This window comes from Arachis stenosperma, chromosome 5 (genome assembly GCF_014773155.1).
Source record: "Arachis stenosperma cultivar V10309 chromosome 5, arast.V10309.gnm1.PFL2, whole genome shotgun sequence".
Taxonomy (NCBI): domain Eukaryota; kingdom Viridiplantae; phylum Streptophyta; class Magnoliopsida; order Fabales; family Fabaceae; genus Arachis; species Arachis stenosperma.
The window spans coordinates 136166440-136238528 of NC_080381.1; the positions used below are offsets into that span (position 1 = coordinate 136166440).

General features: G+C 29.6%; 5 protein-coding genes and 1 long non-coding RNA gene across 8 annotated transcripts; 3 read left to right on the top strand and 3 right to left on the bottom strand.

The window, feature by feature from the left end:
- Positions 1-1901: 1901 nt before the first annotated feature.
- LOC130982975 (uncharacterized) lies at positions 1902-4159 on the bottom strand. Its single transcript, XR_009087216.1, has 4 exons — positions 3984-4159; positions 3838-3892; positions 3621-3749; positions 1902-2180 (listed from the first exon to the last, which is right to left on the bottom strand). It is a non-coding gene; the product is annotated as an uncharacterized LOC130982975 (long non-coding RNA).
- A 13539-nt stretch (positions 4160-17698) lies between these two features.
- Positions 17699-18918, top strand: LOC130982534 (probable carboxylesterase 120). The gene has a single exon (XM_057906571.1). It carries the CDS (start codon positions 17699-17701, stop codon positions 18698-18700), a length of 1002 nt encoding a protein of 333 aa, XP_057762554.1. The 3' UTR covers positions 18701-18918.
- Positions 18919-21592: 2674 nt separating this feature from the next.
- Positions 21593-30325, top strand: LOC130979699 (carboxylesterase 1-like). 3 transcript variants are annotated; one of them, XM_057903220.1, is made up of 2 exons: positions 21593-22860; positions 25495-25673. In XM_057903220.1, exons 1-2 carry the CDS (start codon positions 21802-21804, stop codon positions 25579-25581), a joined length of 1146 nt encoding a protein of 381 aa, XP_057759203.1. In that variant the 5' UTR covers positions 21593-21801; the 3' UTR covers positions 25582-25673. The 3 variants fall into 3 exon arrangements, with proteins under 3 accessions (XP_057759203.1, XP_057759204.1, XP_057759205.1); XM_057903221.1 differs by lacking the exon at positions 25495-25673 and adding an exon at positions 29888-30325 and having other exon boundaries at positions 21594-22860; XM_057903222.1 differs by lacking the exon at positions 25495-25673 and adding an exon at positions 27240-28166 and having other exon boundaries at positions 21595-22860.
- Positions 30326-30823: 498 nt separating this feature from the next.
- LOC130982777 (carboxylesterase 1-like) lies at positions 30824-31968 on the top strand. Its single transcript, XM_057906860.1, has one exon. It carries the CDS (start codon positions 30915-30917, stop codon positions 31863-31865), a length of 951 nt encoding a protein of 316 aa, XP_057762843.1. The 5' UTR covers positions 30824-30914; the 3' UTR covers positions 31866-31968.
- A 12895-nt stretch (positions 31969-44863) lies between these two features.
- LOC130981470 (uncharacterized) lies at positions 44864-47606 on the bottom strand. The gene has a single exon (XM_057905064.1). It carries the CDS (start codon positions 47486-47488, stop codon positions 44864-44866), a length of 2625 nt encoding a protein of 874 aa, XP_057761047.1. The 5' UTR covers positions 47489-47606.
- A 2625-nt stretch (positions 47607-50231) lies between these two features.
- LOC130982619 (gibberellin 20 oxidase 1-like) lies at positions 50232-52311 on the bottom strand. Its single transcript, XM_057906660.1, has 3 exons — positions 51609-52311; positions 51196-51517; positions 50232-50891 (listed from the first exon to the last, which is right to left on the bottom strand). Exons 1-3 carry the CDS (start codon positions 52163-52165, stop codon positions 50622-50624), a joined length of 1149 nt encoding a protein of 382 aa, XP_057762643.1. The 5' UTR covers positions 52166-52311; the 3' UTR covers positions 50232-50621.
- Between the last annotated feature and the right edge of the window lie 19778 nt (positions 52312-72089).

Consider the following 72089-nt stretch of genomic DNA (forward strand, 5'->3'; position numbering starts at 1 on the left):
GATAATACCCCGCCAAACCTAAGAAACTCCTGATCTCTGTCACTGAAGTTGGTCGCTCCCAATTCATCACTGCTTCAACCTTAGCAAGATCCACAGCTATTCCCTGCTTACTCACCACGTGGCCGAGAAACTTCACCTCACTCTTCCAGAACTCACATTTAGATAACTTAGCATACAACTTTCTGTCTCTCAGAATTTGCAGCACCGTTTGTAAGTGTTCAGCATGTTCCTCTTCAGACTTAGAATAAACAAGAATGTCATCAATGAAGATAATGACAAACTTGTCCAGATACGGTCGGAAAATCCTGTTCATATAATCCATAAATACTGCCGGAGCATTAGTTAACCCAAAAGACATTACTGTATATTCATAATGACCATAACGCGTCCTGAAAGCAGTCTTCGGAATATCCTCGTCTCTAACTTATATCTGATGATAACCGGATTGCAGGTCAATCTTAGAAAACACACCGGCTCCCTGTAACTGATCCATTAGATCATCGATTCTAGGCAACGGATATTTGTTCTTCATAGTGATCTTATTCAATTGCCGATAGTCGACACACAAACGCATACTCCCATCCTTCTTCTTTACTAGTAACACTGGTGCTCCCCACGGAGAAACACTTGGTCGGATGAAATGCTTACCCAACAAATCTTCCAGCTGAGCTTTCAATTCCGCCATTTCTAAAGGTGACATCCTATAAGGAGTAATCGAAATTGGACCGGATCCAGGTACCAACTCGATTGCAAATTCAACCTCTCGGTTAGGTGGGAATTCATTAATATCATCCGGAAACACATCTGGAAATTCACATACAACCGGAATCTGCTCTAAACTCTGATCATCACCTGATACTCCCGCAGTTAATAACATAATACCCTGACATTCAGTTCCAGAACAGGTTACTATCATAGAATTTAAATAGTAACTATTCACCACAACTGGTCCTTCTGACCCTTCCAGCATAAACTGTACTGACTTCTCAGAACAATCAAGCAAAATATGATTCTTAAATAACCAATCTCCCGACCACAGCGCCACCTGCTTGCAGGATACATCGTGTCCCCTGTCACCAATACTGTGCCTTACCTTGCAGTTGATAAGTTCCAAATTCAACTCATTGCTCCTTAGGAACCTATTGGGCCTCCAACGTCCGTTCCATAGCTTGAATCCAATTATCTGCGTCAGTGGGATTTGAGGTTCTCCTAAAAGTCGGAGGGTAAACTTTCAGAAATATAGCAAGTGTCATAGAATTGTCTTCATCATTATTGTTCCCATGATTACTCTGATTTATCTGGTTACCCAGCACCTCAGCTGTTGCCTGCATAGCTGCAGCCATATTTTCCAAGGCAGCCATAAAGTCTACTAGATCATTCCCTGCCAAACCAGGAGTAACGGTGCCTATCCTACCTCTACCTCACCGGCGACTGTGTCCGCGAGTCGACATCTGGTCCTTATACACACTAAACAAGTGATATTAAGTTGATCAGTCTCAATATCGCAAGTCTAATGCTTTAAGTTCCAAATGCATGCTCACAAACGTTTATGCCATATATATCAGTCAGATATCCTAATAGCACATAAACACATATACAGAGAATGCACAGAAGTACAATCAGTCCGTCTTTTAGGCTCTATAGGAACGAACTGCTCTGATACCATAATGTAACACCCTACCACACTAAGCTTTACGCTTAAGTCGTAAAATGAAGGTGGTGTGGTATTACGACCTCTAAAATAAAATAAGTACATATAATAGCAGAAGAATTATAATATGCTAGGAGCCTTGAAGAAAAGGGGGAAATAAAAATCGCACAATAAAGGCGCAACGCTCAAGGAACGAGTTAACTTACGTACTAAGAAAACCATAACTATCAAACATAAGATAACAGAAGTAGGAGTAGAATACCAAGGATACAAAATAACAAGCTCCTAACTCAGCCTGCGAAGTCAAGACTGGCCGGAGAATATTTACACATATATACATACATATCCAAACCCAAAAGTACATATACACAATCCTGCCTCTCCATAAACCTCTAAGAGGATCAAAAAGAATAAGTCATGCGGAGAGAAATCTAAGTACATATATATACATCATAGCATAACAAAATATCCCAGTAACCACTTCGCTTCAAGAGTCCAGACGCCTAACGAGATGCCTCTCGACCTGCATCTGAAAAAACAACAACATAGTATGGAATGAGAACCGGAGGTTCTCAGTATGGTAAAGGTGCCACACACATAATATATAAGGTCCTGGGAATGCCAGAGGCAATCCTAGAACACCGACACTCAGATTATAGAGCTTAAAGTATTAAACAGAAGCCATAAAAGGTGGTTTTCTAAGAATATGTAAACCTGATTTAACTTAACCTTAAACCTAAATTTCATATTGCCATTCCTCCATACCTCCATCTCCATCAGGATTTCACAGACAAACAAACAGATAAAGCAAGCACAGGAAGGTTACAAGTACTGCAAGTAACAAATATACATTTAGCATAGCAGATACATTTAGGCACACCCAGTTAATGCACAAGCAAGTAGTTCAAATAGTATGCATATGATGCATGCCTGTCCTATGGCTGATGAGGCTCATCTGTCGGTTATCCAGCCAACCCGACAAGTCTGAATTGTCCTTAGACTGTCCCCCGACGTGCATCCCCAAGAGTCTATGCATAGCTTTATCTCAAATAATCAATATTGCTCAATGGGGGTAACATTCCCGGGAATTTATATAGTGCCCGGTCACACTTACGTCGTAGGGTCAACAGAGTATCGAGTTTTCAACCTGGTACACATGGTGGCAAGCCACGGCATTTGATCCAGGGAATCTCGTATCTCAGATTATTCAAATTCATAAGCCATATAAATAATTCAATTATAATTCATCAACATTCACATTATTCTCAATTACATCTCATTCATCATCATACATCAAACATATTCAATCCTTATCCTTCATTGTCACATCTCCCATTCCATCCATCAATAGTTCCAATTCAAAACATAATTTATCCTTTTCTAAATGAATTAAACTTCAAACTTAAAACATACTCATTTTCTTAATAACTTAAAATCAAATCATATACCCTTTAAGTCTAATTCTCTTTTAAATAATCATATAAACAAAATTTCTAACTTTTATAAAATTCCAGCAGCATCTCCTCTAAAACTCGGACTTTGCCACCCTTTTCGGGTCCAAACCTGCTTTCTTTTCAATTCAACACACCCTTCCTCATCATCATAACAGTCACCACAATAAATCTACCTCAGATCAACAATTATACTCATACAATATTCAAATCCAACAACCAAAAATTCAACTAAGGATCATAGTTCACTAATCCTAGGCTTCTAACACAAGATACCTCAAATCAATAATTCACCAAATTATTAATTAATCAACAAGCACCAAACTAACCATGTTCATCAGTAATAACATTCACCATCCAAAATTAATAACTAATTATCCAATAAACTTCAACCAAATATATTCATCGAAAAATTACTAAACATTAAACATACACCCGCATTCCAACTTATCCTATGGTCATCTAGCCTAAGTTTTCACAGAACATTATATATTAAATGCAAGAAACCTAAACCATACCTTAGCCGATTTCCACGTAACGACCAAAGCTATTTATTCAAAACCAAGACAACCCCTCAAAACTCAACTAATCCGCTTCCTCCAAGTTCCAGTATTCACAATTTCAAGCTCCAATTATTTATTCTCAACCTAATACACATTCATAATACATATATACCCAATTTAATACTCAAAGCTCAAATTTAATGAAAATAAAATAGAATTATCGTATCCTCACCTTACCCAAGCTTCACATAAGCAAGAGTGAACGTTTCTCTCAAGCTAATTGGATCCTAAAACATCAGAAATCAAAGAAATTTAACATCTCTTCCAATTATTTGAAAATTGGGGGAAAAGAGTGGCTGGAAGTGATTAATGGCTTACCAAAGAAATTGTTCCGGTAGAAATGTAGAGCTCGACGCAGTGAACGCGTGGCCGCAAACGGTGCGGCGATCGGAGCTCGGACGGAGAAGTTACGGGAGCGGGAACTCACCGTAACCCTTACGGGATGTTTTCCCTTCTTTTCCTTCCCTGGAGCGCTGCTGCCTCTGCTGCGTTTTATGAAGGAAATGGGCTTCAAGCTCATTTAATATGTTGGTCCGGTTGGACCGATGGCCTGGTTTGGGTCCGGTTCAACTGGTTCGACCCGTTCGGTCTAATCTTGGACCGATTTCTTCGAAATTGGTGTCAAAATTCTCGTTTCGATGAGCTCTATCCTAATTTAATATAATATTCACATTTCTAATCTTCCTTATTAAAAATTAATTTATTGACTAATTATCTACTAATTTAACCGGGGTTTACACTAGTGATTTAGGTAAATACATGATAAAAATATATTTTTTTAATTTCTAAATTATTATAGACTATGTAGAGTATTTCTTTAATGTCCTAAGTCATTACAAATGTTTATAATACACCTAACATCTTTTAAGCCATTTTTAAATTATTTTGCATAGAATAAAATATTTTTTGTGGTATAATTAAAATAAATTTATTAAAAAATATTCATGAGCTATCAAGAATGAGCAGAAGAATATTGTATATAATTCGAATTGCTCACCATATAATTCGAATCAGAGTGATTAAACTTCTCCATGCGTAATTCGAATTATGTAATATCTCACCATATAATTTAAAAAAATTTATTAAAAAATATTCATGAACAGTTAAAAATGGACAAAAGAGTATTGTATGGAATTCGAATTGATAGCTCATTAATATTTTAAAAAAATCTCGTAATTAAATATTTTGTTAGCTTTTTTTTAATGTATGAAATAAAATATATTTTTTTAATTTTAAATTATTATTTTTTAATAAATTTTTTAATAAATTATTAATTTTTTTAATAAATCAGAGTGTAATTTGAATCAACCTGATTCGAATTATTGTATGTGTGTAATTCGAATCAGGTTGATTCGAATTAGTGGGTGTGTGCGTTTGTGTATAATTCGAATCAAGTTGATTCGAATTACATGTAAATTAAGTTCGAAACAACTTAATTCGAACTATATAAAAATGTGTATCGGTTGATTCATGAAATAATGTTTGGTTTGGCGGATTTGTGTAATTTTTTGCTCTCCTTAGCTTAATATAGTGATTTGCCCTCTTATATACGTTTATTTTAAGGTAAAATAATTTTTTTGTTTTAAATTTTTTAAAAAGTTTTAAAGTAATTCTAATATTTATATACGAATAAGTTTGTGTTTAGATTTTTTTTTTTTTTAAGTATCGTCATGTGTAAAGCACATAAATTTTGTTAACCTATCTCTACAATTTTGTGTTGGCAAGTTACTAAGATGCTTGTGTGGATGGCAATACTTTAGCTTTTTCTTATTTTGTTTACAGAATTAAGACATTGAGTGTGTTTGTCCTGCGATTATAGTACGTGTATATCAAAATTTATCGTTAAAATTAACTATTAATATAAAATATATATTAAAATATAAATATATATTAAAAATAAATTAAATCACATAGCCAAAAATTGGTCAATGCTCCATCATCATGAGGTTGGCATCAAGGTTTGTTTGTTTAATGTGTATTCTTTTGATATTAGGGACTTTAAATTACGTTGTAATTGTTTGATAAGTATTTTGTTCTTTTTTTAATTTGGACTATTTTTTATGTTTATTTAATGATGTTAGAGATATAATTATTTATATAAATTTTTTATTAATTTAAATTTTTTTAAAAAAATAGTATTATAATATTAAAAACTTTATGACTGAAAAATCTAAAATTCAATATTTGTTAGACCACAAAAAAAAATTAGTATAAGCCAAGTTAAAAAAAAATATTATACAAAAAATTTAAATAAATTAAAAAAAATTTATTTAAAAAAATATATTAAAAATATAATCATTTATATATTTTTTTATTAATTTAAATTTTTAGAAGAGATCATTTGACTATAAACATTAACATAGTTTAAGAAGTGCTTTTGTCTTTTGTTGCAAGAGCAATATAACTTCTTCGATTTATTCTTCTTAGAAGTCAATTATTACTAGAATTATATTTTTAAAAAATAAAATATAATGCTATATGTTCACAAATTAACTCTATCTTTAGATATAATTATTTATGTTATATTTTTTATTTGTTTAAATTTTTAAGAATAGTAATTTAATGATATGATATTAGAGTTTTATTAGTATTTTTACTCGTAATAACATTACGAGAATATAAATTTTTTAAAATTATTGTCTATTTTGTTCTGACAATATAAATTATGCATGACACAAAAAATTTATAAAATCAAATTACTCTTACAGAAAAAAAGTCATTTGTTAAGAAAAGTTTCTGACTAAGAAGACCAATGTATATGTAGATAAAAAATCAAATAATAAGATTTTTAGTTATTATTTTTATATGAAAAAATTTAATTTTTTATTAATCATTAATTTTAATATTCATTATCTAAAATTTAAAACAATTTAACGTGTATACTTTTATATTTAATTAGGTGTTAACTGTTAAGTCTGTTGCATAAATAGAAATAATTAATTTTTATAATTGCTATTTAAAAATAATATTTTTTCTCTCTGTGTATATAAAAATATAATTAGATATTAGCATAAACAAATTATACTGATAGTTATAAAATTAATTCAAAATTAATTTTTTTTAAAACAATTGAATCTTGATTCTAACTTTTAATTATAACATTAGTATTATCTCCAAATTATATGTAATAAATATTTGAAAGAAGAGAAATAAAAATATAAATTAGAAACATAAGCGGTAAAAATTTAAAACTAAATAAAAAACTAAAAAACTATGTATAATAACAATAATAATAATATTTTTTATTTAGATTATATTATTTTGTTAATTTTGTATTCAGTAGAAGAGAAAGATAGAAAAGATAGAGAATGAGAGAAAAGAGAGAGAAAGATAAAGATGAAGAATGAGAGTGAGAGTTTGTTAATTTTGAAAGAAAAAATTTTACTTTAATTGTAAAAAATTATTGGATGACATATTTTGATTTGTCAAATTACTAATATAAAATATAAATTATATATAGAATAAAAATAGTAGAAAGAAATAGAAAAATGGAGAGAGGTAGATGAGAGAATTTAGGAAGGGAGTTTAGTAATTTTGAAAAAAAAATATTTTCTCTCAATTTTAATAAAAAAGTGTTATGTGACACATTTGATTATTAAATTAGATAGTAATATATGATACATAATATAAGTATATTTTAATTTCAATTTTAATATTTTAATTTTAATTTTAATGTAATTAAAGAATGTCATGTTGCATATTTTGATTGTCAAATTAGTAATTAGTCATTGATATTGATAATGATATATAAAATAGTTAAAGTGATTGAAGGAATGAGAGAAATAGAGAAAAGAAGAGAGAGGAGGGGAGAACTCTTTAATTTTAGAGGGAAATATTTAATTTAAATTGCAATGAGAGAGTGACATTTGACACATTTTGGTTGTAAAATTAGTAAAGAGAAGGGAAGAATTCTTTAATTTTAGAGGAAAAGATTTAATTTCAATTACAATGAGAGAGTGACATGTGATATATTTTGATTGTAAAATTAGCAAGGATGAGAGGAGAATTCTTTAATTTTAGAGGAAAATATTTGATTTTAATTACAATGAAAAAGTGACATGTGACATATTTTGGCTGTAAAATTAGAAATATATAATAGATATCTAAAAAATTTATAGTTTGATCATTGATAAATTTTGAAAGTGAAAAAAATAGTATAAAACTAATAAAAAAAGAATACCAATATAAAAATTAAACAAACACAAAAAAAAATATATTTAAGTGAAAATGTTAAAAATATAATTATTTATATTAACTCTTTTAATTCACTTAAATTTTTGAAAAAAGTGGTTTGTATGACAATTTGAAAAGCAAATGTTGGAAAAGTTTCCTCTCAAATGCTAGCCATTGATTGAAGAATATTGTGCCGTCGGTTGAAGGCTAAGTATACATCTATCTATATATAGGCAAGTACATATGTAATGAGAATGGTTTGTTCACTCACCAATTAAAAAGGGTATATCGTATTTCACTATTTAATTAATGGGTAGATTAATACCGTGTTATGCTTCGAATACTATGAATTAAAAAGAAGCTTGTAAGAAATTATACTTTACAGACTTTACTTCTTCTTGTTGCATTATTATTGCTTTGAATACTATCAATTATGGTAGATATGATAGAGGTTCGCAACAGTATTACTGTCAAAGAAGATTGCAGCATGAGTTTCACTAAGGAATGATCTTTTAGTCGCTGTAAATTAACTTTTTAAAATCATTTTTTATCTTAATTAAATTTTCAATTTTCAATCTCAATAATTGGCTTATGAAATGAGAGATGTCTCATTTTTATAAATTACCTAGAGATTTCATCTTCAATAAATGTAGAATTTATAATACATTTTTGTTACATCTAAAAAATAGTTATTTAAAATATAAATATTTGCAGGTGAGTAACTTAAAACATTAGATCGGATAGACTCTAATATCATATTGAAATTGATAAAACTGAGTGAATCGAACTCAACTCCAAAAAATTAACTTATAAATAAAATATGTTTAACACTTATAAATTATTTAAAGACGTTATTCTTAATAGATATAAAATTTATAATAAATCTTAATCTTATTGTAAATTCTAAATTTAAAAAAACAATAAATTTTTTTTATAATAATTGAAATTAATTAATATTCATTGATTAAAAATTAATTCTCTATTCTGTTTATTCTTATAGAATTTCTAAATTGTTGATATATAGTTCTTATTGCCTTGTCTCTGATACTAATATAATATAGATGGTGTGCTTTAACAACTTTTTCTTCTTTTAAGAAATCATACATTACTAATTATTAAGCAATTAAAGGGACAAAAATAAACCGGTACTCATATAACAAGTCATTACTACGTACTCATAATGGATGTAGATTATTTAAATTAAAGTTAAGATAAATAGTTATAAGATAAAGAAGGTCACCTTCGCATAAATATAAGTTAAAACATAAATTAAAAATATACAAATTATAATTGTAGGTGACATATATAACTGCAATTGAGAATTTTTCTTTTTCTATGTTTTATGTAATATTAAACTAAAAGTAACTTTAATTGTAGCACTAATAGTAGAAAAATTTGTAATGTTCTAATGATTTAGGTAAATACATATGTATATACACAAATTTTAAATAAAATATTTTACATATTTAATAATAATTTAAAATTAAAGAAAATATTTTATTCCATCTAAAACAATTAAAAAATATATTTTATTTTATACAAAATAATTTTAAAAAAATAGCTTAAAAGATGTTATGAGTACTATAAAAATTTGTAATATTCTAGTGATTTAGGTAAATATATGATAAAAATATATTTTTTTTAATTTCTAAATTATTATTGACTATGTAGAGTATTTCTTTAACGTGCTAAGTCATTACAAATTTTTATAGTACTCCTAACATCTTTTAAACCATTTTTTAAATTATTTTGCATAGAATAAAATATTTTTTTGTGGTATAATTAAAATAAATTTATTAAAAAATATTCATGAACTATCAAGAATGGGCAGAAGAGTATTGTATAGAATTCGAATTGCTAACCATATAATTCAAAAAAAAGTGATTTGAACTTCCCCATGCGTAATTTGAATCATGTAGTATCTCATCATATAATTTAAAAAAATTTATTAAAAAATATTCATGAGCTATTAAAAATGGACAAAAGAATATTGTATGGAATTCGAATTGATAGCTCATTAATATTTTAAAGAAGTCTCGTAATTAAATATTTTGTTAGTTTTTTTTAATGCATGAAATAAAATATATATTTTTTAATTTTAAATTATTAATTTTTTAAATAAATTTCTTAATAAATTATTAATTTTTTAAATAAATCAGGGTGTAATTCGAATCAACCTGATTTGAATTATTGTATGTGTGTAATTCAAATCAGGTTAATTCGAATTAGTGGGTGTGTGCGTGTGTGTAATTCGAATCAAGCTGATTCGAATTACATGTAAATTAAATTCGAAACAATCTAATTAGAACTATATAGAAATGTGCATTGGTTGATTCATGAAATAATTTTTGGTTTGGCGAATTTGTGTAATTTTTTGTTCCCCTTAACTTATTTAAGTGATTTGCCCAAAAAATAATTGGTTGTCTAGTAGAACTCTTAATTAGTTTTCTATAATTTTAATTTATTTTCTGTTTTGTTTTTACATATTTATTTTTGTTTAAAAAAATATAATATTAAAAAATATACATTTAAGTAAAAATAAGTAATATATGCATATATCATTCACTATATATTTTTGTATTTTTATATATTAATTTACATGTTTTTTATATTAAATATTTAGCACTTAAAATAATCAAACTTTTAATAGACAAAAAATTAAATTTATTTACAGTAGTATAATAAAATTTTATTATAAAATTCTAAATACGTATTTCTATATACAGTGTTGATTGGTAGATGATAAATTTTAGATACATGAAACAAAACCTCTTAATTAAGTTACACACAACTTCTTATCGATTTAATTTTACTTTTATTATTTTCATACATATTTAATAAATAAAAAGGCAAAATATATTTTTTGTTTTTAAAATTTGACAAAAATTTTAAAAATATTCCTAACTTTTATTGTGTTTTAATTTTGTTTCAAAAGTTTTCAATTTGCATCAAATATACTTCTAACGACTAAATTTTTAAAAAATTTAAGATCGATTCAACAACAATTTCATATGAACAACCCTCAACACAAGTAAATCAGTATTATTGTTAGATTGATCTTAAATTTTTTAAAAATTTAGCCGTTAAAAGTATATTTGATATTAAATCGAAAATTTTTTGGACAAAATTAAAACAAAATAAAATTTAAGAATATTTTTAAAATTTTTACCAAACTTAAAAGACAAAAAATATAATTTATCCTAAATAAAAAATAAATCAATAAACAGCATTAATACACTAGTATATATAATAAATAATAATGTAGATGCATGCATTAATGCATATAATAATATTAGTTATTATAATGAGGCCAATATATAGTACAGATGAGATATAAGTATAGATGATGAGATATTATAACGGTTTGATGATTCTGGAGAAGTTGAAAGCAATATAAGCGTGAGAATCTTATGCAGAGTAGCACAGGTGGGTCTGCATTGATTAAGCTCAAAAATCGATTCATCACTACTCTATCTATATACATATACAATTCAATCTGATCTTCAGATTATGTTTCTTTGCAATTTCCACTACCCAGGCCAGGCCCCCGTTTAAAGTTTCTTTCGTTTTCTGCTTAATCATCTTCATTTCTTAGACCGCATGCAACCTTCAATTTTCACCTCATCACATCGATAATTTCAATTTATTTAATTTGCAATATGGCTGAATACATATATATCTATAAACTTGTGAATTCAATAAAGCTATTATGTAATATGCTACGTTGGCTTCATCTTTTTTATTTAGTATAGTCAAATAATGTTTTCTTTTCTTTTCTTCATTCTGCTATTTAGATTTACTGATTTAGAGAGAAAGAAAAGAATGTAGCAGACACATTCTTCATTCTTTTTTCCCCCTAGCTATATAGTTGTAGTATGCTATAAAAAGGAAGATTAACATGATATTCTACTCTACCTCGTATAAATTAAATGACTAATTAATGGTATTTAACAAAGTATTTCATTACATCTGAAAAATAACTGGCATAAATTTTAAATTTTTATTTTGTTATTCAAACTAAAATAATTTATAGTATTATACTCGTGATGATATAACAAAAGAAATAATCATGTGAAATATAATAATAATTATTAATCTTGAAATATCAATGTGTATTCCTATGCTTATTGATAGAATCATTTAATTTTCATTCGACTTTTACACAAACAATCAATCATATATTTTAATATTAGTAAAAATAACTAATTTTTAAATTTATTATTTAAAAGTTATCTAAATACTTATAAGTATACATATATATATATATCCTTGTGTCCATATGCCATATTGATGTTTGGTATTAAAACATAATTAAAGTCAATGAAATCGGAGCCTGTCTTGTTCACTTTCAATGGCACTAGTGTGGGCACAAGTCTAGGCTATAGGAAGATCTTCGTAGTCCTCATTATACATATTATGGATTACTTCTCTTATCTCACTTTTCCCCCTTTGATTTGGTGACAAAGATTGTTCAACTTCACTAGCCATCACTTTTTTTGATATCTCTTCTCTACTTTTTCATCAACTCTATCCTTTTATAATCATGTTCATTATTATATAATGTCAGGCTGGGAGAGTATAATCTTTTTTCATTCTTCTCATTTATCACACTGCCCATATAGGCCATCATCCAATGCCATAACTTGCTTGGAATGTACAGGTGAGGTAATCAGAAATCAAATTAAATTATCATAAGGTTTAATTTGTTAATGAAAAATGCTAGGGGTAAAGTATATACTTATTTATGTATTTTTATTTACAAATTCATTTTTCTTTTATATAAATAGATTTTAAATATGGTATTAATTTTTATGATTAAAAAATAAATAAAAAAATACCAGTAAAAATTTCAAACGCAAATCTTGTGGTGTTTTTATCCGAATTTAGTAAGTAACGGTTGTGGATTGAAGATGAGATTAGATTAGAGTTTTGGATTATATTAAGTTAGATTAAAAAAGATATATTAAAAAGTTTGAATAATTTTATCAGCTAGAGTTAATATTTTATGAATACAACGTTAATTTTATTTTTTTACAGATAAAATTTTTAACGTCTTTGTTAGAAACGAAAAAATAATCTAAAAAAAAAAGTTGTCTATTACTTAGTGTGTAACACTCAATCACATAGAGTTTTACGCTTAAGTCGTAAAATCAAGGTGGTGTGATATTACTACCTCTAAAATAAAACATATATACATATAATAGTCGAAAGAAGATAGTATACTAGGAGTCTTGAAGAATAGATAAAACAAAATTGTAAAATTAAAAGCGCAACACTCAAGATTAAGGATACTTGCGTACGAAGAAAGCTAGAGTTCATAAACATAAACATACAAAAGATAAGAACAGAGAGTCAACAGTACAAAATAACAAGCTCCTAACTCAACTTGTGAAGCTAAAGCTGACCAGAGAATATTTACATACATATATACTTAACCCAAAACCCGAAATACATATATAATAAATCCTGGTTTTCCATAAATCTCTAAGAGGTGCAAAATAAAACAAGTTGTTTAATTTAGAGAGTTATATATATATGACCATATATAAACTATACATCAAAATAAAGTCCCAAAATCCACTTCGCTGCAGAACTTCAGACGCCTAGCGAGGTGCCTCTCGACATGCATATGAAAAACAACAATATCGTATGGAATGAGAATCGGAGGTTCTCAGTATGGTAAAGGTGCTGCAAATATAAGATATAAGATATAAGATCCTGCGAATGCCAGAGGCAATCCTAGAACGTCGACATTCAAATTATAAAACTTAAAGAACTAAAACAGAAATCATAAGTGGGTGGTCTTCTAAGGATTCATAAACCTAACATAAACTTAACTAGAACACTAAATCTCTCCACATTTCCTCTGTTCCTTCATTTCCGGTAAATTTGCACAGACAGACAAGCAGACAATGGCAAACACAGATAGAATACAAGTAATACATATAGCAATTATAATAATTAGCATATTATATTCAATTAGGCATTCTCAATTAATGAACATGCATGCAGTTCAAACAATATGCACATGATGTATGCATGTCTTATAGCTGATGAGTCTCATCTGTCGGTTATCAAACAAACTCGACAAATTCGGCTACTAAACCCTGGACTATCCCCCGACGTGCATCCCCAAGAGTCTATGCATAGTTTTTTTTTCTCATTTATATATAATTGCTCAATGGGGGAACCTTCTTGGGAATTTATAAGTGTCCGGTCATCTCTTACGTCGTATGATCAATGGAGTATTGAGTCTCAACTTGAAACACGTGGTGGCAAGCCACGTTACTTTACTCAGAAAAACTTATATCTCAGATAATTGAGTGCATAAGCCAATAAACATTAATAATCATTCATAATTAATTGCACAATCATTCTTTATAGCCATGACATCACATATACTTCCGTTTTCTTCATTTTCCATACTTAAATTATCATTTTTCAACCTTACTTCAACCTCAAGTTACCATCCTTTCATAATTTCATCTCATTACTAAGCATACTATAAAGATCTAGGGCTAAAAAGATGAAAATAGAAGTTTAGAGGTTTGAAATTATACTTTAAAACACAAAAATTCATATTTGCTGAAATAGGAACCACGCGTGCGCGTGGGCTACGCATACGTGTGGAAGTGCAGTTTAGCCCATTTCGCGTACGCATTGCCTCGTCCGCATATGAAACCCCAGGCTTGCGTACGCAAGGGTCTCTTTTGCCTATGTATGCGTACGCATTGCTTCGTCCGCGTTCGCATACGTGCCAAACAGAGACGACCCTTCGTGCATGGAGGGTATGCGTACGCATACACTACAGTTTGGTTACAAATGGCTAAGTCAGCAGAATTTCAATTTTACATACCAAACTTTCGACGCGCATAATTTTTTCGTTTAAAAATATTTTTCATCCGTTCTTCAAATGGTGTAGCCTTCACGAACTCAATTTTCATATAAAACATATTTGAAACAATTTGTGGATCCAGAAACCAAATTATGGCTCATTGAAATTTGGCTAAAAATAAATTTTTACACAAAATTCTCAACTTTTTTTTTATTTGAAAACCAAACTCAACCTCAGCATTCCATATATAAAATCAACACCTTAACATACCAATTTCAACATTACAACCACCACAAGTTACCATATACAACCATTCCTCGAGTTTAAACAACCATGTGCATAATTTCTCAACAATGTCAACAAAATCATTAATATACCATCATCCATTCATATGTATTCATATTACCATCATTAACTCATCAGGTAACAACCCAGTATCACCATAAGCAATAGTCATCCAACAAATATTCAATTGATAACAACATTATCATCAAAGACACTAAGCATTCAACATACTCATGCGTTCTAACCTATTCTATGGTCATATAGCCTAAATTTTCACAAGACATTATATATTAAATACGAGAAACCTAAACCATACCTTGACCGATTTCGTCGTATAACCCAAAGGCTCCACCAAAAGATTCAAAGCTCAACCCCAAGGATCCAAAGCAATGACACCCAAGCTCCACCAAAGTTTCAATGTTCACAATCCAACTCCAATTTATATATATACACACCTAATACACATTACCACATATGTATACCCAAAATTTAATACCTAATGACATATACTCAAAGAATTTACTATGGGTTGAAATTTTTTACTGTTTTCACGGACCAAACGAACCAAGCCCAACAATTCTCGCAAGCTAAATCGAACCTAGAGCACAAAAATCAACAAAATCTCAACATATATACTCACAAAATTCGAAATTCAAGGGGTAGAGCAACTGGAGTGAGAGGTGAGGCTTACCTATAAAATTATTCCGATAAGTTTGTAGAGTTCGACACGTTGGTCGTGTAGCCGCAAACAGTGCGGCGATCGGAGCTTAGAATAGAAAGCTAGATCAAATTGAATTGAGGACAAGGGTTTGTTCTTACTCCTCCACCCCAATTGTGTTTCCCCAGCATGGATGAAGAGAAAGGAAAAAGGGAAGTTGTGTTTGATTAAGTGGCCGGGTTGAATTGGGTCTTGGGCCATTTTACGTCCGGTTTGTTTGATTAGGTCCGTTCGATTTAGTTTTTAGTCAAATTCTTTGAAATTAATGTCAAAATTCTTATTTTAATTAGTTTTATATTATTTTTACTATAAAATTTATTTTTCTAATTTTTTTTATTAAAAATTAATTTATTGATTTTTTATTCGCTATAATATATATAGATTCTAGTGGAATCAAAGTAATAAAAATGTAATATCCTATAATAAATATACAAATATGATAAATAATTATAATTAATGCTAACTAATCCTAATTATACTCTATTAGTCTTAAACACTCATTAATTTCCTTTAAAATATAATCATTTATATATTCATAGTTTCATACTTAAAATTTTGGATAAATAATATATCACATAATAATAAATTAAATAGTTGTTAGCGTATAACATCTGATTGATGGATTTAAATAATTGGTATTACTGTCCAGATTGTAAAATCAACATTTAAGTAGGTACAAAATATTTGGTCTGAATTTTGTAGATTTTTAATATTGGGATTGATTAATTTGGAAATGTAATATGAGGTTTTTCTATTTTATATATGATGAGTTCTTTTTTTAGCTAAAATACTCATGGAGTTAATTATTAAAGTTAAATAAAGTAGACACAAACATTGCTTCTCCGTGTTATGGAAAAAAGATTAGATGTTAATTATTGGCGAATGAAACTGAAGAAACACACGTACCAAAAGCCGAGAGAAAGAGTAGGAGAAGAATTAGAAGATGGAGCTCCTCTAAAATCTCTCCAGGTTTGTCTTTTTTTTTTTTTTTCTTCCTACAGGCTTCCAAAATTTCTGCAGAAGTCTGGATTGTTTTTTTTTTTTAATTGATGTTCTTTGGTACATTTCTTGCAATTCTTGGTGCTTTTTTATTATTTTTATTAGTTTGAAAGTCATGGATTTATTTTCAAGAATAATGGGCCTCTTCTAATAGGCTTGGATCACTTTTGAGGAAGGCCTAACTTATTACCTCTTGCAATATTGGGCAGGCCTCATTGACAAAACACATGCTTATAAAAAAGAAAAATTTGCTGACCCAAAATAAATATAAAATTTTTATATTTATTGTGTTATATTTTTACACTATATAAAAAATAAAAATATTGATCAACACTTTAATTATTTTTATACTATTAGGATATAAATTTTAGAATTTGAAATTTTAATTTTAATACTTAGTGTTTAAAATGTGGACTAAGTATTAGTAAAAAATGCTAAATTTTATTAGTAATTTATAAATTTTCTGCCTTGAGCCATTTTCCTTCCCACGCAAGAAAGCAAGTACTATATTATTATGACTCATCATTGGCCATTGCATTAATTTAAATTATATTCAGTTAGTCAATGACTTAACACAAATATTTTAAAAAATATATTAAAAGATTATTAAAATTTAATATTTTTTATTATTATTTAGTTATTAATTATCAAAAATATGAGATAAAATATATTATTAAATTATTAAACTAAAAAATTTAAATTAATGACTAAATAATAATAAAAAATAATAAATTCTAAAGGTTTTAATATTTTTTTTCCTTCCCCACGAGTCAACCATCAAAACATGATGAAATAATGCACCACGTTACATAATAAATTAAATCTGAAGATAATAATGGTAGTGTATTTTATGATTAAAAATTAGCTGCGTACTCTATCAACTCAAATTACTAGATTTAAAATTATATATTTTTATTAATTATGTAATACATTGATTAAAATTACTATTGAATTACACTATTAATTATGCCTATATATGTTCATATGAAGCTCCAATAACTCCCATTATTGACTTAACATAAAATGTCTCATCCTCTATCAAAATCAGCTTCATCGCCATTAAATTCCAACTCCACCATCGACGATCCTTTGAAAAACCTTGGCATAGTTCGAAACCAAGATGGAACTATCACAAGGATCATTCAATATCCAACAACTCCACCAACACAAGACCTAATAAACCCTATTCTGACCAAAGATCTCCCTCTAAATCCTAAAAACAAAACTTGGGTACGCATATTCCTACCCAAAAAGGCACTTCAAAATCAAAATATCTCAACAAAGCTCCCTCTTATAGTTTACTACCATGGTGGTGGTTTCATATACACAAGTGCTTCTTCCACCATCAACCATGACTTCTGCTCTAACATGTCACTCCAACTCTCCGCCGTCATCGCCTCCGTTGACTACCGTCTTGCCCCGGAATACCGGCTGCCTGCGGCCTACGACGACTCCGTTGAGGCCTTGCATTGGCTAAGAACCACCGATGAAACATGGGTACGTGACTATGCTGATTTTTCTAAGTGTTACATCATGGGTTCTAGTGCGGGAGGGAACATTGCTTACCATGTAGGGCTACTTGTGTCCACAACCGTTAATTCGTTTGACTTTGACCCTTTGAAGATCAGAGGGCTTATATTGCACCATCCGTTTTTCGGTGGGTCCCAGAGGACTGAGTCTGAGTTGAGGCCGGTCAACGATCCAGTTCTGCCTATTGGGAACTGCGATCTTATGTGGGAGCTGGCGTTGCCTGAGGGTGCAGGGAGGGACCATTGGTATTGCAATCCAACGGTGGTGGATGATGATGTATGTTTTGAAGAGATCAAACGGCTGAGATGGAAGGTCTTTGTTTTGGGATGTTATGGGGACCCTATGATTGATCGCATGGTGGGGTTGGTGGCCATGTTGAGAAGAAAAGGTGTTGAGGTTGTCGATCACTTTGGAGAAGGCCATCATGGGGTTGCATATGGTGATCCAAGCAACGAGAAATTCTTCCTTCGAATAAAAGATTTCATAGATATATAAATATAGAATTTAATTTTTACTTATGGTGAATGTAAAATAAATGGGGAATGCTAGGGGGACAATGACTTTGTTGAACAATATGAACAACCACCAATCAAATAAAAACACACTACACCTCTAAATTAATCCTCTAAATTTTAATATTAAAATAACCATCCATACACTAGTAAAATGAACATCCGATATATCTATTGTTTACATTGTTTAATATTTTCATTGTTCACCTATACTTTTCCAAAATAAATTTACATATTTATTTAATTATGTAATTTTATGTAAAAAATAATTATTCTGTTAAATTTGAAAAACTTAAATTATTATGATGATCAAACATTATTAATATATTAATTAAAAAATTATAAAATTATTATTTACTTCAAATTGTTTGGTTAATGTGTTTATTAGTATGCAGAATTAATTTTGAACAAAAAAAAATATATAAGCTCATTATGATGAAAATGTGTCTTTGCGTAAAAATATTTCATACTATATGACTAAATTATTTAAAGGGAAAACAAAAGCTAATTGGACCAAAAAACATGTGCACAGTCCAAAATAATATTTCTCCCTAGACTAACAAACCTTGGTCCAAATTGAAGGAAGAGAGAAAGACTATGAACAAAGCTATGGTTACTTATTACATTGTAAAATAAAATTTAAAATTCAAATGAATTAATTGCTTGCATAGGTAATCGAATCATAAAATTAAATTAAGTTAATTTTATGATAAATGTTTTGTCTCTTTTCTCTCTTTTCTTTTTTGTTTTCGATTGTCAATTAGAAAAAAAAAAAAAAAAGAAAACAAGCTATCAGAGAAAAAATTAACAGTGGCATGTGGAAGAAGAAAAGGCTATGATGGAAAAAGTCTATGAAAAAGGAAGATCCCAAATAGGGTATGGCTAGATTTTTATCATCAAAGGCAAGATTTTAAAAAGAGCTTTAAGATCTTCCATATCAAGAAAAGAAATGATCTACCTCTGTCAGAGAATAAGATCTCAGTTGTCAAAGCTCGTTTCTATTTTTATTCATAAGAAAATAAGATCTCATTGCCAAAAGTTCATTTCCGTTTTTGTCTATCAAAAAAAGAAGATAACTTCTAAAGCTACAAGATAGGAAGAAGAAAAAATAGAAACTTTGGAGCTATCAAGGATCAGAGGTTCATCAAGGGTCATAATTCTTTTTTGGAGCTAAATTCAAGATCAAGGCTCAAAGTGAAGGAACTTGATGAGAAGGGTTGAGAGAGGTACATGTATGTTGGTTTTGTTTCGGTTTTTCCTCTCTCTTCTCTCTGTTCGAACCGCAACTGCTTTTGGGTTGGAGAAGATGTTGCTAGCTTGGTTGAACCGGTTTCAACTTTGCAAGCTTTCCCTTCTATAATAAGGGTGAACGGCCAAGGGTTGAGACAAGGAGAGAAAGCACAAGTTCTCATAGTTACCTGAAGCTAACGGAGTTCTTCTCCTTCAATGAGTTTCATTTTGTTTTTTTCTTTAGTTTTGTCTGTCTGAATCTCACGGTAAAAGACAAACATGGTGAGGTTTGTAAGAAAAAATCAGTTAGAGAAAAAAGGCAGTGAACAAAATTAAAGAAAAAGCTATAGATGTCTCATAATTTCTTTGTACATCTGTTTATTGTGTTTCATGATCCTGTGGAGATTTCCTTGCAAGTTGAGTTAGCACTTTGCGGTTGAAAGTTTGGTAGGAGTCCAAATCAAGTTTAGATTTGGGGATAGAATCTGAATTTATCCGATATAGGATTTGGTAGATTCTAGGAAAGAATTGGTGTATGTAATCTAATGATTATAGTGAAATTCCGTCACAATTGTGATAGAGACTGGATGTAAGCTGCATTGCATTTAGCAGCTGAATCAAAATACTTTTGAGTGTGATTCTCTCTTTCTCTTCTACTCATGTTCTGTTTTTGTTGCGTTGGAGACAAAAATAAAAAATATCTCTTAACTCGTTACGAGATAAAAATAAAATGTCTCTTGACTTGTTATGAGACAAAAGCCGAAATATCTCTTAAATTTTTTTTTAAAAAAAGTGGCAATTAATATTCAGCAAAAAAGGAGTTAAGATTCAACTCTCATTCTCTTAGTCACTGATTACTATTATAATTTTTTATATTAACAACATAAATAATTATACAAAAAAATAAATAATAAAATATTTGACATAATTATTAATAAATTAAAATTAAACTCATAAAAATATATGTTGAAGACTAAATCTTATTTTTAATCAAGTGTAATGTTACTTATATATATGAACTTAATTAGTATCTTATTTTGAAATATGTAATTTACGTGTTGATTAAAATGTAGGCTATGTTATATGCACATTAAAATTAGTCACTAAAATAATTTTTCAGTATAAAATATATGTCGTAATATAAATACACGATAAAAATAAATTAAATCACACATGTATTTATACACAAATATATTGATGATTGATTTTAGTGTACAAATAACATTTTTATAAAACGTATTATTCATTCACTTTAGTTTTATTTGTTCAATCTTCATCTCTACCTTTAAATTTAAGTTAATAGCTTAATTAAATAATAAATACCAACTTAAACACAACTAATCTTTTATAAAAACAAAAAGCATATATATTTTCTTTTCTTTTTCCCACTTTTACGGTTTGACCAAACTAAAGTCCAATCCTTGCAGAAGCTGCAACATAGCACTTGGCAGTTAACAAAACGCTAGGGTCTTCAAGTGGATCTGCTAACGAGTCACTATTATATTAATTTGAAGCAGACGTTGTACCCATTCTCGTAACAAACTTATTCTGAGCATTACTATTAAATATTAATCCATGCCCAACAATATTTACTAACAAAACCATCTCGTAATACATACTCCCTCTGTTATAAATCAGGGGATTTTTAATATATTTTCTATATTTCTATATAAATAATTCATTTGGTGTTTCAATATATATTGAATTCCACCTCATACTTTAGAAATATTTTGTCCACTAGCTGGCACATGAGGGTGAGGCCCAAAAACGCGAATATGATAGGATATTGTATCTTCCGCCATTGAGTTCAGTAGCTCCTTCATTCTTATTGATTTGTATGTAGTATATTCAGCCATGCCCCTCTTTTCTTCTCCAAGCTCAAAATGCTTTTGGATAACATTAATAGTATTTTCCCTAAGCTACTATCTCTTAATTGCAAAATCAACCACATTCCCAACATCACCACCACCACCAAAACTATGCAATAAGAATCCATACAAACAACTCAACCTCGTATTGAACAAAAACGGCAGCGTCAGGCGCGGGTCCATGCCTCCAGAGAGCCCTCCTGCACCAGATCCCAACCTCCCCACCAAGGTTCTCTCCAAAGACCTCCCCATCAACAAATCAAAGGGCACATGGGCGAGGATCTACCTACCCCGGGAAACACTGGATCAGAACTCCAAGCTTCCGTTACTGGTGTTCTTCCACGGTGGCGGATTCATATTCCTCAGCGCATCATCCACCATTTTCCATGAGTTTTGTTTCAACATGGCAAACGACGTCGTTGCGGTTGTTGCGTCCATAGAGTACCGTCTCGCACCGGAACATAGACTCCCTGCAGCCTATGAAGATGCTGTGGAGGCGCTGCACTGGATCAAAACTAATCAGGAAGAAGATGATTGGCTGAGGTACTATGCTGATTTGTCCAATGTGTTTTTAGTTGGTAGTAGTGCCGGGGGGAACATAGCGTACAACGCAGGTCTACGTTTAGTCGCTACTGGTAGTGGTTATGATCTAGGAATTCCCAAGATCCAAGGGCTTATATTAATTCAGCCTTATTTTGGTGGGACCCAAATGACCGGTTCAGAAATGAGGCTGGCCAATGAGCCTCATTTATCACTTTGTAATAACTATGCGTTGTGGGAATTGTCGTTACCCGTTGGGGCTGACCGTGATCATGAGTATTGTAATCCCACGGTGGGAGATGGTCCTAAGAAAATTGAAATGATTAGACGGCTTGGGTGGCGGGTACTGGTGACCGGATGTGGCGGTGACCCACTTGTGGACCGTCAGATGGAACTGGTGAAGGTGATGGAGATGAAAGGTGTGAAAGTGGTGGGGCATTTCACAGCAGGGGATTACCATGGGGTGCAAGATACTGATCCCTTCAAAGCCAAGCAACTATATAAGGTAGTGAAAAATTTTATTTCCGATTGATTAATTAGTAATGCCAACTATATGTCTACACATGTGCTTTATTATTCTGAATTATGATTAATGTAGCGTATGATTAGTGCTTTTTGTTGTTTTAATTGGAGTTGACAAATTATATTTGGTACATTTGGTTAGGGGTGGCAAGCGGGGAAGCCCGCCCCGCCCCGCCCCGCCCCGCCAGAAGCCCGCCCTTAGGCGGGCTGGCCCGCCCCGCCCCGCCTAGTGAGGCGGTCCCAGAATCCCAGCCCGCCCCGCCTAACGGCGGGCTGGCGGGCTGGCGGGCCAAGCCCGCCAAATATCCTTTTTACTTTTAAATATTAAATAATATATATAAAGACATAAAAAAATCTCTTTTATTTTTTATTTTTAACTATTATAATTTCTAAAAGTATAAATATATTATAATTTTTATATTCACAAACATTAAAGTTTTTGTAATTATAAATATCTAATAAATATAATTATAAACTAAGTTTTCATCCAAAACATAATTATAAATATTGTTCCCAAAGCAAAATAAACATAATCCAAAACATAATTATAAATATTGTCTCTAAAACAAAATAAACATAATCCAAAACACTCAATTTTCATCTTCATTCTCTTGTAAGTTGGGTTGGGAGAAGTTGGGTTTTGGTAAAAAATATTGTAAAAATACCCCCTTACTAAAAAATACTAAGCCCGGCGGGGAAGCCCGCCCCGCCCCGCCAAAGCCCGCCAAACTCCGCGGTTTAAGCGGTGCGGGTTAAGCGGGCTTTTGCTATTTGGCGGTCCCAATTTTCCAGCCCAGCCCGCCTTTTTTGGCGGGTTACGCGGGCCGGCCCGGCGGGTTCAGGCCCGTTTGCCACCCCTACATTTGGTGCCTATCGTCATGTGTACAAGGTGTGTGTGTATGTATTCGATCGACAAGTGTTTCGTCAATACTATGTTCGGACAAAAGTTAAACTAATTCATTTAAATCGGATTTTATTATTAGAATGGATAAAGTATATATTTTTCTAAAAATTTGTCAAAAACTTTAAATTTTATTTTGTTTTTATTTCGTTCAAAAAATTTTAATTTGTATCAATTGTATTTTTAATAACTAAATTTTTAAAAAATATAAGACTAATCTAATAATAATGTTTGACCATTAAGATTAATTTAATGCATTTGATGTAAATTAAAATAATTTTGGAATAAAAATAAAATAAAATAAAATAAAATTTAAAAATATTTTAAAATTTTTTGATAAATTAAAAAATATATATATTTTACCTATTAGAGTTATAGCTCTTCCCTACTTAATTTCTCTCTGATTTGTATTTTCAATTTTAAGTATATATGTTTCTAAACGACTAAACATTATTGATTCAACCCCTATATATATCAGTTCTGCTTCTACATAAGCAGCTATGATATTCTGAGGGATAATATTTGTATATTTTTGTATACCTTTAAAGGATTTTAGTATTTAAAATTTGAAGTCTAAATTTTAACGGAAAATTTTCTAACAAAATTATTCTTACTTTTGTATGTCAATTAGACTATTTTTTTTTCCTGAGAAATGAAGCACATCTAAAGGAAGAAATTTAATGAGAAATTCAGATTCAAAATGGAGTCAAATTGTGGCTCATTTTTTTTTTTTTTGATATGAGAAGGATGTATGTCCTATGTTATTGTGAAAAAGGTGGATACTAGATATGGATATAGAACAATTTTTTCTAAAATAAAAGATAAGTAAAAAAAATTAAGTCTACTAATTGGGCAATTCAATTAGTAAAAAAAAAAAATTTAAATTTTGGCGAAGGTAATCGAACTTTTTGATTTGTGTACCCAAAAATCAGACAGTCTAATTTTTGCTCCTGATACCACACTTGCGTAGAGTACCTACACACTCCATAACTACGTTTTACACCATTTAAAAAGGGTCAAATTGTTGAATGCTAAGGACAAGTTGTTTCATAATCCAAAGTTAATATCCTAATTTCCGGTTTCAAGAGGCCAGGTGTCGCAACCCCCCTAACATTAGTTGTGTGAATTCTCTTATTCAACGCCCGTGTTTGGCTGGTCTTGTTTTGCTTTAATCCACCCAACCACTTGATTCTTTTGACTGTTGACAATGCCACTTTTTTTACTCAACGTCCATGCTCACATTAATAACAAATATGGTTGGGTTGTTAAGTTGTTGCTACTGGATATTAAATAAAGAGACAACAAAGATAAAAGTTCCTAAAGTCTTTCCACGTGCTGGTCATCGATGGAAGTTTTAACACTTAATTAAAGTACGGTACCTGTTAGTTCAAAAAAATAATCAATGTAAATTCAAAGTATAAGACAAGTGTGTTTGACATTTGGCTAATCTATTCTAAAAATTTACGCCGTCACATGCATCATTGATGTAAATTTTACCTATAAAAAGAAATGATTCATTCATCAGAAGGGCAAAATCTTTTTCAGCGAAAGAACCAATTCATCCGATCCTCCTTTCTTATTACCTATTTTTTATGCAGCACAAATTTTTCATTTGTCCAAGCATCATTATCACACACAATTACTTCATTATCATTCAAACAGTCACAACATATATTGAGTATACATAAAAGATTATCTCTGATTTTGAACATGTAGTTGCTGTCTTTTGAAGTTGGTGTGTCATCACATGAATGCATCACGGAGCTGCCGTTCCTCTTTCCTTCTCCCTCTCCCTCTGATTGAAGTCTTCATTGGTTCTCATTATCAAATTCTCCCTCCCAAGTTATTAATAAATATGTGTGATTTAAACAAAAAAATAAGACATCACATGCCCTTTCATATTTATTTATTTTTTTACTTGGGCGAAACAAGCATGATTAAAATAGAACAAGACTGCAATAGTCCAAAACAACAATGCAGCACATTCTTTTTTTTTCATTATTTATTTGTTGTTTTTTTTTTTCAAAAACCATGAATGGCAAGAAACTACCTATCTTCAAGGCTTATGTCAGAAACTTTAACAATAATAACTTACCAAAAATCTAACTACAATCTCCACAGTATGAAAACCTAAATCAATCTAAATATGTAATTTATAATATATTTTTTGGTGTCTGAAAATAAGAGGAAAGAAAAAAAACAAAAAATAAACAAAGAATAAGCACTCTCTAAATGATAGTAAATACATCACAAGTAAATTAAGATCAGCACAATAATTAACAACAAAAAAAAGCACTTAGTGAGGTAATGAGCACAAAATCAAGAAACTTTAATAAAATTTAACATCAGAAAAAAAGCAAGAACAAGCCAATGACAATTTATTAATACCAATTTAGCATCAATCAATAAGCCAATAACAGAGTTCATTAATCAAGAACAGGCTATCTATTTATACTACTATACTTCTATCAAGAACAGACTATCTATCAATAAGCCAATACATGTGTTGTTGACTACTGTTACTTTGAATTTCATTCCTGTTGTTCAACACATCCTCATAATTTTAATGATCATATTTCTTTGGTATACTAATATAATAATAATAATATAATAATAATATTATTATTCATTTCAATGAATCACATATGAGATTTTATCGCAGTTGTCAGTTCGAAAGTCTTGCCACCCCATGTTTTTGTGTGGCTATTTTCAAATAGCTAATTAATAAATCACCTGTTAGTTTAATGTAAATAAATTTACATCCAATTGTTGGTGGATCTCTCTATATTCTTCCTTCTTGTCAGCTCTGTCTCTCCCTCTCTTTCTCCCCCTTATTCATCTTCCTCTTTTGGAGTATGGATCTTTCCGAACTGCTCACGAGAAACTTGGATCGTTTTTAAAGTGAAGGTCAAATTAGGAAATTATCACCGTGGAATGAAATATTGGAACAAGGGTAATAGAAACAAAGTTGGAATGAGAAAATAAAATAAGTGATCTTATTAGTTAAAAGGTCTAACTATTACACTAGTGTGTATGGATATAGATATAAGCTCAATCACTAAATGTTTCAGATACAAAAACTCTATACAAATTCTTAAACTAATCATAGAAACAAATAGTTTATTAGTACTAATTTAGCATCAATCAATAAGTCAGTAATAGAGTTAATTAATCAAGAACAGGCTTGAGCAAGCCAGAGTAGTGAGCAAAGCCAATCAACCAAAAAAGCACTAAGCACTGACAGAGCATCCAATTAACTTAAGCACAAAGTAAAAAAACAAAACAGCAACACATTACTTAATCAATAATCATCAATCAATGAAAAACAAAACACCGACAGTGAGTATTAAAAAACGACGATCACTAACCATCGAGGAACAAGCATGAAGAAGGTTTGATTTCTGAACAGACAATAAAAAAACGAAGAACAAATACTAACAGTGAGCATTGACCTTTGACAGATGACGGAGAGCGGTTGAGCGCAACGGACGACGGCGAACAGGGGATGGAGAGCGAACAGGTGACTGATGAGAGTGAACAGGGGATGGAGAGCGAACATGTGACTGATGAGAGCGAACAGGGGATGGTGAGAGCGAAATAACGAACGCTGATAGCATGAAGGCAGAAGTTCTTGAGTGCGACGGAGGCGGCAGCAGCAGTCTCTCACTCCGACAGACAGCGACAAGATTGAGGGAGGCTAGGGTTTGCTTTCTTTTGGTGGAGACTAGGGAATTTTGCTGATGACTAAGGAAGGAGTTGGAAAAGGGAGCCAAACGCGTGCAATCCCTTTTTTCCTTTCAACAAAGGAAACGGCGTCGTTTGTTGTGAAACGGCCGGGTCTCGATTCGGTTTGATCGACCAATTTCTGGCCGGTTCAGCGGTTTGTGTCCGATTTCTAAAACAACAATTTATGCTAATAAACCGAATTGCCTAAGCTACCAGTTCGACCGGCCGATCTGGTCCGGTATTCAGACCATTGATCACAACGCAGCTCAAGAAGGAAGACATAAAATTTATAACAATAACAATTCCATCAATAATTCAACATTCCAACATACATAACAATTATATCCATCAACAATAACATAAGTCTCAATGAAAACATAAATCTAATGACATAGAACATAACATAGTCATTCATAAGGTGGCTTTGAGAAGATGACAACATTGTCTAGACGAAGGTGGCGATGTTTGAAACGGAGACACTCGACGGTCGAGACTGTTGGGTCGCCTGTATCTGGGTTTGTTGCATCCCTCCCAGCAAGACAGTCTAGTTAAGAACCTAAGATGCAGAATCACGGGTGGAGCGGGTTTCAAGGTAGCTTGGGTGGATTGGGTTTCATGCGTATTCTGATTTTTTCGTTTTGGGTCAACTTTGTTGGCATCGAAATTCCAAAAAAAATTGAAATTGTATTTTAAATTAAAATTTAGTATTTAAAACAAAATATTATTATATCTTGCATTATAAATGTTGTTACATTATTCATTTTTATTATTCAATTTTGACTAATTTAAATAAAATATTTTTTTTAATTTTAATTTTTAAATATGATCTTTAAATTTTTTTAAAATTTATTTAAATGGATCTAAATTCAAACTAACAAATTATAAATGTTTATATATATTTTTATAGTTATATCTATTAATTTAAATTACATAGTATTTAATTCTATATTATAATTTAATATATCTTAAATAATACAAAAATATTTGTTAGTGATTTTTTATTTTTTATTTTGATACTTTATTTTGTTAGACATTATAAGTATTAATTTTTTGTCTTGTGTTTGCCATTATCAATTTTGTTTTTAAGCGATGTTTTTCTTGAGTTCAACTTAATATTTATAAGTTTTATTATTTGTATTATAAATTAGTTATGTTTGGATAATTTAGTATTCAACTCAAAGGATTTAATATTCACATTAGATAATTGGTTAAAAAAATAATTTAATTAATTATAATATATGTAGATTTAATAATTTAAACAACACTAAACCACAATATTATATTTGACCTCAACATTTAAATGAGCATCTTTTATAATTCACTAATATTTATAATATCTATAGAATATAGGTGATAAATTGCATATAAAAAATAAAAGAGTCACCATATAAAAAATGTTTGTGGTAGTTAACTTACTCATGTAAATTTTAAGCTTCACCAATTAAGATATAAGATTTATAATGAACATGAGTGTTGAATTATTTGATCTCAATGTTTACGGTAGTTTAAGACGCATAATAATTTTGTTTTTAAGTATTTTTTTTCTTAAGCTCCACATGGTGTTCACAAATTTTATTATTTTTATCATAAATTTATCTTTTAAAATTAACTTTGGATAATTTAGCATTCACCTGTAAAATTTAATATTTTAAATTTTGGATTCAGACAATAAAATATTTACATTTGATAATTGGTTAAAAAAAATAATTTAATCAATTAGGATATATGTAGATTTAATAATTTAAATAACACTACTAAACCACTATCATATTTGACCTTAATATTTAAATTTGTATTTTTTTATACTTCACCAATACTCACAGTATCTATAAAATGTAGGTGATGAATTGCGTATAAAAATATAAAAAAAATCACCGTAATAATTAACTTACTCGTATAAATTTTAGGCTTCACCAATTAAGATATAGTGTTTATAATAAATATAAGTGTTGAGTTATTTGACCTCAATCTTTAAATTCGCATTATTTTTAGAGTGCACCAATATTTATGATATATGTAGAATATAGTTTATGAATCGCATATAAAGAAATAAAAGAATCGTTATCTAATTAGTGTTTATGATTGTTAATTTACTCAGATAAAATGAACATAACTGATAGGTTAATTGACCTCAATATTTAAATTAGTATATTTTTAAAGTGCACCAATATTCATAATATTTATAGAATATAAGTGATGAATCACATATAAAAAAAAGTTACTATATGGTTAATGTTTATTGTGGTTAGCTTAATCATATCAAGTTTAGAGTTCACAAATTGAAATATAAACTTTAAAATGAAAATAAAGAAATTTTCTCACAGGATATCCGTAATATTTAGTTAAAAAAATTTGTTGACTGAATTCTTAAGTTAAGTGACAGGTTATTAGGAGACAGTTTCGATGGTGAATCGGTGATTAGGATATTGGAGAAGTTGCTATTTAATTTTGAGTCTCCATCTCTTCACAATTTGGTGTTGTTCATTTATCCTGATATCTTACTGCATATTTCTAGCGTGGACTAATTTAAGGACAGGAGTATATTGGCACCGATACTTGATGTTGTAATCGAAGTTAACAATTATGTCATATATTTGCTTCCTGGCAATAAAAAGGTTTACTTGAGGTCTGATACACTGCTTAATGAAGACGATCACTTACAATCTGAATTATACACAATGAGCACAGAATCGTTGAATGCATTGATTTATTCTGGTATTACACAACACAAGTTAGTGCTTAAGATTGGTGTGACTGTCATGCTTCTTCATAATATTGTCCAATCCAGTGGATTGTACAACGGTACACGAATGCAAGTTAGGTGACTTGGTAATTATGTTATTGAGTGCGTCATTTTAGCAGGACGAAACGTTGGTCAAGTTGTTTTTATTCCAAGAATGAACATGATCCCCAATAATTAAACCTTACCTATCAGATTTACTCGAAGGCAGTTTCCAATTGTGCTTTGCTTTACAATGATCATAAATAAGTCCTAAGGACAGACACTCATAATTATTGGTGTGTATCTTTTAAAGTTCGTTTTTACACATGATCAATTTTATGTTGCACTCTTTCAAATCAATAATATGTCTGGTCTTAAAATTTTAGTTGTTAATTATGATAAAAAAAAGTCTCAAATTATACCCTTAATGTTATGTACAAAGAGATTTTTGTCAATTTATTTCTTGCCATTAAGTCATTATTGTAATATTCAAAGTGGCTGTTGATGCTATGTCTTCGTACTTGACACGGGACTTAAAACTAGTATGAATATAAAAACAGCAAGTTGTGTATTCTCCCTGTATTATTCTTGCTCTCCACGCCTTTACTGATATAAATTAAAAAGGCTCGAAACTCCATACTCTCAAAGCAACCATAACTCCAACAAAGAAAAAGAAGAGAAAACAGCCATGCCCGATAACAGCGAAGAGCACATGAAAATCATTCGAAAACCAGACGGAACCCTCACTCTGTTGCGCAAACCAGAGTCACGCTCACTACCCCAATCTGACCCCACCCTCTCCATTACCGTTCTCTCCAAGGACCTCACCATCAACCCTCACAACGACACCTGGCTCCGCTTGTTCCTACCCAAACAAGGAACAAACGATAACAAGAAGCTACCACTTATTGTTTTCTTTCATGGTAGTGGCTTTGTCACATCAAGTGCAGCTTCCACCATGTTCCATGATTTCTGTGTAAACATCGCGGACGGCGCCGCCGCCGTTGTCGCCTCCGTCGAGTACCGCCTTGCGCCGGAGCACCGATTACCGGCTGCATATGACGATGCTGTCGAAACTATTCATTGGATTAAATCCAGCCAGGACGAATGGTTGACCAAACACGTTGATTACTCGAGGTGTTATTTGATGGGAAACAGTGCTGGGGCAACGATAGCGTACTACGCGGGTCTACGTGTAGCTTCAGGAGAGGTAGGTGATCTTGAGCCGTTGAAAATCCAAGGGATGATATTACGTCAGCCGTACATTGGTGGGACCAGGAGGACCGAGTCAGAATTGAGGCTCGAGAATGATGCGGTTCTTCCTTTGTCGGATAATGATTTGATGTGGGAGCTGGCGCTGCCCGTTGGGGCTGACCGTGATCATGAGTATTGCAATCTGACGGCTGTGGATGGTTGGAGGGTTGAGAAGGTGAGGGATCAGGGGTGGAGAGTGATGGTTAGTGGATGCGGTGGGGACCCACTTGTTGACCGTGATAGGGAGCTTGTGAAGTTGTTGGAGGAAAAGGGTGTTTGTGTGGTGAGTGATTTTGAGGAAGAGGGGTGCCATGGCATAGAGTTGACAGACCCCAACAAAGCAAAAACACTCATTAGCTTGGTCAAACATTTCATGTCCTCATAAGAGAGTTTTTAAGGGCTAAAAAATAATGCGTGTTGTATTTTCTTTTCCAAAAAAAAAAGACATATTTCTACTGTTTTTAAATAATAATATTTATTTGAGTTAATTTTGCATGGATAGAATTTTTTTCATTATTTTTTAATTATTAGTTCAAAGATTAGTTTCTCAACAAAATTAATTAAACATTGATGTAGTAAAAATAAAATTGGGAAGATGTATAGAATAAGACCTAATTATCCAAAAGAATACACTTATGTAAATTTAGCTAGTCGTAAGTCTCAACTACTTATTCGCATGGTCATTTAAATTGGCCTTAATACGTGTTTGGATTACAATTTATAAATAAGAGTTTGTATGAATTAATTTTGTAATCTTGATTTTAATAAAAAATAAATTTGTGTTAAAATGATTTATGTTTGACTATCTTTATATTAAAATAGATTATACTAAAATAAATGTTGTTTGAATTATACTATTTAAAATTATTTTTAAATAAAAAATTATTAAAATAGACATCGACTTAAATAATTTTTGTATATTATCTTATCATTTTAATTTAGATATTTAAATAGATCTTATTAATTAATTTTATAATAAAATTAATATTTATATACTAAAATAAAAATAACATATAAAAATTGACAAAATATATTTTTAATTAAAACGAACAAAATATAAATTTTAGAAAGTACTAAGAATAATAAAAAAAATTAAATATTTACTTTGGTAATGATTAAAATAAATCAAAAAAAATTTTATAATAATTTTTATATAATATATTTTTAGTATTTTTAGTACTCTTTTTTAATATGTTATAATTTATTATTATTATTATTATTATTATTATTATTATTATTATTATTATTTATAATTAATTTTTTTGTTTAATTTATTATAGTTTTAATAGGATCAATAAATTATATTATAAAAAGATAATAAAGAATAATACAAAAAAATCATAATTATAAAAATATATAATGTAAAACAAATAATTAATAAAAAAAGAGAATTCATATAAATAAAAATAATAAAAATTTCATAAATAATACAATAACATGCATAAAAAATAAAATTAGTAAAAAAATAAATAAATATTGAATATTATACAAAAGTTTAAAATTATTATTTCTTGTAAACTTAATTTTAAATGTAAAATCACTTATTCTTCATGAATAAAAAATTTGTCAAACAAAAAATTAAAATTTTTAAAAAATTTAAACATACTTTTTTTCTCTCAACACATTTTCCAAACACACCCTTAGACTTTAGCTTTCTTTTGTGTGTTTTTGGTCCTTGATCTAAGACAGGATAATGTTACTATCGTCTGTTGGTAGCATAGACCCGCTATGAATATGGAGTATGATAGATGTTCTATCCACCATTTAGTTTTTGGGTTAGAGTCTCAGTTTTGTTAATTTTCGGCCTTATTCAAATAAAACAAAGTCAGAAGAAAACGAGGCCTACGAAGCTTCTCTATTTAATTAAAGACAAAAATAAAAGTTGGGCCTATCCGGCCCATACTAAGTCCAAACAGAAGGCAACAAATACTTCTCTACTTGGTGATCCAAAAATAAAAAGGCTTCTCCACATGGTAGGTTGATATATAATTATTGTAGTTCCCTTGAATAAGCATAGGGGATTAATTAATTAGCCAATGACAGTCTTGAATAAAAGTATAAAATTCAATTTTGATCTGTCAGTTAAAACTTAAAAACATACCATAAAAAAATATTACCACCTCTTCCTCATGGAATAACACTTTGATAGGATTAGACATTAGTTGTTAATTTTTTACTAACAAATACACAGAGTTTACATAGTAACAATTCTTATATATTAATATATATAACTTATTGTAATTCAAATATAGTATTTAATTGAATTCCAAAGGAAAAAATTCCTTAGAATATATATAATTACAAAATAGACATATTTAAGAAATTGTCTAAGGAGTGTAAGATAATTTAAAATATTCCCATGAAGTCCAAACTTTTCGGTCGGACTCATGCATTGCATCATAAGAGCTAGGCGTGAAGGTCAAAGGTCACGACTCATGAATCATGACACACAGAGAAACAAAATGGAACGTGTATATATAATTCTATATGACTGGAATAAGCATGCTTTCTTTAATTACTATAATATTACATCGTTCATTTGCATTTATCTCTTCCATTTATCCTCAAAAGCTTTTCCAATTTCTATCCTTATCAACTGCATAACAACTAATAATTAAAAACTCCCTATGATTGTTCATGGCGGCTAAGTTCATCCTTTCAAAATGGATGAGCTACTTTAATTTGGCTTCATCATTCTAAGTTTTGTTTTTTTGCATGATTAGACTACTGTATGCATTTTCTAATAAAATTCGTTTCTATTTTTGCTTTTCTTCTTGAAAATAAAAAAATAATAATAATAAAAAAAAGAACACTCCAGATGGTGGTGGGTGTATGTGTGTTTCACAAGTTTTTAAACATGGCACTATCACGCTGATGATGTTAAATTGTTCATATTAATAATACATAGCTAAACCATGTGTGTTCTTAGTTCAATTATATTAAACAAGTTATACATTTAAAATCCTTTTTATTTGAAATAATTTTATCATCATCAATAACTTAGCGTCATTATCGGTCGTTTAATCAATCACATGTATCACCACACTAAGACTAAATTCACTGTATGTACACTTATATAAATAGAAAACATGCATGTATATAGTTTCTTTGACCAAGGTGATTGAAAAATATCCTAATTTAAAAATCAGGTAGACATTGAATTGAACCTGGGATTCAACACTACTAATACTCTTGAAGTTTGGAAAGAACAAGTATCGAAAAAAAATGCGAGGTTTTCGCGATGGCAATGCATAATTTTGTTTATCTTCAGCTTTCTCAATATCAACAACTAATCAGAAACCATGCAGGGCATAAAAACCACATACATATACAGAAACTTGAATAGTAGTAATTCGGTGAAAACTCAGGTGAACGACTTCACGTGAAGTTAATATTTGATAACTATTAGATAAAAATTTAGTTAAATCAGTCAAATTATCTAACGGCTCTTAGATATTAACTTTACGAAAAGTCGACTTCACTTGAGTTTCCAGCTCAGTAATTCTTAAAATAATTAAGGAATATTGGTTAGTTGTTCAAGTTATAACTTCCCATTGAATCCTCTCTACTTAATCATTTGGTGCTCATTTTTTTAATATGGAAAGTAAAAGTTATGATAGCATGCATGTCACTAAATTATTTATTCCAAAATTTTAAATTAATAAACAAAACACATAAATAGTGATATCTTTAATAATTATATATAATTAAAGATTAAAAATTATATTAAACAAAAAAAAGTTATACAAATATTTTTTCTAAATAATGTAGCAATTTTTTATTTTCCAACTTTTAAGGAATGAGAAAACAAAATTGGCATCAGCACTAGTATTATTGCACTTTGTTAGGTTAGATTGATATAATAATACTATAGTAGTCTCAAAACTAATTAAGTGTAAGGTACCTATTTTGGGGTGTTACATGCATGCTTTATATAATGTAGTCGTTTAGTTTTCTCAATTGATAATAAAGTACGTACGAAAGTCCTAAAGTTATACCAACGCAATTAATTAAGATTCTACCAAATTTATCATTTAATTTCGCATGTCATGCTTTGCTAACAACTAATAGCCAGTCCTTGAATTATTATATTGTCTACTGCATGTGAGAGTGTTTGTCACTTTTCTAAAATCTTAATGTATCTACATGCATGCCAACTGGTTTTAATCTATCATATGGTATCCTCATTATACAAATTTATTATAGTTAGGCATTTTTTTATTAATTAAATTTTTTTAAAAATAATTTTATAATATAATATCAAAATTTTTATAATTGAAAGAGTTCGATTTTTATTAACTTCAAAACCAAAAAACACAAAACAAATAAGCAAAGAAAAAAAAGTCTAACAACTATGCAAAAAATTAAACAAACTTAAAAAAGAATTTTGGTCGAGAAATGTGTTAGAAATAATTAATCATGTACTTTTTTTTATCAACTGAACAAATAATTTCGTGATAATTGTTACGTTAGTTTTAATTTGGTCTTTTAAATTTAACTGTAGTATAATTATTATAACTAAAAAAGGTCAAAAAAGTTAACAGTTCTTATTAATTGAAAGTCTATTTTAACATCGAAACGTTGAAGAAGTAATAGTTTTGTACATATACAATAAAATAATAATGAAGCTAAGGAATGATTAATAGAAGAAAAACAAAGCAATGTGAATAATGGTAATATCATCAATAAGTAAGATTTTGGTCCTTAATATTTAACTATTCAAAAATTGAATTTCTTTTAAATTTTGTTTTGCATTTGAATTCGTCCTAAGTTAAGATTTGTTTTAGTTTTAAAATTGTCCTTTAAACAATTATATCCTTACTTTACTCTATCATCTTCCCACTCTTTCGGCGTTACATTTTTTTCCCTACTTTATCTTTTCTCCTGAAGGATTATTATATGTTCATAATACGTAGCGAAAGAAAATAAAATAATCCTAAAAATCTATTTTGTACTTAAATTTTATTCGAGTAATATAGATCAAATCTAAATATTTGTGTAGTAAAAATCATTTACTCCTTCGATAGTACGAAAGCGTTAAGCGTATCTACATCGAGACCAATCTTTGCTGTCAATTCTTTGATCAATGGACATCTGATCTAAATTGAGAAACCTCTTACAACTCTTTGCACGCCATAAAATTCTTCTCCAATAATCAGGCTCACATACATTTATGTGTGTATAGGTAAAGAAATAAAACCTTTGTATTTTATTCTCATGTATTTTTTGTACTCTTGGCATACATATATATAGTATGAAATTTATTACTAATTTTAAATTTGAATTTCAATTAAAATTTAAATCAGATCTTGAAATTCTAAATCTGAATCCTTTAAATTTATGAATCATATCATGACTCAGTTTGAAATAGAATCAGTTAGAATATCATCTAAATTTAGAAATAGAATGACTAATTATTCTCACATTTAATATTCTCAATTATCATACTATTATTATATTCTTAGTGCTAGCAAAGAATATAATAATATTCTATTTTAAATTAATATAATTATTTATTTGATCAAATTAAAATAATAATTAAATAATTCTATAATAAAGATTAGAACACTCGTTAGTGTGTGACCCTATAGGTTCAATACTAAGCAGGTAGTAAATTAGTCATACTAAATTTACTAATCAAGGTTGGCATCTAACAACACTCCTCAACGACCTGATAGTATGAAGTAATATATTTTTACTATGAACTTTAGAAGAACAAAGTATAATTCCTTCCATCTTTCCAATTCTTGGTTAACCCTTAGAGTATGATTTAGTTATCAAACTCTAACTTGTTACCATTATTATAATGAATTGTGAATGACCTAAAAAACTCATTTCTTCATTCATTCAATATTCTTAGCCAAGATTTTATTCGTCTCAGTCATTATAATCATAGAGCTCAAACTCTTTAGTGAGAGTTGACGGATTCCTTCTTGACTAATCATTAATTCTACAAGTATTTAAATCATACCTAATATCTATTCAACTAGCACCCTAGGTATTAGATGTCCGAAATCAAAGTATAATAAATACATTGTTAATTACTATGACAGTCGCAAGTAAAAAAAACTCTATTACCATGTTCATTTTGAGAATATCCTATTGACAAATACACGGTAATTATAACCATTAGGAAGTCTCAAAGTGAGTCAGTTCAATGGTCATATCTCTATATGCACCATCTATATATATAATTTAGTACAAAGTATACTTTTTGTCCCTGAAGTTTGACAAAAGTTTCAAAAATACTCATAAATTTTATTTTGTTTCAATTTTGTCATAGAAGTTTTTGATTTGCATCAAATATACTCTTAATGGCTAATTTTAAAAAAAAATTAAGACCAATTCAATAACAATTTTATAAGAACAACCTTCAATACAAGCAAATCAAGCATAATTTTTATGTATTATTATTAGATTGGTCTTAATTTTTTTGAAAATTTAGCCGGTAGGAATATATTTGATGCAAATCGAAAATTTTTGGGATAAAGAGTTTAAGAGAATAAAGAAGTAGTGATAGCTGGAATAATTTGAGAATGAAAGAAGATTAAATTTGATTGGATTAACTAATAGTTAAAATAATAAAAAAATAAAGTAGGCTTGAAACTTTAAATAATTGGGGTTACTTTATTTATAGTAAAATTATTTAAAATTTAAAATGAAAAAAAAAAAATATATATATATATATATTAAAATAAGAGTGGAGCAAGTGTCCTCTCCCCGCCTATGTAAGTCTGTCCTTGGTGGTAGTGGTGAACAGTGGAGTTAGAGTAAAAAAAATATAAAAATATTTTTATTTAAAAAATGAATAAAAAGACGATTTTAATATTAAATAAAACATTTAAAGATAATTTTAAATTAAAAATAAAATTAAAAATCAATTTAATTTTTACCTAAATATTAAAGACTAAAACAAATAACTATTCCTATATGTTATTATCTACCACATCTTCTCGTCAAGTCTCCTCATGCCAAAATTTTTGAGTTAATAAGAGTTAAATTATAAATTTTTTATCATAAAAAAATTGATACTATTAAAATTGAGATGAATATGGTGTCTAACACAATTTTAAAAATCTAATTTATGGGGAAAGAGAAACTTAATGTATATTTATAAACTATTTAAAAGATATTATTATGTGTTAGACTTATAATATTTCTCTTGATTATTTGGAGCGTCATGAATATTTATACGTATAAGTAGTTCAACTACATTAAACTTGGATAAGTTCTAATATCATATTAGAATTAAAATTGAATAAGTCTAACTCCAATCTAAAAATTAGCTCATAATAGAATGTTAAAAAGCTTACGTTTGTGAACTATATATCTATAAATATTGTTCTTGAGAGATGTGAGATTTGCTTGTAATACACTTCCTAATTAATCACATGGAGTAAAAATTTGTAAGTGGATAACTCAATAATATTAGAGTGAATATGCTGTTATATCCTATTAAAATTGAATTTGAGAGAGTTTAATTCAATCTTAAATAATTTATGGAGTGATAGATATCTCACACTTATGATGAACTGTTTAGAGAGAGGATTCGTTAGAGAGATAATGGACTATTTATACAATGTATATAATGGGTTATTGAGTTATAAAATAAACATTCTCCATACTATCTATAATAACCATCCGATCGAGTACTAGGGATAATAAACATCTTCCCAAAAGATTAAATTGATTTTGGGATTCACCAAGGATCAAACTCTTGACCTTTCGAATTTAGCACTCTAATACCATATTATGATACCACTCATCCCAAAAGTTTTAGCTGATGAAAAAAGGTAACACTAATAATTATATCTCTAATACTCTATAAATCTTCATTGTACACATTGTACAAGTATTCTATTGACTCCTCATACTTTCCCTCAGAGATTTTATTGTTAAGAGATCTAAAATTTATAATAAATACTATAATATAAAATTATTTTAAAAAAATTAAATTAATAAAAAAATAAAAAATAATTATTCACATCCCGAAACGACAAATGAATATTATGAGATGAGATATTTTATGATATATTGCATAAGATACCATTTACCATATATCTATACATATAGGTTCCTCGCTTAACATGCGATAGGTACATAGTTCCATCTTTTTCGAGTAGTCAATTATACCACTTGCTAAACAATAAAACCAAAACAAGAGAAGAAACAAAACCAACGAATGGAAGCCAATATTACCCACACAATATATTTAAAGTATTATCTCTATAGAGCCTTATATTTTTTATTTTTTATAATGTCCTCAATTACGTGGCCAACCGTTAATCTTAACATGTAATGCATGATAGTATTAAACAATTAATAAGGAACACTGATTATTACTTTGATCAAGGTGTCTAGATATACATATATATCTGCAATATGTTGAAGGCCCTTGTTGTCGTTTTTTCCCTGCTGCACATTTAACTATCTTCCTCACATAATCTAACAAAAGAAAAGACAAGACCATAGAAGAAATAAGATTTTGTGCGTTTGATTACACCGTTATGTTGTGTGTTGGACATCCTGGCACGTAATTATGGAATGAGATCTCAAGTTAAAAAATGGAATAAAAACTCTTTTTATTATCTATCTCTATATATTATTTTGATTATTTAGTGGGGTGGGAGAAGAGATTTTAATTAAAGCTTGATTTGATCATGCTTTTCTTTGTCCTTATATGGTTGCTCAAATGGCCAACTTAGCCAAACCAAGATTCAGCTAATATTGTAATGTTTACCTTTTTTTTTTGCAAAAAAAAAAAATCAAATGAACAGATTTAGAAGATGGAATTCTAAAAAAAAAAAAAAACAAAAACAAAAAAATAAAAAAAAATCTAAAGAAAAAAGTAATTTTATAAAATCCTTACCAACTAAGTTAGGCTTTTGTAACGCTTAAAAGATTAGTATTATACGGAAATGTTTAATAACAAAGAAAATCAACTAAAAATAGTCATAATTTGTCTTATTTAATATTTATTAATTATTGTAACAATTAATAAATACTAAATAAGACGAGTTATAAATTTTTTTTTTGTTTTTCTAGCATTACGGTTATTATATATATATCATTTTGTACTCATTATTAAAGCATAACTATCTCATTACAATCAATTAAAACGTTTTGAATAAAAGTTTAGTTCAAGTTAAGTATGAGTAGTTATACTAAAATTTATGAAAAATATTGTAAAACCATAAAAATTTATTATTTTTAATTATTAATTTAATTTTTTTAATCTAATGATTTAATAATATATTTTTAGCTCATATAGACACCAAAAAAAAAATTTAGCTCATATTTTTAAATATTAATGACTAATGTATAATAAAAATAATAAATTCTGATAGTTTTTTAATTTAATATTTTTTAAAATTTATTATATATAAATAACTTAGTTATAATTTTAATTAAAAGTTGTTACAATCGCAATTAATTGAATAATAAAAAAATGAATATATAAAAATTTAAGCCTAATCCTAAAATAAACAAATCAAACTCAGATAGATATTAAAGTTAAATTTAAAGAATATAAAAAAAAACTCATATATATCAATAGAGGAAGAGTTTGCAGTGACATTTCAATTTTCCATGCTGAATTGTGTTTACTTTATTTACTAGAACCAATGGGAAAAAAATTATTGAAGTTTTGTCTTGCATGAAATGCAATGGAAATTAATAGCAGATAAGACAAAAGCATATATTTCAATCAACAGCTGCAGCAACAAGAATGCAGTATCCCTAGAGGTCTGGCTAGCAGATAGGACTAGATAAAGATCATTATTTTTGAGATTCAATAAGATTCAGATTGTCATTTTGCTAAGGAGCAGTTTAAATTTCGTATATTACAGTTGTTAGTGTTGGTTGTTATATTTATTTTTTGGTATTAATATCTTGTAACAATAAATAAATATTGACACTATTACCTATAATAAAAACAAACTTTCTTTTTGTCCTTCTGTTCAAATGATAAATTTAAATAAACATGCTTGTATAAAAAAAAGGAATTCTTGTGTGTGGAGCCAAATTTTGGGTAAGCACAAGATAGAGACCCTTTGCCCTTTTTTTTTTTTTTTTGCCACATCAATAATGGTTATGAGTTTGAATAAAATTGAATGGCATTTTGCATGTAAAAACAACAATTGGCATATAATTAAACCGGTTTTATTAAGGAGCTTATCTCAAGGCCTTTTTTTTTGCTCCGTGGTATCCTTCAACCCAATAAGTTAAGTTAATAAATAATTTATTGCGGATCGAAATTTTATTAAAGCTATGTTTAGTTAAAAAAAAGAATAAAAAAAAAGTAGAAAGAAATTAAAAGACATGAAAGAAAAGAAATTAATTAAATTTTTATTTTTTTAAATATATTTGAATTAAAAAAAATAAAAAAATTATAAAAAAACAATTTCATTCTTATATTATAAAATATATTAAAAAAAGAATAATATTAGAAGTAGATAAACATAATAAGTTTTCTCTTCTTTTTTCTCTTAATAATAGAAGAAAAATTTAGTGGATTTTATCCATTTTTTTACATTATTCATTTTTTCTTTAATTTTTCTCCTTAACCAAATAATGAAAAATAATAATTTTCTTTCCAATTTTCTTTTCTTCTTTTTAATTTTTTTTTTCTTTCTATTTTCTCTCAAACAAACATAGCCTTATTAAGAGTTTGTCGTTGACCAATTATAGATTACTGCATGCATAAAATCGGATTTAAATTTTTGACACTTATTTAAATAGATAAATGAGTTAACCACTTAACCAATCTAAGTTTATTCTATTTATTTATTAGCTACATCATCATCATCATCATCATCATCATCATCATCATCATCATCATCATCATCATCATCATCATCATCATCATCATCATCATCATCATCATCATCATCATCATCATCATCATCATCATCATCATCATCATCATCATCATCATCATCATCATCATCATCATCATCATATGAATGGTTTTTTTTTCTATTATTGTTATGATCTAGGAAAATTAATATACTATCACATACATGATATGAATGAAATGAAACTTGTATCGATCCATATCCACATTATTAGCTAGTTTTGGTGTGAATTATTGTTGTTTTGTAAGACAAACATTTTCCAAAGAACATGAAAATAGCTTAAAGAAGCAAAATTGAAAGAAAAAAAAATAGCTATCAAACAAGAATGGTACAGATAAGTGAGTGGAGGTGGTATCTCTGGCAGACCCTAAGAAATGTCGTTTTTACAAGATAGCACACATAGTTCATAGTTGTGTTGCATACATAAATTTTTGTTTGCTTTCTCTTTGGAGTTTATATTTTTTTATAAGAATCAATTTTCTCATAACACATTTAGATTAAGATAAGATATATTTATGTAAAGATAAACGATAGTTTACCCAGCTAAAAAAATTATTTTTAGCAGTTATTTATTTTTAAAGACAATAAAAAAAGTCATTAATATATTTATTGATAATTAGATATTAGTTGTCTTATATTTTACGTTAAAAAATTTTAGCAATAATTATATCATTATCGATAAAAACTTTTTTAATAGTCGTAACAAATATATAATTATCATTATAATATAGAGTAGTAATTGCAAATATATAATTATTACAAAAATATAAATTAAATAAGATATATAATGATTATTGTGTTATTATCACTAAAAATAATTTTTATTATAATATTAAATATTGTCATATATTATATTAAATAATTTAATTAAACATATCATCTTATTTAACGATTCTTAACTATTTACCCATAAGAAAGACATATTCTCTATTTTTTTACGATAATAGTTTAGAAAGTAAATAATCTAAACAGAGTGATAACAAGAATAATAATTACAAATTAAGGTCTTTTAAACATCTTTTTTGTAATTGGCTTTCCCACAAAATTTAGGAAGAGAGAGAGGGGGGAAGAAAGAAAGAAGGGATGGGGGATGTTGGAGCGCACGTGATGCAGTACGAGAAATGAGACTGTCATTGTCCTTACTTGTGGCGGCTGCCTCATTCCCCTCTCCATCAGACCATCATAATGCAAAAAAACTCTTCAGGCTGCTTCTCTATTTTGTGAAGGGGCAACTCGTCAAATTCATTCTTTTATATATAACAAAGATAACAAAAAACATTGTGATAGATTCTTAAAAATTCAATTTTTGATAAAAGCTCTAGAAAAAAGGAAATTTTATGTTATTCCCGATAAAATAATCTTAAGTTAACAAAATATACTAAAAATAATGAGTTATGCTCAAAAAAGATTTTAAAAATTAAATTTTAATACATTTTTTTATAAATCTATTTAAAAATATTTCATCCTCTTAATTTGGTAATTTTATATTAAACAAATTTTGGGTTTTTTTATGTTAATGACGAAAAATTCAAAAAAAAAAAAATCCAGTGATCAACTTATTATTTTTTTTGTATATATCTTTTGCATAATTTTTCAAATGTTCTAACAAAAAATTAGATCAAATATATTAGTTATTTGTCTCTTGTAAAGAAATGATACATTTTACCAAACTAAGATATTTTTTGAGGGCCAAAGTATCATTCCTTTTTTTAGAAGGTCATTTTGTTAAAAATTAAAAAATTTTCAAATTTAAAATGGTAATTCATTGAAAAATTAGGGTAAAAAACCATAATAAGCCAACTGGCTCAGAAAATTACGTAAATACGCCAAAGCAAAAATCGTTACAGCAATAAGCCAGATCGTATTTTTATATAATTCGAACCAGGTTGGTTCAAACTCTATTAGTTAGTAAATCGAACCAGGTTGGTTCGAATTATGGTTTTTTCTTTGTTAGTAATTCGAACCAGCCTGGTTCGAATTAGTAATGAAGGTAATTCGAACCAAGCTGGTTCGAATTATAGAGAGAGAATGTCTGCATGTAATTCGAACCAGGCTGGTTCGAATTACACCAATCATAGTTCGAACCAGGCCGGTTCGAACTATGTGTGAGACTGACTAAGCCGTGTATCTATGGACGAGGCATATCCGAATCAGCCAAAGAGATGCGGCCTATGTCGCCAACCCGGACACAGTTCAATAAGAGAAAATAAACGCTAAACTGTTTCAAGATTCATTGATCATACAGAATGAATGTCCCAGAACACAAATTAAAAAAAAAAACATAGATAAACAGACTATAACATAACAAAAAAAGTACAAACCTGGTTCATACATGATTGAACTTTAAAGAAAAAAAATACATAATTAAAAAAGCCATATTCATTACTACTCGCAACAATCAAACTAAAAGTCATGTGCACTAATGTAAATAATACTGACACTAACAACATGGGATATAATCTAAATAACTCTAAGACTAGCAAGATGCGCACTAATGTAGATAATGCTAACACTAACAGCATGCATACTAACGGTGTCCTGTCTGAGACGAGCCTCCAACCTGTGGGCAACTACGTCGCGTGTGTCCGGGTTGGCGACATAGGCCGCACCTCTTTGGCCGATTCGGATCCGCCTCGTCCATATTCGTCCGTATCCTAGTGGATCTAGGACGACCCTCTCTGGCACGCCTCATGGCAGGGTCTGGAATCACCGTGGGCCCGTCGTAAGGTGGCCAGAAGCCCTCCGGGATGGGAGGTGTGAATCCCATCCGATACACATTGAAGACCGAGCTAATCTGATAGACGCTGTGAACGTAAGAGGTCCAGGTGACCCGTGAGTATGCACAGCACGCAAGTGCGTGCTGACACGGGAAATGAAGAGCCTGGAAGTACCCGCAGTCACATGTCCGAGAGGCAAGTGATACTCTGTAAGTACCCAAGGAGAAAGAACCAGTCGGAGTAGTCTCTGCTACAGTGAACTCGGAGTTATCCCGGTCATACAGCGTCACCGTGAAGCACCTGGCCGTCTTCATGTTGGCCTCAATACACTTCACCAAATGCTGACTGAATTGTTGTCCTGTTCCCATCTGGGCCTCAGCCTCTCTCCCCTTGCGAACAAACAGTTCCGCAAGCCTACAATATGTTGCCTTCACCAGGGATGCTACAGGGAGATTTCTGACCCCCTTCAGGATAGAGTTCACACACTCGGAGATGTTCGTCGTCATGTGACCGAATCTCCGCCCCTCATCACGATGCTGAGTCCACAACGAGTAATCAATCCGGTTCGCCCAGTCACACATCGCCGGATCTTCAGATCGCAGGATATCAAACCAGTAATCAAATTCAACCTCGGTCTTCGCATACGCCGCGTTCACTAGTAGCCTCCTAGCGTCTTTGCCCTTGAAGGTTAGGGCAAAATTAGCCGCTACGTGTCGTATGCAGAATGCACGGTACGCAGATGGCGGTAGCCAACCGCCGTCAGGGGCCTCAAGCGCAGCCTTGATGCCGTTGTGCCTGTCCGATATAACCAGCAGACCGGGCTGCGGGGTCACGTGCTGTCGAAGGTGTGAGAGAAAGAATGTCCAGGATTCCGCATTCTCACCCTCTACTAGTGCGAATGCCACAGGTAGAATGTTGGAGTTCCCATCCTGTGCAATCGCGATGAGCAACGTTCCCCCATACTTCCCATACAAATGTGTGCCGTCAATGCTGATTAGCGGCTTGCAATGACGGAATGCCTCGATGCAGGGCGGGAAAGTCCAGAAAAGTCTGTGGAAGTACGCTTGAGATTCGTCCACCTGTCCTCCAACTCGAACCGGGCTCGTCTTCAGGACCACAACACTCCCAGGCATCGTCAGCTGGACACCCAAGACCCACCTAGGCAGGTCGTTGTAGGACTCATCCCAGTCACCGTATATGAGGGCAATAGACTTCTGCTTCGCCATCCAAACCCTCCGGTAAGTCGGCCTAAAACCAAAGTGCGCTGCCGTGGCGTTCAGGAGCACCTTGATGCTCACGGATGCATCGGCCCTAACCATTGGCATAATGAAAGCCGAAATCACATGATAATCCAAACTCCTGTGGTCACTAGAGATGGATGTGGCCAGGCAAGTGTGAGGTCCATTGTACCGTTTGACCTCCCAGATGCCCTTGCGCTTCCGGAGACTCAGTCGAATCAACCATGTGCACCCATTCCCAAACTCGGAACACTTGCCCACATACCGGCGGTGATCGGACTCCACCACCTTGTACTGTACCCCTCGCCGGATGCTGTAAGTCTTCACACTTAAAAGGGCCTCATCTTTATCCTGGAATTGCTGACCAACCTGGAACTCTGTCAGACCGGTACTCCCTTCCGCATCTCTAGCTCCGAATCCAACAGCGTGCCCTAAAACCCCCTCATGTCTCATGGCGTCCAAGTCCAATGAGGAAAAATGTGGTGGATACTGCTGTGTGCCAGAGCTAGAACCACCTACCTCCAATGCAGGCCCAGTCGCTCCAATATCATCAGCGCTATCATCGTCAATCATATCCGGCTCGACGTCATCCTCGTCTTCATCGTCCAAAAAACCGTCTCCTACGCCAACAGGTGCAACTCCCACTAAAGCGTTCGGCAAATTTTCCCTTTCCACTACCTCGTCGCCTTCGGTGGCATTGAGGTCAACAGCGAAAGATGGGGAGGCGACATGTTGGACCACTGGTTCGTACACAGGGACGGACGAGGAAGCAACGGCAGGCCGGGAACTAGAACCTGCTGCATTCGCTATAGTGTTCGTATTCCTGTTCGAACCGCCGGAGCTGGATACAACATCAACCAGCCGGGCCAACAACTCCGGTGTCCTCACCTCCGGAAACTGCCGCCGACAGAGAAACATTACTTGTAAGTCCGCATCATTATTAATCGTGAAGCAATCATACTTCACCGTATTCTGTAGCACCGTGACTGGAATGCGATAGAAAAACTTCTTTACCCGCTTCGCACCCTCCAGACCAAGCTTCATTAGTACAGCGCTAACAAGGTCATCGTAACTCGTCGTAGATGTTATGACAATACATAGAGGATTCTTATCTGTGAACTTCACTCCGGAACGAGTTTTTCTATTAACAGATCCTCTGTGGTGCACCAAAACAACAAAACTCTCCTCACTAGCCATCCTACTCCCTCTAATGAGAGTAACTCACGTTTGGAACCATATATATACAGTCAGTCTCACACATAGTTCGAACCGGCCTGGTTCGAACTATGATTGGTGTAATTCGAACCAGCCTGGTTCGAATTACATGCAGACATTCTCTCTCTATAATTCGAACCAGCTTGGTTCGAATTACCTTCATTACTAATTCGAACCAGGCTGGTTCGAATTACTAACAAAGAAAAAACCATAATTCGAACCAACCTGGTTCGATTTACTAACTAATAGAGTTCGAACCAACCTGGTTCGAATTATATAAAAATACGATCTGGCTTATTGCTGTAACGATTTTTGCTTTGGCGTATTTACGTAATTTTCTGAGCCAGTTGGCTTATTATGGTTTTTTACCCGAAAAATTAACTAGTACATTGTTGGTTAAACTTTATTTCACGGGTGGAAACTCAGGTACCGTCCACTTCACGTGAAGTTGATAGTTGAGAGCCGTTAGATGAAAATTTAGTCAAATAAATCAAATCATCTAACAGCTCTCAATTATCAACTTCACGTGAAGTTGACTGCACCTGAGTTTTCACTTATTTCACGGTAATTTTCTTCTTAAATGGAATATTAATATGTCATTGTCTTGAATATCTGTGTTTGAAACCAGATCATCTCCGTAAAGATAAAGGATATTAAAGTCAAGATATATATGCTTGGCATATCTTGCTCGTCTATATTTTCAATTGACTTGTCTCATTATAGTATGAAAATCCAAGGAAAATAAACTATTTATAAACTCTACTTTTAACTCGAGAAATAATGAAATAAAAAAATGGCATTATATTACCCTCTCATATCTTTTCACAGGATGAACCGATGAACATATAATATGAAGGAGAATTTCTTTGCTGAACAGTAGAATTAATAAAAAATATGTATTGCAAATAATAATTTTTTTGGTAGAGTATTCATATATTTTATCCACTAATAAATAAGATATAAATCAATTTAAGTAGAATACTTGTTTAATACTTTATTGGTCAGATCATCGTGGAGAGTTTTTTTATCACGAAAATTTTTTTAAGAAAAACTAAATGAAAGAATATAAAATAAAATGTCAACGTCTAACTCAAAATTTTAAAACATCAATTTAATATATTTCTTATCTTATAAACTCTTCAGATTGTAAAACCTTTTTTTCTTGTTGGCAGTAAAAAAAGTGTTTACTGTGCTACCCTACACTGTATACATCCAACAGGCAGGCCAACACCCAATTTGGTGCTTATAAAAACAGTGGAAGCCGAAGCAAAAGACAAAGAAAAAATTGCTGAAATTCCAATTTAATTTGAATGCTACAACTAAAATGAAGAACAAGTGCTTATTATTATATTAAATATTACTAAAATTGAACATATTATATGTATGAGGACTCAGCAGAAAGGAGTAGATAGCATTATTAATTTATCACCGTACCATTGATTTGATATTTTTATTTATTTGTTTGTAAGAGATGATTTAAAAAATGATGGGGAAGAATGTTGCAGCATCTCAAGACAGGTGCCATGAGAGTAGTATTATTACCCTTCTGGCATTCTAAATTGCATAAGCCTCCAAAAATCCAGGTATGAAAAAATATCATCACAATATTAAGAATAAAACCAAGAAACAAGTGCTTGCAATGCATAAAATTACAAAAGAAAATAGATCTCTGCCAATCCTCAATGGATTTTAGCTAAGTATTCTTCCGAATCATTCAATATATATAGGGGGCCACTTGTTTTATTGGATCTATTTGCTGGTTTTAACCTTATTCTCTTGGATACCCCTCAACACCCTTCAAGATTAGAGAAACATGATTGGTTCATATATGCCTGAGAAAATGTGACATATGCACCTGGGTTTTTTTTCTATTTTTGTTATTTTAATTAATTTAGGCTTTGATCATTATTGTTAGGATGATTTATTAGGTGTTAATCTTTCTTCTCTCTAAATGAGTCAAATAATTGGTCTTTCTAAGACTCTGGAAATTCAAAGCTAGGAAGATGTGAAGCTAATGTTCTAAAATATGGAATCTCACTTAACAATAAGCAATTACTTTTCTGTCTTAGGTTTGTATAATTAGTAAAGGATTACTGGGAAAGTGTTATATAATAATTTATTTAAATCACAGTTGATCTAATAATTCACTACTACAGCTCGCAATGCATGGAACATGTGGTGACAGGAAAATTAGCGGAATAATTAAACGTTTATTTTGAGAGTTCAACTTATCAATAATTTTTTAATCAATAATTTCATTTGTAGTGTTCTTCCTTAGTAAAAAAAAAAGGAAATAAGCTTTGGTTAGTTGTTAGGATGCTTACATTATGTTAATGTTGCAAGTGTCAGAAGCGTTGAAGTTAGTTTCACATAAAAAAAATAAGGAAGAGTGAGGAGTTTATAAGATGAAAGACCTATTAAGATTTTGAGTTAGATGTGATTTTCATTTTATGTTATCTCACTTGATTCTTTTCCTAAAATCTCTCCGGTGGTCGAGAGCTCTCTTCAGTTAACCCAAAACATTACACTTTTTTTTATATATTTTTTAATTTTTTTGCTAACACATAATACTTATATACATAAGTTTTTTTCTTAATTTTATTTTGATACGATACAATTTGGTAATATGCGATACTATAAAGTTAAAAATTTCATTCACAAAAATTGTTTAGATTTGAGGATTAATATTGTTATTTTCAATATTATATACGAAAACAGAAAAAAAAAACATAATTAATAGATTTTCTATATCATCAAAACAAGATTACAAAAATTAGGTGAGGATTTTTTTTATTGATTCCCTTGTAATATAATATATATTTTTGTTCTTGTTCTGTTCATTACTCAAAACTAGTGCTTCACACTCAACACATTGAACAAACTCTTATTCTTTCTTCTTTCAATTCAAATGCTGAGTCCAAATTGCCTTGTCTTGCCCCTTTCTTTTAACTCCTTATCTTGGCTTGTCCACCACCAATAATTACTTTGATGCTTCTTCTCTTGATTTGTCACTTCTCATTTGGGCTAATGAAAGGCTACTAAAAATAAAGATGCCACCATCCACTAGTTATTTATGCATTATGTATATATATAGAGATATATATTCTTTGAAAGTTCAGCAACTTTCTTTTTGTTGAATCCAATCGGTAAAGGCATTAAGGGTGTTCATGTCAGCTCTATAGTACTTCTGAGTGAACTCAAGGAGCATAGGCCATGTAAAATCAGGGTACACCCTTGGACTAAAATCATCATCCACTAATTCTCTTGGTGGACTCACCACCTTATCGTTTCTTGGACACAAAAAGAAAGCAAGTGATTTCCTTGTTGTCTTGTTGTTCACCACTGCTCTATGCAAACAACTCTTGTATTTTCCATTTGAAAGTGCCTACACAAACATTAATAAACTATAAGAAACTCGTATAAAATACAATTATACTACGTGTATACAGTTAATAATTTAATAATGATCTTGTTTAATTTAGTAAATTGATATAAGATTTGGTTTAACTACTTTATAATAGTATGTTTTAACTCTTTTGGTATATTACAAAAAGTATTGTTATTTTGAATTGGAAATAATATTATTTACCTATCACTATTTACTAATAATGAATATAATTAGTGGCAAAAGAAAAAAAAAAAAAAGAACAAAGCTGATTGTTTGGTAAAAGTGCATGAAGCATACATACCATGAAGGTGTCTCCGATATTGACGACAAAAGCATTGAAATTTGGGGTAATGGAATGCCACTCATTATCAACAAACACTTGCAAGCCACCAACTTGGTCTTGGTGAAGAATGGTTAAAGATGTTGGATCACAATGAGGTCCAGTTCCTAATGTTTGGTCTGGTTTTTGACATGGTGGATAATAGTTCAACCTCATTATTGACCTATTCTCTTCAAAGAATTCCCTGAAGCATTCTTTTCCAACTCCAAGGCTCATTCCAAGAAGCTCCATTATCCCCAGTGAAAGTTTGCTCATAGCTTCACAGTAATCTTGGTATATTGACCTGTTCCACATTTAGAACAATAAGAATATTACAAAACAGAGAAGAAAAAGAGTAAGTTAACTTGTTCTTGATCTTGTTACTTTATTATTACCCGAATTGCTCGAATTCTTTGCCCATTGTGTTGGATAAGTATTCCTTGACAATCTTTGGTGAGTTTTTCTCTGCGGAGAATTGAAAAGAGAGTGTCTCCTTCCATGGAAGCTTTGATGAGAATCTGCCAGTGAAGCTACTAGCATAGCCGCAGTGTTCCCCTGTTTTCCTCTGAGCTCTCTGTTTCTCAGACAGGGGAAGCTCAAAGAAATCATCCATGTAGCTATGTGCATTAGAGATCAAGTCGGCGTTGATCCCGTGGTTGACGACGAGGAAGAAGCCATGCTTCTTGCATGCCTCCCCAACGAGCCTGACGGCTTCCATTGTGGCGGCCGGGTCGCCAGACAAGAAGCCGCCTAGATCGATGAGGGGGATGACAAGCTTGGATACTTGCAAGCTTGGCTTCTCCTCGTCAGGCCAAATGAATTGGCTTGGGATTTGTTGCTGATGCCTCAAGATTGAGGCATCAAACACCAATGGTGTTGTCTCACTTTCTTTGTTGTTGTTTTGGTGTGGTTGAGTCATGGATTGAGTACTTGTTATGCACTCCATTGCCATTTCATTAACCAAGGAAAAAGTAGTATAGCTATATTTATATTCCAAATTCGAAATTTTTAAAAATGGTGAAAGAAAGAAATGGTTTGTGAGAGGGGATGAAGGAAAAGCCAAGGCCGCTTATTGGGGAAATCACACAACACAAGTTCGAATCTTTATATAGGCAGAGGGCATTCTCTCTCTCTCTCTCTCTCTCTCAGTTGTGTAGACACAATTGGACAATTGGTGAAACTCACTCAATACTGTAAGCACCACTTCCATACAAACAGTAATATTCTCTTCAAAAAATAACATCAATTTTGTTAGGATACTCCTTGTGATTAGAAAAGTAAAAAATTTATAATTAAAAAATATTAATTATTTATATATTATATTCACATGGATATATTTTTATGTAAATAATTAATTAAAATATTAAATTTTTTCAAATAATTTTAAAAAATTTTCATTATTAATTTATAATAATATTTCTAATTTTAGACAGTTATTTGAGTAAGGATTTCTTTTATTATAATCGATATTAATTTGATTCTTTTACTAAGACATTATTAATTAAAAGCAATATGCATTTAATTCTTTGAATACTGAATATGAAAAGATAAGTACATGTATGTTTTTTTTATGTATTTTGACTAATAAATTCAAATATATGTTATTAATTTAAATATATATTATTTGATTCAATTTATTGTTATGTTAATATTTGAGCCGTTGTGAATCAAAAGTTCTTCTTTGTTTTCTTTCTTAATCCTAAATATTTTTACTTTAAATTTTAGATTTTTATTCATCGCTTATATTTTTATTTTACTATCAAATCTAATATGTCAATTTATATTTTTTGCAATTTATTTTTTAATAGTTATATGTCCACCAGCACTTATATGGTCATAGATATTTCTTCAATTTGTAAAAAAAAAAACACAATTTTTTCGTTTTCTTTTATTTTATCTATTTTTTGTATTTTATAACTTATTTATTGTAAAAAATCATATATATTAGAAGAGAATCTCATTATTTTTACTAATTACTCTTTTATTCAGTAATACTTTTTTCTCCTATATTCTTTGATTTTTTATAAACTATAAAATATTATTATTTATTATTGCATTCTATCTTTTTTATTTTTTATTTTATTTCTGTTAATTTAAGTTCTTATAATTTTTTAGAATAAAGTAACAAATAAGTTTCTAAAGATTTACGCTTCGAACATATTAATCTTTAAAAAAATACCAATAAAATTCTCATAGCAGACATGGACAAGTTACATTCAAATTAAGATCTTCGGCCATCATTATAGGAATTAATTTGGAGGTAATGTATCCATATTTGTTATCGTAGAAGACTTTACTGATACTTTTTTTCTTTTATATGCTAATTTGTCTAAATTATAAAATACTCAGAAATTTATTTGTCACTTTATTCAATTTTTATTATAAATTTTATCATTTTTATTTCATATAAATTAATTTATCATAACTCTTCACATGTTGAGACTTCTCAATGTTTAAGTTATATTTTTTATGTGCTTATTTTAATTTGAAAAATTAAGTAATAAAATAACATTGATAAAAATTGTGTTTATGCATAAAAGATAAGTATAAATTGTATCCTATATTCTCTTAATAAAATTTTTATTATCTATCTTAAAATAGAAAAAAATATTATAAATTATTTTGAATCAATAAATCAGTCATTGTTATGATAAGATATTATGCATTTATCTTATCTTTAACAATTTTGGTAAATATTTAAACTAACAAAAAAAATATGTTGATAAATTTTAACAAATACCAATATTGCTCATATTACTTTAATTCTAAGAATGAATATGATATTATAATATAAAATAGTTCTACATAAATTTTAACAAAAATAATTTTTCATAATTTTTTTATTATGATAAAAAAATATAATTTTTTTGACAAATTTTATTTTATGTTAAATTGAACTTGCTCAAATTAATTTTAACATAAAAAATTAAAAATTTTATTCATAAAACATGAGAAAATGTATATAAATTTAACTACTAATGTTATTTAAAAAAAACTTTAAAAAGATAAAATTTCAATGTAAATATTCAATTTAATAAAAAATTATATATTACTATTAATAAATAACTGTTATAATTTGAAAATAAGTAAAATTATTATTTATTAATTTTATTATTTTTAATATTAAATATAGTTAAATTTTAAATTTAGTTAATTTTATAAAATTCTTATAACAAAAATTACTATGCATGTTTTCATTTAAAATATAAAAAATATTTTATATATTTTTATATATTTTTGTTCTTTTTTACAAATTAATCGAGTATATTTTGCTCCATCGTTTAAGGTATATATACAAATCTTATATTATATCGACATAAAAAAAGAAAAAAAATTCTTATATCATCTCTTAGGTGAACATAAAAATAGTTATCTTAATTTTTTTTAACAGTAGTTATAACTCAATGATAATATGCTTTTACTTTTTACCGTTATAATTTATTTGCTGATAATATATCATATTTAATCTCAAAAAATGTATACGTGTTATTAAATTCCTAAATTATGCTAGTTATTTTTAAACAAATATTATATGTATAAACAATTAATTATTATATATTTATTTATATTTATATATTTTTAAATAATAATAATAATAATAATAAATTAATAATAATAATAATAATAAAAGGCACATTTGTCGCATGCATGAACTACCAAATTTCCCTGGATGGTCAACTGAAAATTTATATAGTGTGATGAGAAATCAAATATGAAACATGTCTTTTACTGTTTGTTGAAACAAAGAATTCATTCGTCCTCTTTTTTCTTTCTTTCGTTTTTTTCATGGTTAAATATAGAATTCATTTACGAATTAAGGATGCGTTACAGATACGGTGGATCACTTAAGATAATCACAAACAACTAATAAATTAAAAATATATAAGAAATCATGTTAAATTTGAGAAAAGATAATATTTTACGAAAATAATATTAATCCTCGAAATAAGGAAAAATTAAAATTAGAGATAAGTATTGTTTTGGTTTATAACGTTTGAGAGTCAGAATCGAAACTGTCTACAACATAATTTTTTATTTAGAATCATCCTTAACTTTATTTTATATTAAAATTGTTCTTTTTAATAAAAATTTTTATTTTATTATTAAATTACCCCTATTTTAATAAAACAATTATAAAAAAAAGAAAAAAAAGAAAAGGACCGAGAGGGAGGAGAGAAAGGAAAGGGGAAAGGACGCGCAGGGGGAGAAAAAGGAAAAAGGGATGGGGAAGGGGGAGCCTCGGCGGCTGTCGTCGTGAATTCCAGTGTTATTGGCTCATTGCCGCCACTTTTTGGTCCTTCTTCTCCACCGAGCACGAGCCAGCGAGAGAGGAGATCCGGGAAAAAGAGAGAGTGCCGGTGGAGGGGAGGAGGCCGCTGCCATAGCCGCCGCCACCATCGCGACACCTGCATTGTCGCCGGTTTGCCCACAAGCCACCGCCAGAATCGCGAATAGAGGAAGACGTCGCTGGCATTCATGCATGCTTCTGCCGCCGCTGTGGAGTGCGTCGCGGGAAAAGGGAGCTCGACGCGAGGAGGCCGGCGCACAAGAGAGAGAGATCTAAGGCTGGGCTGGATTTCTACCACCGCCGATCTACCTAGACGCCGTCGTTTCGTTGCCCACAAGTTGCCGATGGTTCTGCTTCGGCTTCTGCATCTGCTTCCGATTCTGCTTCTGCATATGCATCTGCATCTGCTTCTTCTTCTGCATCTGCATTTTCTTTTACTTCTGCATTTGTTTTTGTTTTGTTTTTACTTCTAATTATGCTTTTGATTCTGAATTTGTTGTTGAATTTGATGTTGTTGAATTGGGCACTCGTTAAATTTGATGTTGTTTCTGCTTCTGAATTTGATTCTGATTCTGGTTATTAGTATTTGATGGGAGTAAGGGAGGTGGTGGTGGTGGTAAAGGTGCTGGTAGTAGTAAAGGATATTTTTTATTCGTAAAAAGTTAGAAGGACGATTTTAATACGAAAAAACGTTAAGAATGATTCTAAATAAAAAATTACGTTGGGACGGTTTCGATTATGACTTTTAACGCTAGGGACCAAAACAATACTTATCCCTTCAAATTAATAATAAAGTTTATAAATTTAAATTTAAGTTCAATTCTTTAATTATATTTCTTATTTTGTGATTTTTAATTATTTAAACCAAAAATTGCATGTTATGGTTATAAAAAAAAATCCAATAATTGTATTATTATTATATTTTTCTTTTGTTTCTCATGGTATCCTCCAACTTATAGGTCCAAAACTAATCCACTGCGAATATGAGTTTTATTTAAGAGTTGATTGTTGTCTAATAAAGTGCTGCATGCATAAGACGTCATTTAAACTCTTGACACTTGCTTAAGCAAATAAGCTAACTACTAAACTAATCCAAATTAATTAATTTATTATTATATTTGTTATTTTCAAGTAATCAGTATTAGCAAATAAGCTAACTACTAAACTAATCCAAATTAATTAATTTATTATTATATTTGTTATTTTCAAGTAATCAGTATTATTAATCACACTTAACCTCTATTTCCATTCACAAAATTAGAGAAGGGCATTTTCTCAATATAAAAGCTAATCCTGTTAAAAAGATTTCAAAAAAAGTGATATATCATTTTCAGTATTTAAGGCACAAATATTTAACTTAACTAATCATTCAATGATCAACATGATTGGCTTCTTTTTAAAAGTTATTACTAGTAAATAGTAAACCTTATCTTTTTTAATTTCCCAACTATTTTAATAATGGTCCAAATTCTTATGGAATTTGTCCTTTATCTTGTAGCCAGAAAAATTAAAGCGTTTCCCGATGGCATTATTTTGGCTTTTCTTGCTGAGAGTAATGCCAATGTCACCCTCCTTAGATTGGTGTACCAGAGATGCTCATCCATGGAGTATGTGTGTTTATATTATTATTATTTTTCAATTAACCTGCAGTCCTGCAGTAGTATTAGGATTAGTGTTAAAAATATATCATTTTAATTTTCACAACTTATCTTGGAAGGGATGATATTTATCTATATTATCTATGTATTTTATATATAATAAACTTTAGGTAACCTTTAAGTAATATAAGAAGAAAATCTGCATAATATATACACAAAAACAGACAAATAAAAGTTATGCTATTGTCATTATAATATATGTATTTAAAAAGCATAACGTATAAAGTATATTAGAAGTAATATAGTTTAAACCTCATATAGTAAATACTCTTTTTTATTTTATTTATGGACATATATTCTCAATTTGTGCTCATTATCCCACTTCCATCACTTCTCTCTAAGTCAATTAATGTAGGGTTGGGAGAGGGCCTGCATCCACTTTAGGAGAAACACAAGTATGAAGGTGATTTAAATTATGGAAGGCAAAAGTTCAAGTAACTTCAAATGACCAGTGCACTATGACTTGTTTTTATTATTACCAATAGCTTAATAAAAATCCCCTGAAATTGAATGAATTCTGGCCTGTATCATTTTAGGTAATTCATTAAAAAGGTAAAATAAAAAAAAATATGTGACTTGACCCAACCTAAAATTTCATATATTGTGAATGTTGAAACTTGCAATTTTTTTTTCAGTTGAGTTTAGGTAGAATATTTAATGTAGCTACAATTAATTTATTTGATTACTAAACAATTTTTTTAATAAATTACTATTAAATTTGAAATTTTCTTTATACTTTATTTAAACATTTCAACCTAACATACATTATATTATTTTATATTGATATAGTTTACTTTAAAATATGTACTAAATTTTATTATTTTAATATGCATTGTTTTTATATATTTATTATTGATATATACTATGTGGGTGATTTTAGTCTCACTCATTTATTCTTGATCGAATCATTTTAGATTATAGAATAATTATATAAAATGGTTGATTAACTATTAAAAGTAAAAATAAAAAATATGATGTGATTAATATTTTTATTGATCCAATACTAATTAACTTCTATTTTTTCTACTAAAAGTATATCATCCCTTAGTAATTTCCAATAAAAATTAATAAATTGAGTTTAAATTTATAATTTAAAAAAATGATTTAGTAATATAATAAAAAGTAAAATAATAATGTTAACAAAGGAACTTGGAAAGAAACATAAAAGTACTTGCAAATGATATTTGGATTCAGCTAGTGCACGGCAAAAGTTCTATCAAGATGCAGCTTTTTTGGACTAAATAGTAAAGAAAGAAATTACTAGAATTATACTCAACATATACAAGAGATCATCGGAATAGAGTTATTATTATTATTATTATTATTATTATTATTATTATTATTATTATTATTATTGGAGACAACTACTTTTCGCTCATGATATATATCAACCACACAGATTAAATCAAATGAGAGACGGACAAAAATAGAGTTAATAGCTATCTAAAATTATTCCGTCTTACGATCGAAAATCATACTTAGCAATGAATAGTTATAACATATAGGTTTCTCATTTTATAATATCTTTAATTTTTTTATCCTTTTAATGTGAGATTTTTTTTTTCTTTCCCATTTGTTACTGACCATACTGACCATTTTTTACATATTATATGAGGAATAAGATGTAATCTAATCTAATAGATAATTCAGTAACTATTAATACTATGGGAAAGTTATCAGGTGTATCTAGGAACATCGGTGTTCCAGTTGTTTTAACCGTTGATTTTAATTAATATATATTATATATATTTTTTATAATTTAGATCAACGGTTAAAACAACTGGAACACCGATGTTCCCGGTACACCTGATAACCTTCCAATACTATGACTACATTAATATCTATAAAACGATTAAGAATTTCTTTATTTCAGAGACAAGGAGATTTTTTTTTCTGAGAAGAAAAATCCAAAATTTGTCAGTGTAAGCTAGCTACGTACGTGCGGTGCCGTCTGAGAAATTGCATTCAATAAATTGAGAACATTGTCGTTTTAAATTTCTGAAATATATATATAATGGCAGTTCACAGAATGCATGATATGCCAAACTTCGATGTTTATATGTAAAGACAACATATGAGACAATGCTAAAACCATGACGATTATCCAATATTCGAGACAGTTACTATTCACATTGTTATCACATATATTTATATTTAGTTTTAAGTACTAAAAATGCTGTATAAATGCTTTTTACGATTAAATGTAAGTTTTTCTGGATGAAAATTTTATTCTACAACGAACTTGATGGATAGAAAAAAAAATGGAATGACAATAGATATTTAGTAAAAGTAGGTGCGTACTCTTATCGTACTCTTTATTTATATTTAAGAAGATATATTTTATCTTCTTCCTAATCTTGTTATAAGTCTCTATTATTTAATTATTTTTGCATAAAAGGCTTAATTATTATCGCATAAAAGAAGAATACGTAGTGTAATACGATTGAAACACAATTTTTTCTAAAATTACTCTTTTTAAAAGTTTAAGTTAACACGTGAAATAAGTATATAGATTTTTGTTTTGTCTTATGTTATTTTTTATTTTTAAAATTTATTAAAGACTAAATTCTAAATTTTTCGGACATAAAGTTGATACATGTCATAAAATTATTTCTTTTAAAAATTTAAACTGATAGAAAAAATAGTATAAATAATTACATCTCAAACACAATTTAACATAATCTAACATATATATTAAAATTAAAACTCATGTATAGTAGTTTTCGTATAAAGTTACTAGTAATTATATTTGATATGCAATTATGGGACAACTCTCCATTATTAATTTTATATAAAAGATAATTACATTTGAGTTTTTACTACATATTAAATATCTAACATAAATATTAAAAAAATAAAATAAGGTTTAATTATTCTATTGGTTTCTATAATTTTGTAAAATTTTTAATTAGGTTCCTATACTTTTTTTTAATTGAGTTTTTACACTCAATTTTTTTTCAATTAAGTCCTTATTAGTAGTAATTGGCTTAATTTTATAGGGACCAACTAAAAAAAGAATTGGTATAAAGACATAAATAAAAGAAAAAAAAGCGTAAAAACCCAATTAAAAAAAATTTTAGTGCAGAGACTCAATTAAAAGAAAAAAAGTATAGGGACCTAATTAAAAATTTTTCGAAACTATAAAAACCAACAAAATAATTAAACCATAAAATAAAAATAATTTTTAACATGTAAAATAATATAATTCACATTAATATAAATGAAAACATTTTAGTAAATTTTATTGGGTCACTCAGGGCAAGGATTTCTGCAAGTACTCGTCCCTATTATTTGCGGCCTTCAACGTATTCCTATTTCCCATAAAAAAGTTGGAGATCATTTCAATAAATATATTAAAAATATCCTTTTTTTAAGTTGTTTATATGTGTCATGATATTATTGGACATTTTTATTAAATCGGTTAATAATTTATTATTTAATAAATCAGAACAAAATCGGTTTATTATAGAAACAATAATAAACTCAATTGTCCGCACTATAATTATTAGACCTGATTTGATTAAGCCGATTTACACGATCTAAACCGAATTATGCTTAAATTTTTTTATAAAAAGACAAATATATTCCTGATTTTTATTTAAAAAAAAACATAATTTAATAGGTTATATAAATTGGCCGGTTCGACCAAATCTAATAATAATTAGATTTATAGTTATTGTTATAAAAAAAATCGATTTTATTTTAATTTTTCTTAAAAAATAATCAATTTATTAATACGTCAAATAATAATACGACACATAATATCTTTACAAAAAGACGTTTTACGCATTTTTATCGGAATATCCTCCAAAAAAATTTGCATGCCCTTACTTATCCTTGTGTCGTGAATAATTCTGGTGCTAATTGCTTCTGCAAATTTTTTATACCCTTTCTGATGAGCAAAAACATTAACAGAATATTTACCACTAAAAATAAAGAATTACTACTGTTACCGGCCTAAGTTTTAGGACTTTTAATAAAAATGCAATCATATCAAGAACAAGAAGTAGTGGAATTCGTTAACATTATTAACAATCTTGACTCTGATTGTGTAGGTGTGGCGGTGTAACACGAAATAACAACCACCAAAGAGAATTTGAATCCCATAAGTCAATGAATCTTCTTTCTTTCTATTTTTTTGACCTGATGAAGAAAAAATCCCTCAGGCTGGATGCATGTTTGTCGTGGAAGGTACGGTACCAATAACATACAAGTACACAAAATTAATTAATGTATGAAATTAAAGAGACCCATTGAGGGAAATAAAAGAAAAATGTATCAAAGGAAATGTCTACCAATTACTAGGCAACATACAGCCCCACACGCATAGCAAAGTCACCCGTGTAATTATATGTAGACGGTTAAAATTCTTGCTAAGTCTTAATTAATATTGATTTGATGCAAAATAACAAGTTATGTTTTGCTAACAAATTCTTTCGCTTTATGCTCTCCCACTAACTAATGGAACATATATAGCGTATGATATATTGGTTATTGATTATGGTATATGTACACTAAAATTATTTATCAAATCAGTTATTAGTATATTAAAATATAAAATTCACATTAAAAATGTTTCGCCTCAACCCAATAAAAGTTGAAGGTCCATTTCACAGACTAGGGGTGGCAAAGCGGGCCGGCCCGCCCCAACCCGCTCCGCCCCGCCAAGGCCCGCCTCATAAACGGGGCGGGCCGGCCCGCCCCCGCCAACTAAAATGGGTTCAAAATGCTAGCCCGCCCCGCTTTATGGCGGATTGGCGGGTTGGCGGGCTAGCCCGCTTGACTCTTTTTTTTTTTTTTTGAAAAATAAAGTTCATTAAAATTAACCAAAAAATAATAATTAAAAAATAAAATACAAATAAAAAATAGTCAAATTATAATATAATTTGTTTACTATTTTTTTTAATTTTTAACTTCAATAAAATTGTTCAAAATAATATTTGTCAATAAAATCATCTTTATTTTAAAAAATAAGTCACATAATTTGAGCATATATATGAAATTGTAAAATAAAATAAATAAATTTAATAACTAAAAGAAGAATAAAAACAAAAAATGAAAAAAAAGTGTTTAAAAATTTTATAATTATTAATTTTATAATAGTAAACATTATTTTATTTAATAAAAAAAAAAGAAAAATATAAAGTTTCGGCCCGGCGGACCGGCCCGCCCCGCCCCGCCAAAACCCGCCAATTTGGCGGTGCGGGTTTGGCGGGTTTTTTTAATCCTAGCCCGACCCGCCTTTTTTAGCGGGTTTTGCGGATCGGCCCGGCGGGCTCGACCCGTTTTGCCACCCCTATCACAGACTAACGATCCGATGGACATTCGACCCGAGGGTAAAGGTGACCCGCGCGTCGCCTCACACCTCGCTGAAGATCTGGATAGCTGGTAGAAGCTTTCAGGCGGATCGGCTATGACAAAGAGTCCACTCGAAGTATAGAGTATAAATAGAAAGGGACCTATCATTCTCCAAAGATACGCACCCTTATCATAATTAGCCGCCTCATTATACAGATATTGACTTAGTATCGGAATGTCTTTATAGGTGGTCCAACTCACTGAACTACCGACGTCCCAGACGATCCCTCTTCTCGTGGAGCTCCCATCAAGGTCTAGATTCTCCTCCTTCCAACCTGCTGCTTACGACCCATCCTCCATCCGATTTATTTTTCTTACGAGCAACCGAATAGAAATAAACTAAACAACATATATTTATATAGAAAATTATAATAGCTTATTTTAATGACTAATTTTAATATATAAATAATATTTTTTATTAAAAATATACTCCAATCATATATATACTAGAGATTTGGAATTTATATTTTGGTGTATAATTGCATAGAATTCATAAAAGGGTTTTTATTGTCTAAGTAATTGTTAGAGATATATATTTATTCACGTATTTTTTATAAAATTAAATATTTAGAAGAAGTAATTTTATAATTTGGTATCAAAATTTTTTTAATAAAAAAAATTGGAGTTTAATTTAATACAAAAAATATTATAAAATAAATAAAAAATATACAAAATTTACACAAATCTAAATATATGTTTTTAACTAAATGAGGTACTTGGAACTTGGAAGGCTTTATACCTCTTTCAAACTTATACTACATCTCGATTTAGATTTGGCCAAAGAAAAAATTAACCTAACATAATTCTTCTATTTTTGAAGATACATACCATTATTTAAGTAGAAATATAGTTGTCACTTCTCTTTAAAAGTAACACTTATTTTAATAATAACCGTTGTATATTCACCTATCCTAATAATGGAATGTTCAAGGGATTGTTAACTTAGCCAATAAAAAAGAATTTCATCAAATATTAGGATAGATTGGTGTGTATTTTGTCTTAAAATTGAAAGTGATATGTACTATGCAACATTATTGCGGTACATGTGGCAAACAGGGGACATTAAATACAGGTGATGGTGGCGAAATATCACTACTTTTATTCACAATTATAGAAGACAAAAAATTAAGTTCAATAAGTGCCATCTAAGGAAATTAAAGGGGGATCATAGTGTATGTGTTGGGTGCTACTATTGCAAGTATAAAAAGTGGGTGCGTTTTTTGAAGACAACAGTAGGGTTACAATGTTGCTTGTTTCGTTTTCCACTAAAAGATTGTTTCCTTTTATTTTTATTTTATTTCCCTCCACACGTACTATCATGCTAGTGGGTCATCTTATGTTTTGGAATTTATAAGAAAAATTAAAGCTTAGTAGTCATTGATGCCCCTCCAAATGGAGTTTTATTATTACTCTTGTATCTTTAAGTTAAAGATATTTAATTAATGGCATCGTGGAATCAAGTGGCCACAGAAAACATGTCAACTCTAAAATGCGACAAAGATGCCAAAATTATGAAGATTTCTCTTTTTTTTTTTAGATTATTGATTAGTAAAATTGCGATATACATGCATTTTTTTCTTTTATTATTTTCTTTATAAAAATAATTTGTCAACTATTGATCTCTAAAAGATAAAAGGTAAAAGATGCCATCAATTCAAAATAACACAAACATGCATATTATCAGCGAAATTATGACTACAATTTTTATGACTAAAATGTTTAAAATTCAACACTTGATAATTCAAGAAAAAAAAAATAGTATGAGAGAAATAGAAATGTTTGTATATGGATACTAAAATCGATCTTGACCAGTATTGAGTCTATTATAGTGATTTCGGAAAGCAAACTTCATTCAATTATCTAGAACAAATTAAATAACTTTGATGCATAGCATTTTGAATCCAAAATTATTATTTTTGAAGGTTCTAGCAGAGATAGATTAAGGATAAAGAACAGAGAGAATCAATTGAATAGTAGAAAAGAGAACGTGTATGTATGATCCTATTATTGATTATATTATGTCAATTACACTGTGGAGTTTGATTTGGTAAGTTTTTCTTTTGTGTTTATACTTTTAATTAAAAGTATTTGATAAATCAAGAATATGTGTTTGTGTTTTTAGTTTTAAAAAATTAAAAGACATTTTTAAAGTTATTTATGAAAATATTTTTTTAAAATTAATTTGTATTTTTTAAAATTAAAAAAAAATAATCTAATCTTTTTTATATATGTGCTTTTTATTATATTTATATCTATTGAAATAATTTTAATTGTTAAAAACAATATGATCAAATAAAATATTTATAATTTATACTTATCAAAAATTACTTTTTAATTTATCAAACAAAATTTCTAAACTTTTCACTTAAATTAAAAAGATCTGATTCTACGAGCAATTTCAATTTAGTATTTTTAGAATTTTAAATTTAACATGTACATGAAGTAAAATAATTTTAAATTTTACTTAAATGGTTGATGAAATAAGATTATTTATATTTAATTTTAAATTATTATTTATGATATATAATTTTATAAATATTAATAATGTGATATTTTATAAGATTTAAAATAAAATTAAAGTGAAATCAAATATTAAAAATGCTCTAAGCGAGGAGTATCATACTTAGAGAAATCATAGATAAAGTGCTACATATACACAACAGAATGACAGTTATAAGTTACAACAGAAGCTATAGAATCACTTATGATCTCGTTTAATTTTACTTACATGAATGCAAAGGTGAGAAAAGAAGATATAGGAATAGGATAATTAACAAAATGCTTTGCACTCTCAAGTTTCGTTGTGGAGGATCTTACCATAGGTGAATATAAATTGGATCGGATTGGATATAGTTAAAATATCGATCTGATCCACACTAAAATTATTAAATTAAATCAAATTTAATATTCATAATTTTTAAGTTTAAATTCAATTCATATATTTGCGATTCAGATCGAATCAGATATTAAATATATACGTAAAAAAATAAAAAAAATTTTAAAAATTTATTTTAATTAAAAAATATCAACAAATTTTTTACTTTTTAAATATGTTTATTTTTAAAATAATATTAAACATATTTTTTTAAATAATAAAATTAAAATAATACAATATATATAATAATTAATAGTTGAAATAAAATAAAAAAATATTTATTTATTTATTTGTTTATTTTTACAGATCTACATATATGTACATATTAGATGTATAGATACCTACATAAAATTTACAATTCAATTATATTAGAGTGCAAATTAGATTTGATATTTTTGTAGATCAAATTTATATCTATAATTTTTGAATCAGATTCAAATAAATACTTCGAATATATACGAATTAAATTCAATCTATGAACACTTTTACCTGTTACAACTTCAAAACTGTTACAACATAATGCGATGGACAGTGAAAAACATTTTTTCTTCTTCTCATTTTTTTAATTAACTATTTAATTTTCTTTTGATAAGAAAGATAATCTAAATCATTAATTATATGTACGAATCAAAAGACAAACTATACTTGAGCAGATATATCTATCTCTCTCTTTACTAATCATCGTATCTAGGTAATGAAATGTCAATGTTTGGTGCTTATGGCATATAATTTCAGTGGCCCACAATTAATCCACACGAGCCAAGATATATGCAATTGACGTTTAATACAAGACATTTGACCTAATAAAGAGATCGTTAGAGTTTCAAGGAAAAGCTATGCGTTATATTTGTATAATTAGATATGATTATTTATATCTTTTTACCTAAATATTTAAATTTTTATGAGTGATTAATTTTTTAAAACTTACATAGATACATCTTTTAGAAAAATTATTTTTATTAAAAAATAAATTATTTACTTTTTTAAAAATTAACAATATTTTATTTTTAAAAAAAGTAAAAACAAAAAATATTTTTAATATTTAAAATTTATTTTTAAAAAGTCTATCTAAATATAAAATATTTGTTGTTTGTTAAAAAATATCTATTTTAAAATGATGAAAAAAATTAAGTACTTTTTTAAAAGTTAATCCAAATTAACCTTAAATATTTTTTTTGAAAAAATAAAAGTCAGTTTAGATTGACTTTTGAAAAAAATACTTTTTTTATCTTTTAAAAAAAATTAATAGACAAAAGCTATTTTCATATTTGGATAAATTTTTAAAATATTTTTTAAAATATTAAAAATATTTTTTACTTCTATTTTATGTCTTTTCTTTTTTTTAAATAAGATATTATTAGTTTTTAGAAAAAATAAATAATTTAATTTTTTTAATAAAATTATTTTTCTTAAAAAATATATCAAATGTATTTAAAATTTAATAAAAATATTTCATTCAAATAAATCAATCCAAACCAACACTAAATACACTATTTTAAGTAAAAGTAATGTATTTTAATTTTTAATACATATAAATTCTGAATGCCAACAATTTATTATTAGTAAAAAATTACTAAGACAAAAATCATCTTTAATTTGTTTTAAAATCATCCATCATTCTTATGAATAAAGTTCGCCACAAAGCTTAGTCTTATTATTTAAAACTAACTCTTATTTAGCCGATAAACCAAAGAACAACATAGCTAGAAGCTTGCTTATGAAATTCAAATTTTGATTTTTTTTTAATTTTTTTAACTATCAACGTTGATGAGTGATGATGACGCTCACTCTCTTATTTCATCTATATACGTACTCACTCCATCTTCAACAAGAGTATCCTAATAAACATTCATGCATATACCTATACAGAATCCGTAATCTCCTACATTTATTTATCTAAGAACATCATTGGTTTCGAGTTCTAAATAGATAGCTTACATTATCAAGTTGCTTGCAAATTAAAGAGACTAGAAGTTAGCTAAGTGCGCTTTGAAGCAGTACTACCATTACGATCATGTCAACAAGTATATAAAACTTGTGTCCCAACTTGTATTTCTGAATTGACTTGCATAATGGATAACGTTATGGACGCCAGATCAACATTACATATGTAAACAGTGAAAAGATCACGATATAATATGCAATTTTTAGGGTTTTGTGTTTTGAATAATTCGGTGCCTTACTTTTATTTTTCTTATGATGAATAATTCATCTATGAACTTAAATTAAGTACTTAACCCATTAATGAGATTCTATATAATTCATCTATGAACTTAAATAATGAGATTCATATATAATTCATTACTCTAAGAACCAGATTGAAATAGTCAATTCAATTGAATTAATCCTAATCGATTACTAAATCGATTCAGTTTAGAATAAGAAATGGTTAATAACCGAAACAACTTAATTAAAATTAGCTACTACAAAAGATAAAGATGCTAATATTCATATGTAATGCCTTAAAATATATCATTAAAGTGAATGATAATACACTAAAGTCATTCTTCTCATGTTGGAAAAGACAATGCCTTACAAAACAAACAAAGAAGACAATAAAAAAGTACCGATATAAAGTAAACTAATGTTATCTTGAATTTATTAAGTAGGCAATAAAATATTTAATATTTTATTTTATTTAATTCTATTTCTATCCCATAAATCTATCAAATTATTATTAATATTTTGTTAGACAATTTTATTTTATACATCATCTTTTTTATTCTCTTCCATCCAATTTATTATTGCTATCAAGACCATGCCATTATACCAGCATGGTAAATTGAATAAGTTAAATATTTAACAAAAGTTTTCAAATTTTTTAGTAAACATTTAAAATAATAATAAAAAAAGCATAACAAAACAAAGGAACTAGTAATATAACTTTTAATTTTTCTTCCTTTCCTTTCTAAGTAAAACAAAGAAACTAATAATGTAATCTTTTTTCTTTTTTTTCTTTTTAGTCTGTGACAAAGAATAAGCTAGCATGATTAACTTGTAATCCATCTTAAAAAGATAATTTTTTATTATCTTTCAAACATTATTGATAATAAGGATATTGATTTAAAGCCCATCATTTCCATTTATCGTTACCAGCGTGTTACACATTGCCGACAAGATCTTGTGGAAGAAGATTGTTCACTGTTCACAGATTGTTGCACTGTATAAATTATGACATCTGAATTAAATTTCAACCAAACAAAATTGCGACAGCCAAAATGTTAAAAGATTTAAATTATTTGTTCTCTCTATCTCTACCATTAAACTTAATTAAGTAGATACAATTAATTAAGGTAATTACCCTTTTAAAATGGTTGTGTGTCAATATTACCCAATTGTCCTGTTTAAATTGTTGGTTTAAAATTATACATAAAAAATTCGTTCTAACTTAAAGCGATTTAGTACGTAGTCATAGTGAATCATTTTAAACGTTACATAAATCATTCTAGATTAAAATAATTTAGTATTAGAAAAACATTTTCATTAGCAATAGATGTATAAGTGCTTAATTATAATTAGTTAGTTGCTTTAACATATGTCAATTAGAATAGAAATTAGTTTAATTTACCAATTATTTAATATATAACTATAATTAATTAAAGTAAGAGTACATAAGGAGTACATAAATGTAACAACTTAACAAACGTTCACTATAAGGGTGAAAAAAATAAAAATAATCTACCGGAATAAAATTACTGTCATATTTTTTTATCAGATTTGATTTTTAAGCTACAAATATTTGATGTCAGTACTGGCGGATTTTTTTCGAAGATAACTTTGGCGCCAAACTATTTTATTTTTACCGTAAAATTTATTTCTGGTAAATCTGATGGTAAGTTCAATTTTTTGTTTTTTTTGTTAATTTTTTTGACGGAATTAGTAGTAAATTCTAAATAATAGAAACCAAATATGTTAAATTAAACATCAAGCGTACAAATGAAATGAAAAATCAAATAAATGAGGATATGTTACAACCAAACAGTCTAAAACAAAACCCTAATCACTAAAGATCCTAATAGGCGACTACCTAGGCAGTGATGTCTGTGACTCTCCAGTACACTGCCATCTGTCGCTCTATCCATGGAAGCTGCTCTAGGTCTCGCCTCCACTCCAGCTTGAGGTCTTCTATGTCTGTCATGTGTGAAAGGATCACCTGATTCCTCTCCTTAAACTTCTGTAGCTACTGAGCCTATTGGTGAAGGCTCTAGGTGAGGAGCAGCACCTACTCTCTCAAATCGACGTTGTCCTCGGTATCCACGAACTGACTGGTGACAGAGGCAGATGATTATTTCAATGTGGATGTGCGGAGCTTGTCGGCGAAGAATGATACCAACCCATAGACGCGATTCTTGTGCGGCTCAAATGCGGCGTTGCATCAAACCATGTTAGGATCGACTACTCATGCAGTGGAGTTGTTGCCATCGTCGTCAGTACGCTGAGATTGCTGGGTTGCGGCCTCCAATCTCTCCGTGCCTGTGTAACACATTTTATGACTAGGGTTACAGTTGTTTTAAAAATAGTATATCACATGATGTTTACTCTCATAATGATCCGTGGCCCACTGATAAGCAAATCTCTCCTTGTTCTCCTCTAATGTGTGAGGATACTTGAAGGTTCTGCCATCGTTGCATCACGATCCAATGACTTAAACTACATATTTTGAAACCACATGTTAAGTCAAGTAATAATGACATTATATTACAAATAAATAAACAATAATAAAATGAAATAAGTTACTTACCAGTCTAGCCTTTGTCTTCATGAAAGTCGTTGACTCACCAGTATATTTTGACAACCTGGCCATGCTCTGTTGGCTTTGTTCATGAGATGGTGATGCTTAAACCCATCATCAGTCTCTCAATGGACTGATAAACACATATTTTGTGATATATTTTGTGCTTAGTTTGAGTGATTTATTCAATCCTTCACCCACTTATTCATATTAATTACATGGTTTTACTTTCCCTTCCTTATTATGTGATGTATGTGAAAAACATTTTTCCTATGCTTTAAAATTAATTATTTTAATTACCTTTATTTCCATTCGATGCCATGATTAGTGTGTTGAGTAGTTTCAGATCTTCTAAGGCAGGAATGACTTAAAGGATGGAAAAGGAAACATACAAAAATAGAAGGAAAGCGTAAAACGGAGTTTTGGAGAAACTGGCATCCACGCGATCGCATGGACGACGCGACCGCGTGCCAAGAGCGAAGAAGCAGCGACGTGGCCGCATGACTGACGCGACCGCGCACCTAAAGAAGAACACCTATGACGCGGCTGCATGACTGACGCGACTGCGCGATAAGAAAAACTCCAATTGACGCGACCGCGTGACCCACGCGGACGCGTGACAGAGGCCATGCACCAGAAATTGCAGAAAATGCTCATAGCGAATTTTGAAGCCCTTTTTGGCCCAAATCCAAGTCCAGAAGGCATAGACCAGAGGTTATGAAGTGTGGGAATACATCCATTAAAAGACTCTCGAATTTTTAGTCACTTTCCATGATTTAGGTTTAGTTGGAGAGAGGTTCTCTCCTCTCTCTTTAGGATTAGGAATTAGATTTAGGATTTTATTTGCTTTGAGGATTATCTTTTTATCAGGTTCAATATTCCTTTTTCATTACTTGCTTTCTCAATTCAGTTTATGAATTCTTCTATGTTACAGATTACTCTTTCGAATTAATGTTATTTGAGGTATTTCAGTTAATATTGCTTTCTTTTATTTATGTTATTGATTATTCCCAATCTAAAGACATTTTTATTCCAGTAGATTTAATCCCTTTCCTTTTGGTCTTGGTTAAGAAATCAGTAACTCAAGAGTTATCTTAGCTCAACATAATTGATAACTGTTATCTTTGCTAATTGAATTGAACTTCAATAATCCCAACCTTTTCTTAGGAAATAAATAGGATTCGAAGGTCAAACTAATTAGTCCTTTGACTTTTCTTTGCTTTAGTAAAGGTTAACTAAGTGGAATTAAGATTCAACTTTCATTATTATTGATAAGAATAACTAAGTCTGGACTTTCAATTTCTCATACTTTGCCAAAGGATTTGCTTTACAGTATTTATTTATTTTAATTGCCATTTAAATTATTTGCCATATTCATTCCTCATTCTCAAACCCCAATTTACAATCTCCATAACCAATAATAAAAACATACCTCCCTGCAATTCCTTGAGAAGACGACCCGAGGTTTAAATACTCGGTTATCAATTTTAAAGGGGTTTGTTACTTGTGACAACCAAAACGTTTGCACGAAAGGATTTCTGTTGGTTTAGAATCTATATCTACAATGCGACTATTTTTATAAAATTCTTTACTAGCAAAAATCCTAACGTCATGGACGTATAGTGACTTCTTAATGTTCGGGTGGAGCCAAATGGTGAGGTGGTCACGGTGTTTACGTATGTCCTCTAACATCTGCTGAAGCTGCCTAGCCATCTGATGGTCGAAGATCTTCTTGATCATGAGATCGTGAGTTTTGTCCCATATAAATTTTTCCTGCAGAAAGAATATTTAGCACGAGTTGATTGAAATTAAATATATAATTAAACAAAATAGAAGACATAAACTAACTAAGGTTTGAATATGTTGAGTTTTTACTGCTCACTTTTGAAATCGTCGCTCTCTGGTCTCAACTAGGATCTTCTTGTAGCTCGGCCATGGGTGGTTATACATTAGCTTGATGACATT

What these genes read in the sequence shown, in the direction of transcription:
- LOC130982777 (XM_057906860.1), top strand. Translation starts at nt 30,915, where the DNA reads ATGCCCGATAACAGCGAAGAGCACATGAAAATCATTCGAAAACCAGAC.
- LOC130982534 (XM_057906571.1), top strand. Translation starts at nt 17,699, where the DNA reads ATGTCTCATCCTCTATCAAAATCAGCTTCATCGCCATTAAATTCCAAC.
- LOC130982619 (XM_057906660.1), bottom strand. Translation starts at nt 52,165, where the DNA reads ATGGCAATGGAGTGCATAACAAGTACTCAATCCATGACTCAACCACAC. An exon ending in AAAGAATTCGAGCAATTCGG is followed by an intron (nt 51,518 to 51,608) that starts GTAATAATAAAG and finishes AATGTGGAACAG; the next exon opens with GTCAATATACCAAGATTACT. An exon ending in ATATCGGAGACACCTTCATG is followed by an intron (nt 50,892 to 51,195) that starts GTATGTATGCTT and finishes ATGTTTGTGTAG; the next exon opens with GCACTTTCAAATGGAAAATA.
- LOC130979699 (XM_057903220.1), top strand. Translation starts at nt 21,802, where the DNA reads ATGCCCCTCTTTTCTTCTCCAAGCTCAAAATGCTTTTGGATAACATTA. An exon ending in AAGCCAAGCAACTATATAAG is followed by an intron (nt 22,861 to 25,494) that starts GTAGTGAAAAAT and finishes TTGAACATGTAG; the next exon opens with TTGCTGTCTTTTGAAGTTGG.
- LOC130981470 (XM_057905064.1), bottom strand. Translation starts at nt 47,488, where the DNA reads ATGGCTAGTGAGGAGAGTTTTGTTGTTTTGGTGCACCACAGAGGATCT.